This window comes from Zea mays, chromosome 9, assembly GCF_902167145.1.
Source record: "Zea mays cultivar B73 chromosome 9, Zm-B73-REFERENCE-NAM-5.0, whole genome shotgun sequence".
In the NCBI taxonomy this organism is placed as follows: Eukaryota; Viridiplantae; Streptophyta; class Magnoliopsida; order Poales; family Poaceae; genus Zea; species Zea mays.
This window is the reverse complement of record NC_050104.1, coordinates 119,675,446-119,747,534: the sequence shown is the minus strand read 5'-3', so window position 1 is coordinate 119,747,534 and position 72,089 is coordinate 119,675,446. Positions and strand designations below refer to the sequence as shown.

The 72,089-nt window shown below is 47.8% G+C and overlaps 1 protein-coding gene and 1 pseudogene across 1 annotated transcript; both read left to right on the top strand.

Annotated features, from left to right (window-relative positions):
• Positions 1 to 37,924: 37,924 nt before the first annotated feature.
• LOC109943389 (U-box domain-containing protein 75-like) lies at positions 37,925 to 38,772 on the top strand (annotated as a pseudogene).
• Positions 38,773 to 41,661: 2,889 nt separating this feature from the next.
• LOC100276948 (trihelix transcription factor ASIL1) lies at positions 41,662 to 45,977 on the top strand. The gene has a single exon (XM_008661706.2). It carries the CDS (start codon positions 44,569 to 44,571, stop codon positions 45,523 to 45,525), a length of 957 nt encoding a protein of 318 aa, XP_008659928.1. The 5' UTR covers positions 41,662 to 44,568; the 3' UTR covers positions 45,526 to 45,977.
• Positions 45,978 to 72,089: the final 26,112 nt, after the last annotated feature.

Below are 72,089 nucleotides of genomic sequence, written 5' to 3'. Positions count from 1 at the left end.
TGGAAAATCAGTTTACACCGAGGTCCCTGGGTTTAAACTAAATCAACCTTCGCAATTCTACCCTCGCGCTACTATTCCCCTGTGTCTCTGACATTTCACAAAACCCCCTGACCTTCTCTCCCTCTCACCCGCAGTCCTTCCCCTTATGCAAACAGTAACCGCGGGAAAGAAAAGGGTGGCGCGGCTTACCGGCGGCGAGGGAGGTCCGGCGAAGGGTGGGGTTGGCTCGGGGAGACTCTGGCGGTCACGTCGAGGTACGGCTTGACGTCAGGGATGGCCGGAATCGCCCGGTCCACGCGCGCAGGCGGGTGTTCTCGTCGGCGGCGAGTGTACCGGCCAAACCACGGCGAACTGGTTCAATCCAAGGGCACGGTGAGCTTCACGGGGTAACATAGTGACCGTGTGCACAAGGAATCGAAGGATGGTTGAGTGGATTACCTAGTCCACGTACTCCGGCGGGGTTAAGAGCTCCGGCGAGCGTGGACTGGTCTCTCCGGCGAAGCAAACTCCGATTCCTCGCTCAGGGAGCTTCACGGAGGTGTGCACAGTCTTCTCCGAGGGCTAGACGGGGTTGGGAATGGCTCTATTGGCCGGTCTACGGTGGCAGAGGGATTGGGCGGCCGCGGACACGCTGCGCACGGGCAAACGACGGCGAGCTAGACTCCGGCGAGGGTTGAGGGTGCGAGGAAGAGTGCAGTCGAAGCCTGGGAGGGTTTTATAGGCGCGGGCGCGGGCCATGGCGCTGGCTTGGCTCGGGCGCGGCGCTTGGCATGCTGGGGCGCGCGCGAGCGTGCTCTGGCGCGGGCAGGAAGCGTCGAACACGTGGAGGTGTGTTTCTTCCATTGTTCAAACGTCTCCAGAGATCGCAAACGTGCGAATCTTGCCATGAATCCGGCGCAGGCCTCTTCCTGGCACCTAGGGCTATCTCACATGTGTGAGTTCCAATGGAGGATACGCCCTAGATCAGGAGATAGACGGGCGCCAAATCTGGCTTGTCTCACTGCCCACCCCGCGACAAAACTGATGCCAAATCCTATCAAACGTCCAAGTCTCGGTTTCCACTTTTTCCAGGGGGTGCCTTAGGTGGTATACCACATTTTTGGTATAGAACCTAAGTGGTTTTGGCGCCATCTTTAAGGTGAACATGGTTGGTCTTTGGATTAGGGTTAGAATTTGACTTAGAGGGAAATAGAGAGTTCTAGCTCTCTCTCCACTTGGAGATTTGAATTGGGGTTTCTCTAGGGGTCTTTTTGCAATATTTCCCTCCCCTAATTTATGGTTACAAGGTTAGTTAAGGTTTGTGTAAAAATTACTCATGCTTGCACACTTGTTCACTCTCTTTCCCCCCTTACCTAGGGTTTTGGGAGATAGGGTTTAAGAGAGGTCTAGGGTTCTTCTTCCCTCTTATCCAAGGTAGTAAGTGAGCAAGGATTAGAGTAATGCTTCTTAGGTCATTGGCAACTTGATTAGCACATGATCCCCAAAGTTCTTATGTGTTGCCCTAAGCCTCTACCACATATAATTCACAGTCCTTAGTGCCAAGGTGTGCTCTAGCCATGGTAACACCTGGGGTGTTACAATCATCGATATGTTTTCTTGTTCCAGCATGTGGGCAGTGCGGTGATGAAACCATATGTTGGGGCGAAGGCGAAGACGCCACCCTTCGCTCGATGCCTTCGCCGTAATCGTCGGACCAATGGAGACAAGACAACAGGCAGGCTCACCCTTCGTCCCACACGTCATCGGACGAAGACCTGTGACGAGGTCGTCCCATCATTGCGACCTCGTCCAGCATGGAGGCCCACGTGTGATCCGGCCCATTGTAACAGGCCCTGTGTGGCCGCTGCGCGTTACGGGCCTAATTTGTAAAGGCATCCCTATAATTACGGTCTGTAACCCCGCTTTATGAGAATATTCTGGGGATAACCTAGATGTCTGAGGGCACATGTGTCCTTAACACAGGACGCCGGGCACTCAGATACCTATAAATACCCTCGCACAGTGCCCTTGAGAGGCTAGATGAACAGAGCTTTTGCCATCTCGTGCGAGAACCCTGTTTACGTCAACTCTCACCCCCGTTGGATCCCCTTGCACTTGGTAGCAAGTTCCAACATTTGGCGCCCACCGTTCGTGCGACGAAAAAACCACCCGCGATGGCACCCAAGAAAGTTAACTCGAAGGCTGACGAGGCTGCGAAGGCAGCACTGCTGGCCGCAAAAAAGGGCAAAGCCCTCGCCCTCACCCACTCCACTCACCAAGAGGCTACTGAAGACGACGTTCTCTGCACCTGCGAAGACGACGCTCTCCGCACCTGCGGCCCTGAAGGACAATCGCAACCTCCCCCAGGCTTCGCCCCACCGGAGGGCGCGGACCTCACCGAGGACGGTGAAGTCCTCGGCGTCTCAGCGGAAGAACAGCTACAGCTGCGCGCCCTGCGCCTCAAGAACCGCAATCTCCAGAGGCAAAAAGAGATACTGGAGGCCAAGCGCCAGCGCGTGTTCGCACTAGCTAAGGTGCGGCAAATGATACGAGACGAAGACCAGAAGGCCCAGGACCTCGAGCGGGAGATCGCGTTGATGCAGCGCGAAGGCCACCTCGGCCTGCAGCACGGGCCACCCCTGCAACAACGCGCACAACTGGAAGACATACGCGAAGGCCACCTCGGCCTGCAGCACGGGCCACCCCTGCAACAGCGCGCGCAAATGGAAGACCTACACTTCCCCCAGCGCGACCACGCCTTCCCACACGCCGCGCCATTCCAAGGGGTCAACTACCTCGACGAGCGAAGTCCCCTGGCGCCACACCTGCAAGTGACACCCTGGCCTGCCAACTTCCGGGCAGGGACCTATCTCGAGTACAACGGCAGCACGGACCCAGCAAAGTACATCATGAGTTACCAGGTCGCTGTTGCATCTACCGGAGGGGACGACGCCACAATGGCCAAGTCTTTCATCATCGCCCTCGAAGGCCCAGCTCTCACCTGGTTCACCAGGTTGCCCCCGCTGTCCATTGACTCCTGGAGAAGCCTCCGGGACAAATTCCTGCTCAACTTCCAAGGGTACCGCCCAGACACCGACGCCTTGGCCGAACTCTCACTCTGCAAGCAGCTAGAAAAAGAGACTCTGCGGGAGTATTATCGCAAGTTTCTAACACTCAAGTCACAGCTGCCCTCAGTTGATGACCAGATGGCCATCCACTACGCCATCAGTGGCCTTCGCGCCAGCGTCCTTTACAGCCACTGCATCAGGGACCCGCCCAAGAACCTCCAGAAATTATATTAGCTCTTTGAAAAATATGCCAAATCCGAAGAGCTCCACCAGCGCAAGGTTGAGTCTCAGAGGAAACCCAAAGATGCTCCACAGTCCAGCCGCACGTGGACGAGGACTCCGCAGCCAGACTCCGGTCAAGACGGCCGCAATCAGCAGCAAGTGCACAACATCGCCAACCAGCACCCCGCTGCTGACGCCCCTCGCCGCCAGGAGTATCCCACCCAGGGCCACGAAAACAGAACTCGCGGTAGAGGTCAGGGGCGTGCGCAGCCGCCGCGCCGGTTCTACTGTCTGTGTCATGGCGAAGACTGCGCCCACCAAACCAGAGACTGCCCAGAACCGAAGGCCACCAAAGACAGGATGGCACGGGCGCAGCCAGTCGACAACCCCAGAGTTGTCGCGCATACTTATCAGCAACCCCCTCCACCATACATCCACGCCCCCGCCCCGCATCCACCGCACCACGCATACCAACACCACCAGGAAGTACAAATCGTACCTCCCCCACCCCCACCTCCACACCAGCAACATCAGAACATCCCCCACCCCCACGCCCCAAAACAAGAAGACTTCGCCGATCAGCCGTATCGCGGAGTCATTCATATGATCACTGGGGGGGTCCAGCACCGACTTCGACACAAAGCGGCAGAAGCGGGACCACTACCGCAGCATCAACCACGTCACCATCACCAGCCCAGTCGTGCAGACAAAGTGGTCCCACGTACCGCTAACCTTCGACGCACGAGACGTCGACCTGCGCAGCGCCCCCCACATCGACGCCATGGTTATCAACTGCAGCGTGGCAGGCTGGGACCAGCACAAAGTCCTAGTCGACAATGGCAGTCAAGCAGACATCATTTTCCTCCATGCCTTCAACTGCATGGGCATAAGCCACAGCCTGCTCAAGCCTTCGGACAACCCATTGTATGGTTTCGGCGGCAAGGGCACTTTTCCTGTCGGCAAAATAGAACTGCCTCTCTCCTTCGGTGTAGCACCCAATGCCCAAAGTGAGCAAATAACCTTTGATATCGTCGATATGGTGTATCCATACAATGCCATCATGGGTCAAGGCTCTATCAACAAGTTTGAGGCAGCCATCCACGGACTGTACCTGTGCATGAAGATACCAGGTCCGTTAGATGCCATTGCGGTCTACAGCAATCAACAGACTGCGCGCAACATAGAGCGGGACTTCGTCCCCGGACAAAGAAATGTGCACTGCCTCACGGCCCAGCGCGAGGTCCCTGCGTCCGTCAGCCCAGCTGACAAAGAGCACGACAAGGCACAGCTGCAGAGCAACGACGGGACCAAGACTGTCCCCCTCAACCAGGCCACGCCCAAGAAGACAGTCACCATCAGCGAAGACCTCACTTCGCAGGAAGAGGAGAAACTCCTCTGTTGCTTGTCCAAGAACAAAGACGTCTTCGCCTGGTCAGCCCTCGACCTGGTCGGGGTCAGCCAATCCATAATTGAGCACAGCCTGGGAATCGACCCTTCGGTGAGACCGAAAAAACAGCGGCTTCGCAAAATGTCCGACGAGAAGACAGAGGCCGCCAAGGCAGAGGTACACCGCCTCCTGGAAGCCAAATTTATCGAGCCGGTGGCTTACCCCACGTGGCTCTCCAACGTTGTGATGGTGCAGAAAAAGAGCGGCAAGTGGCGAATGTGCATCAACTTCACCAGTCTCAACAAGGCCTGCCCAAAGGACAACTTCCCGTTGCCGCGGATCGACAAAATAGTCGATAGCGCGGCCGGATGCGAAGTCATGTCACTCCTCGACTGCTTCTCCGGTTACCACCAGATATACATGAAGGAGGAAGACAAGGCTAGCACCAGCTTTATAACACCCTTCGGCACATATTGCTTCATCAGAATGCCGGAGGGACTCAAGAACGCCGGGTCCACCTTCTCCCGGCTTACCAAAACAGTGCTCGAAGGGCAAGTTGGCAGAAATATATTCACATATGTGGACGACATCGTCGTCGCCAGCAAGAGCAAGGAGGACCATCTCGCTGACCTCGCCGAGACATTCGCGAACATGCGAGACGCACGACTTCGCCTGAACCCGGAAAAGTGCGTCTTCGGCGTTCGCCAAGGCAAAATATTGGGCTACCTGGTATCACACCGCGGCATCGAGGCCAACCCAACCAAAATTCAGGCCATCATCAACATGACGCCTCCGCAGTCCGCCAGAGACGTCCAGCGCCTGACGGGCAGGTTGGCCGCCCTCAACAGATTCATCTCCAAATCCGCTGAGCGAAGTCTCCCTTTCCTCAAAACTCTCCATGGCACAAAAGACTTCGCTTGGGGACCAGAGTAGGCAGCGTCCTTCGTCTCACTAAAACAGTACCTGTCGGAGTTGGCAGTCCTTACAAGCCCCGACTCTTCGCTACCCCTGTTGCTCTATGTTGCGGCTTCGCCACATGCGGTCAGCGTGGCACTGGTGCAGGAGCAGACAGTTGAGGGCGTGATCAGGCAGTGCCTAGTCTATTACGTCTCCGAAGTGCTAACACCATCCAAATGTAACATGACAGAACTGGAGAAGATTACCTATGCAGTTGTTATGTCTTCGCGCAAATTGCGCCATTATTTTGAAGCATTCAAGGTCCGAGTCACCTCAGACAGGGGACTAGGTGAATTGTTCAGAAACCCGGAGGCATCGGTCAGGATTGCCAAATGGGCGGCCGAACTATCCGGCTACCACATCAACTTCGAGCCCAGGACAGCCATCAAGTCACAAGTCCTCGCAGACTTCGTCGTCGACTGGACTGGGCCAATAACACAGCCGGACCCGTTCGCAGAGAAGGTTTGGACGATTCACTGCGACGCCCATGGTGCCACGCGGGGGCAGGCGCCGCTGCAGTCATCACCTCACCCGCCGGGGTCAAGCACAAATACGCGGCACGCCTCAGCTTCGCTCTGGAATCTGACAGATGCACAAACAACATAGCAGAATACGAAGCAGTCATCCTCGGCCTCCGCAAGCTGCGGGCCCTTGGTGTCACCACCTGCATTATCAGAACAGACTCCAAGGTAGTTGCCGGCCAAGTCGAGAAAGACTATGCAGCAAAAGACCCCGCACTTATGCAATACCTCGCGGCCATCCGAAGTCTCGAGAGACAATTCAAGGGATTCACCTTGCAGCATGTGGACCAGGCCAAGAATGAAAAGGCCGACGCATTGGCCAAGGCTGCCGCCAGAGGCGAGTCCCTGCCCTCTGACGTGTTCTACCATGTCATCGGCACGCCAGCCGTCCGGAGCCCCGAAGGGCTCCAAATAACCAATGACAGCGAGGGCCACCGCATAGTCAACCTTATCATGACCGAAGACTGGCGGGCACCAATAACTCTGTTCCTACAGGGGTACTACCACCCAACCGACATCAACGAGGCCAAGCGCCTCAAACATCGAAGCCGGGACTTCGCACTGATTGAGGGCCAACTCTACAAGAAGGGGGTCAGTCAGCCAATGCTTAAATGCGTCACCGAAACCGAAGGCGTCCAGATCCTGCGCGAAGTCCACAGTGGTACCTGCGGCTCTCACGCAGGGCTAAGGGCCCTAGCCGCAAAGGTGATCCGCCAAGGTTTCTACTGGCCCGCAATGATCCGCGCCGCAAATCGGGTCACAAGGTCCTGCGAAGCCTGCCAGAAATTTTCTCCTCGATCAGGCAGCCCCTCGCAACTTACAAAGCTGATCGCCCACACATGGCCTCTCCAGCGCTGGGGCCTGGACATCGTTGGGCCCCTGCCCACGGCTCAGGGGAACCTCAAGTTCACCTTCGTCGCTGTTGAGTACTTTACCAAATGGATCGAGGCGAGGGCTGTTTCCACAATAACAACAAAGACCGCACAGAAATTCTTTTGGCAAAACATTGTTTGCCGCTTCGGAGTGCCGTCCGAACTAACAGTCGACAACGACAAGCAGTTTGACAGCCAAGACTTCAAGGATTTTTGCTTCTCCATTGGCACCAAGCTTGCCTTCGCCTCAGTATATCACCCGCAGTCCAACGGAGTTGTGGAACGCGCCAATGGAAAAATTTTCACAGCTGTCAAAAAAATGCTCCTCGACGAAAAAAGGGCAAGTGGGCCGATTTGCTACCTGAGGCAGTCTGGGTGCTAAACACGATTGAGTGCAGGGCGACTGGGTTCACCCCTTTCCGCCTTCTATACGGATCGGAGGCCATGACTCCACAAGAAATTAAACATGGGTCCCCGCGAACAGTTTCGTCAGCCGTCCCCGACGTCGACGAACCCACTTCGAAGGATCTCATCGATGGAGACTGGGTCTTCGCTCTACAGGCTCTAAATAAATACCAAGCCCAGACAAAAGCATGGCGCGACCACGCAGTCATCCCGAGGGAATTCAGCGAAGGGGACCTCGTACTTGTCCAAACAGCTCGGACAGAGGCCAGGGGCAAGTTGGAGCCCAAGTGGGAGGGCCCTTTTGTAACACCCTGAATTTGGGGGTATAAAATTTCTTTGCTCATATTCACAAATTCAGGTGTTACTTCCTTTTCTCATCCTTCCTAATTCTTTTCTCTCTCATTTCTATAGGAGCTAAGTGCTTATTTTACTTGTAATTATAGTCTATTATGTTAAACCCTAAGGGAGTATGAATTGTTGCATCATGTTGAACCCTAGATTTCACTTTTGTTGGTGCATAATTCTCAAAAAGTCTAATTTGGATTTGGGGCTCATTTGAATTTGAATCAAATAGGATAAGTAAAAAGAAAAGGGAAAAACAATTCAGAATAAAAGAAAAAGGCAAAGAGGCCCAACCCAGCCGCCCCCTCGGCCTTTCGGCCCAGCCGGCCCATTCCCGCGCGCGCGCCTCCCCCCCTTCTCTCTCTGCGCAGCGGGCCCGGCCTGTCGGCGCGGCCGCCTTCCGCGCACCCGCCTCCCTCTCTCACTGCTCGCCCGGCCCCACCTGTCGGCGCTGCCGCTTCTCTCGCGCCCGCACCCGCTTTCTTCTCTCTCTCTGCGTTGCGGGCCCGGCTTGTCAGCCCCGTCGTCCCCGCGTAACCGCCGCCGAGCTGCTCGCGCCCGCCTTCCCCGCGCCCACGTCGCGCGTGGGACTCGCCCCACCTCGCCCTCGGCCACTTGTGCCCCGAGACCCACTCGCCCTCACCCTCTCCCCCCATTTGCGCCCCAGTAGACCCTCTTTTCCCCTCGCTGCGCGCACGCAGAGCGCCGCCGCCATAACCCCGCCGTCCCGAGCTCGGTTCCTCGTCGCCGTTGGAGCTCCGCCGCGCCCTTAGCCCCGGTGAGCTCCGCCCCGACGTCCGCAACCCGGAACGCGCCCCAATTCCCTCTCCCCCTCCCTATTTCTCTCTGCCCGCGCTCACCCGTCGTCCGCCGTGCAGCCGCCACCGTCGACCCGGGTCCCCGTCGCGTCTCTGTCGCCGCCGAGGAGTCCCCGGAGCCCGCCTTGAGGTAAGGGACCTCTCCCGCCCCTATCGCCCTTTGTTTTACTCTCTGTTGCGTTTGATTGCTCGCCGGAGTAGAGTAACCCCGCCGACGAGCCGCCCCGCCGTGAACCGCCCCCCTCCGGTGCCTCTGCCCCGACCCAGACCCCACCAATGGAGTCCCCGTGCCCTCCCCGACCTCCCCGACCACTCGGATTGCCCCAGAGCCCCGCCAGTCGTCCGTGCCCCTCGTCTCCGGCGAGCCCTCCGCCGCGGGGACGAGCGCCGCCGCCCCAGCTAGCCGTAGGGAAGACCCAGGCCGCCCATCCGATCTCCGCCGTTCAACCCAGATCGGGCGGCCCTGATTCAACTCGCCCGGACCTAATCCTGGCCGTCCGCCAGCGATCCAGCGGCCCAGACCCACTACCCCCTCGCCCCATCTCTCTGCCCGCTAGGCCCCACTTGTCAGTCCGCCCGCGCGCGCTGCCCGCCCGGTCCCGCCTGCCAGTCGCCCGCGCCCGCGCTGTCCGCCCGGCCCCGCCTGTCAGCCCGCCCGCGCCCCGCGCTGCCCGCCTGTCCCCGCCTGTCAGTCGCTCACGCCGCCGCGCGCCCGCGTGCCTGCCGCGGGATCTAATCCTAGCCGTCGATCTGAGATCCAACGGCTGTAGGCGCCCGATACCCCTTCGCCCGCACATTTTCTTAAAGAGCCCCCCTGTTTTCTGGAAATTGCGCCCGCCGTCCCTGGTTTCTCGCAGTTAAGTCCCTGGCCCTTCTATTTAATTCAAAATAAGTCCTTAGGGTATAATTTTAACCCCTAAACTTGTAAAATTCATAACTTTGTCATATGAACTCCAAATTAGGTGCTTCAAATTGCAAAATGTTCATAATATTATTATCTATCTGTTTATGCAATGTTTCCCTGCTGTTTCCATGTGCTAATTAATAGCTAATCACTAGGATAGGATTAAGACCATTGAAACCTTATTTAAGATAATTGGAAATGAGTAGACTTTAATAAAAGTTGGATTACTTAAGTTTATGGACTTAAACACTTAAGTTTAGGAACTTAAACCAGATAATTATTTAATCCCACCATTGACTTAGACCTGATTAGTAGATAGTGAATCACCTTGTGTAGTCCTCTACCCCAGACCTAGGGAACACTAGAGTGCCTATCCCTTTTCTGTTATGAACTTGTGACCCCTCTCTGCTGCATATGTTTGGTATATTGTTTTTGTTTGTTATTTTCCCAAGTGCATAGTGTGAATGATTGCTTTGCGTAGACAACGAGCAGTCTGTGTTTCCCGAGGCAGTTGCAGAGGAAGTCCCTGAGCAGCAGTTTGGTGAAGGCAAGTGTCCTCTGTCCCATTATGTCCTATTCATTTATAACTTACTACCCCGCATTACTTACTTGAAACCTAAGGATTGACTAGCTTTGCACTTTACTTTGTCCTTGATGACCTTATGGGTTATTATGGTTAGCACTTTGCTATTGCTTTAACATAATCAATGAACATGATGTGGCTATTTATGATACTGTTATCATGTTGATGTTGATGATCTTGTGATACTCTAGGGGGCTCAGGCTGTTTCCTGAGTACCTCTCCGTAAGGACTGGTTCGTTGAGAGACCACCCGGGATAACAGTGCAACCATGAGGGTGAAATGGGATGCCCTTAGCTGATTAATTAGATGAACTAGGGGTGTAGCTGCTTAGCCGTCGTGCCGTCAATGGGGTCCAGGCACAGTGCTTGCTCTGCCGAGGCTGAGTGCCGAGGTTCTTTCGTTTTGCTCTTTGTTAGTCACTCTCCTGCGGGGAGGGGTACTGTGTTTATCAAACTGGAGAAACCTAACGGGCAGTTACGATCTCTAGGGAATCTTTGTAAAAGCTACGTAGTGATGCCCTGCCGGACCACCTAGGTAGTGGTCAATGGGGATTAGCTCTCCCCGGGTAGAAAGGGAATCATGACTCATGGGTAAAGTGTGCAACCTCTGCAGAGGGTAGTGAAACTGATATATCAGCCGTGCTCACGGTTAAGAGCAGCCTTGGGATCCTCTTTGATTAGAGATACAGATGGTTCGAGATACAAGGATTATGTTATGGTTTTCGGTTCGACTATGATGATGTTGTTCCTCGATGAGGAAATGGTTTACGGGTTGGTTAATGCTAAAATCTGGCTTCTATTAATGATAAATACTTGACCAACTAAAAGCAACTGCTGGAGCCTAACCCCACATAAAGCTAGTCCACTCCAGCCAAACGGGACATTTGCTGAGTACGTTGATGTGTACTCATCCTTGCTTTACCACAAAACACCAGGTTGTCCGCATTGTAACCACTGCTCAGGAGAAGGCGAAGCCGTGGAAGGAGACTTCCAGGAGTTTCAAGACTACGATGAATTCTAAGTGTGGGTTGGCGGCAACCCCCAGTCAGCTGCCTGTGAAGGCCTTATCTTTACTGCGTTTCGCTAGCACTTTGATTTAACTGTTAAGACAATGACTATGTGGATGTCTATGACTCTATGATGTAATAAGTACTCTTTTATGTTATTACTCGAGCATTGTGTGATGATGTTCATTTATGTAAGCGCTGTGTACGTGAGTTCTGATCCTGGCACGTACATAGTTCGCATTCGGTTTGCCTTCCAAAACCGGGTGTGACACCTTTCATTGTCAGGACGAAGGCTTCCCCCAGCGCTTACAGGCTCGCAACGCCAAACGGCGAAGACCTGGAGCACTCCTGGAACATCGACAATCTCCGCAATTTTTTTGTTTGACTCATCAGGGCCGATTCGCCCTTGTAATTCGCAAAAACAATTTTATTCCGGCCCGCACTCTTTTCCTCCCGGGGGGTGAGGTTTTTAACGAGGCGGAGTCATGTAATATACAAGTGAAAAAATCCCCCGCAAAAATCTACGTCGAAAAAAGACCGCGCCGACGGTCTTCGACATTCGACCAATACAAAAGTCACCGCGAGGCCCAGCGCTAGCTACCCTCGCGTGCGACGACTCCGCGCAAAAGTCGCCTAAGGGTGCAGCCGGACTAGCACAACAAGTGCGGAAAATCGAAGTCTTTCGCGAAGACTATCCGTGCAAAAGTCACCTAAGGGTGCAGCCGGACTAGCACAACAAGTGCGAAAAATCGAAGTCTTTCGCGAAGACTATCCGTGCAAAAGTCGCCTAAAGGTGCAGCCGGACTAGCACAACAAGTGCGAAAAATTGAAGTCTCCCGCGAAGACTATCCGTGCAAAAGTCGCCTAAGGGTGCAGCCAGACTAGCACAACAAGTGCGAAAAATCGAAGTCTTTCGCGAAGACTATCCGTGCAAAAGTCGCCTAAGGGTGCAGCCGGACTAGCACAACAAGTGCGAAAAATTGAAGTCTCCCGCGAAGACTATCCGTGCAGAAGTCGCCTAAGGGTGCAGCCGGACTAGCGCAACAAGTGCGAAAAATCGTAGTCTTCCACGCAGACTATCCGTGCAGAAGTCGCCTAAGGGTGCAGCCGGGCTAGCACAACAAGTGCGAAAAATCGAAGTCTTCCGCGAAGACTATCCGGGCAACAGTTGCCTAAGGGCGCAGCCGGACGAAGCTTAACAAGTGCGAAAACGACTACACCAAACTATCCGCGCAAAGACCGACTACATGCGCACCAGACCAACATAACAAATACACCAGACCAAGTACGTAACGCCTTCGCGAGCATAGCCGAATGTGCGAAGGCACACAACCTCATCATACAAGCCATTACACATGTACAAGCGAGGGCATCACACTCTACATCGGCTCAACCTTCGGAATAATTCCCATCTCCCTATAGTTAGATAACATTATCCTAAGCTCCTCACCCGCAAAAAGACTTCGCAGCTCCCCCTCACCTGCACTCACAGCGGTCGGCAAGGACAACAGTTCCTGCCTGCCAGCTCTACTCACACGAAGCCGACCGTCGTCCGCCCCACTCACTCTGCACTTCGCAACCGCCCTTCGCCGCCTACGCCCAGTACTCGGACCTGGCACAACTTCAGCATCCGCAGCATGCGGTGAAGCCTCCGCCGCTGCCACATCCAAGGTCGCAAAGTAGTCCAAGTCCTCATCCGACGACTCCTCAGTCCACTCAACCGAGCTCCCAGAGTCACCAAAATCAGAAAACTTAGATGCAGACCCATCCGATTTATTACCATCATCCACGGTCGAAGCCGCCAAAAAATTAGTAGTAGCGGTTGCGTGCGCAGGCCCAAAATCTTGAACCTGCGCAGCAACCAAGATTCAGCAACATATCCAAAATTCCCTAACTACCCACACCCACTAAGCCAGCTGCGAAGACCTAGCCGCCACGGGATCCTCCGCTGTCGGCTCCGCCGCCACCTTCACAGGATCCTCAGCCCTCGGCGCGGCAGTTGGCGACGGGCCTCCGCCGGCCGCAGTGGCTGCGGGGGCATCAGGAACGCCTTCGGCGGTTTCCGGGGGCGGCTCCAGGGCGGCCTCGGACACAGCCGCCGCCGGGTTCGGCTCCGGGTCAGGCAGCACGCTATTCAAAGCCCCAAAGTCATCCACCCTCTCGCCACGCGCCGCCTGAGACACAGCACACAGACTCAGCAAACCCACATATAGCCCACATTCAACAAACACCAAACAAAAGCCAAACATTACCTGACCCCTCGCCGTCTCGGCCCGCTCCCTGACCACCTCCCGACCGTGAGGGCCGCACATCCGGTCGTAGAGGGCTCCCGCGGATTCCTTCACCATAGGGTCCTCAACCTTGTAGATATCGCGCTCGAAATCCTCGTCAGCTTGGTCGAAGACCTCATAGTGCCGGCACCCTTCGCGAGAGAGCGCGTTCATCGCCCCCTCGCAGGTGACCAGGGAGGCATAGGACATAAACCCCTCCACGATGGCGGGAAGCGCCAGCAACTCCTCCTGTATCCACTCGAGGCAGCGAAGTCCGGGCTCTCGGTCCGGCACTTCGAAGTCAGCGGTCCGCGCGCCCAGCTCATGGTATGAATCCATAAGCTGATTGTGTGTCCGCTCAGCCTCCGAGCGCGTCGAGGCCTCGGCCCTCTCTACACGGGTCTGCAGAGCGCTGAGCCACTCCTCCAACTGCTCGGCGCGCTGCCTGGCAAGACTGCCCTCCGCCCGCGCCAAATTGGCCTCCGCCTGCGCAGACTGCGCCTTGGCGAGGGCCTCATTAGCCTCCTTCCTTTCCTCCGCCAGTTGGCGCCGGAGGTCAGTCTTCTCACCCTCCAGCGCGGCCACCTTATCCGCCAGCTTGCGGCACTTGCTGTCGGCGGTCGACTTTTCCCGGACGGCGTCGGCATGTTGCGTCCGAAGTCTCTCGACTTCGGCAGACACAACTGCCGTCAGGGCCCCCGACGCCGCGGGGTCTGCGAAGTCAGCCGCCTACAAGACACACATAAGACCACAGCCCCAACGAAGTCGGTAAAAAACCGAAGTCTAGCTCAACGTACCTGACTTAGTGCCTCCTTCATCTCCTTCAGCCGGCGGGACGCAACACCCGCCTCGTCCCTGACGGCAGTGAGCGCCGGTATCTCGCCGCCGGCACTAACAGCACTGCCCTTCGCCCTGGGCACCACGGTAGCCGCCGCGGTCGCCACGGCAGGCGGAACAACAATAAGTTGGCCTTCGTCCGACCCTGGGACGTATCAACAGATTAAAAAAAACTCGAGCCAACGACTTACCAACAAGATAATCTTCCACACTAATGTCGGTGGCGAAGTCGGCGACGCGCTTGCCCGGCGGCGGCAACTCTCGGGCCGCCTTCGCAGCCTCCGGCACCCTGCTGGACACAGGGGCGGCCTTCACAGACTTGGAACCATCGGCGGCAACCGCCTTCGCAGCCTCCGGCGCCCTGCTGGATGCAGGGACGGCCGACTTCGCCGCCAGCGGCGGCTGGCTTCCGCCGGGGGCAGCAGCCTTCACAGCCCCCCGCGGCCTCTTCGGCCTGGCCTCATGAAGCCTAACGACCGCCTGGCGCTTCTGCGAAGCTCCCTGACGATCCTTGTCCATCACTGCCGACACAACAGCAGCAATATTCCGCCCGTAAGGAAACACTTTCCAATCACGAACCATGCGAGATGTAAAAAAGTCTTCGCCGGCCGCGCGGGGGATAGGAACATTCTTAGGCCACCAACCCCCGGTAACCCTCAGCATCCGCGCCGAAGACTCCCGGAGCTCGGGCGAAGACATCCTTCCCCCCGGGGCCACGCATGTCCTCATCAATTCCCTAGCAAAACCATCAGAAACCCCCAGACCTCCCATAGCAATACCTAGTTTCCTCTTCTTAGAGGACGGGGCGGCCGCCGGCGCGGGGTCATCTCCAGTCTCTACCACCGGTTTCTTCCCGCGACGATCCACATCGTCTTGGCCGGGATAACCGCCATACGGCAGACGGTTCAACTCGAAAACCCTGTTCAAGCGGTCATTGGACCCGCGAATATCCCAGCTACGCTGGCCCTCTGTCTTCGGCACGTACCGACCAACGATCCGCACCGCCCCATCCTCCGCCTCACGCACAAAGGCGGCCGGATCGCGGCTATGCAGATCCAGCGCGAAGGCGGGACTTCGCACCAGCTTCCCACCATAGGAAGGCATCTGGCGAGGGCATACTTCGCCCAACGCCCAGCCATGCGCCAAAGGCCATACCCCGTACGCCACAAACTCCTCAACCAAATCGCGCCCGCTGCTCAGGCCGGCGGCGCACCGAAGGGCCCCTTCGTCTGCATCCTCCTCCGCCACTTCAAACGGCGGGTATGCTGAGTAATAATGCGAGCACATCTCGGAAACGGGGAGCCCCGGATGGTCTTCGACTGTGCCCTCCACGACGTAGAACCAAAACTCATGCCAGTTGCCCCACTTGTTGCGGGCGCAAGGAACCAACTCAACTACCTCCATCGAGGTCTTGCCGGTCTTCGGCGTAAATGTACAGGACCCAAACTGGGCAACTTCATTTCCGATCATCCTCTTCTGCCAGTGCAGGCAATAGTACTTCGCGAAGACTTCGACTGATGGCTGTCCGCCGTACGAAGTCGTCGCCCAGACATACTTCGACAGAGCCACCACGACATTCGGAGTCAGCTGATGGATCTGAACGTTAAATCTGCGCAGGACTTCTCCCACAAATCGGTGCGCAGGCAGGCGAAGACCAGCGGCAAAGAACGCCTCGAACACAACCAACTCGCCTTCCGGCTCGGGGACCTCCTCCGTCCCCGGGACACGAGCGACTCTGTCGCCAAAGTAACCAAGCTGCTGCATATCTTGCACGCGGACCGAGGACATCCGCGACACACCGAAATCCACCGTATCGCCGGCACGCAACTCCTCTGCCGCCACAGTACTCAACGTCTCCTCAGACGACGCGTCGGCCGGCGGCGTAGCGGCAGCAGAAGAAGAAGAGGTCGACATCGCTACGTACCGTCGACGGCGGCGGGCGGTCTGCTTCACTCGGGCCAGACCTCCGGCGAACAAGAGCAAGGAGGGCAGACGAGCAGCAAGATGGTGGAAAAGGCGGCTAGGGTTTTCACGGAGCGCGGAAAGATAAAGTTCAAAACGCGCCGCCCCCCGCCCCCTTTTATACACAGGGCGCGGCGCTTCGGGAAACCCGCAGTCCAACAGTACGGTGTCAATCAACGGTCATGTCAAAACCCCCCGCGGAACCACTTCGAGCGAGGGCAGCGTCTCCGCCATCTAGCAACGTCTTCGGCACCAGATGACTTAGTCGACTGGTCCCTCGGAGGGCAAATGTTGGGGCGAAGGCGAAGACGCCACCCTTCGCTCGATGCCTTCGCCGTAATCGTCGGACCAACGGAGACAAGACAACAGGCATGCTCACCCTTCGTCCCACACGTCATCGGACGAAGACCTGTGACGAGGTCATCCCATCATTGCGACCTCGTCCAGCATGGAGGCCCACGTGTGATCCGGCCCATTGTAACAGGCCCTGCGTGGCCGCTGCGCGTTACGGGCCTAATTTGTAAAGGCATCCCTGTAATTACGGTCTGTAACCACGCTTTATGGGAATATTCCGGGGATAACCTAGATGTCTGAGGGCACATGCGTCCTTAACACAGGACGCCGGGCACTCAGATACCTATAAATACCCCCGCACAGTGCCCTTGAGAGGCTAGATGAACAGAGCTTTTGCCATCTCGTGCGAGAACCCTGTTTACGTCAACTCTCACCCCCGTTGGATCCCCTTGCACTTGGTAGCAAGTTCCAACACCATATTATATGTATCATCCCTTTGCTTATTTGGGATGGGGACTGTCACACTGGGTTTTGGAAGGTAAACCAAATGTGAACCATATACGTGCCAGGATCAGAACTCACGTACACAACGATTACATAAATGACTCATCATAGCACAATGCTTCGAATAATAGTAAAGGGTAAGTAATAATACTAAAGACTAGAGTCATTTACATAATATAAATAAAAGTGCACATAATAGAAACGTAGCCAACGTAAACAACCCACCACAGGCAGCTGACTGGGGGAGGTCGCTTGCCTAATCCCCAAACTCATCGACGTTTTGGAACTCCTGGAGATCTGCCTCGATGCCTTCTTCTCCTTTACCTAAGCATAGGTTGCACCAAAGGAAACCTGGTTGTTGGGGGCCTTCCTCTTCCGAAGGTCCTCAAAAACGTGACTGACCATATGTTTTCAGTATGACATGAATTATTACAGGGGGTTTCAGCTTTGGGGTGAAGGTTTTCTCTCATGACAGGGCAAAGGTGTAGCCCGAAGGTGATAAGAATGGACGACAAAGCTATAGCCGAAGAGCTTCGACTTGATGTGATGACGAAGACCAAGTATGATGATGATCGAAAAGGGACAAAGACTACTCAGTCCTTAATGATTCGTGTTATGATTATAGATGAATGTCAGAGGCATGAATGTAATTTCACCCGAGCTGCGTCTCGTGCCTATAAATAGATTAACAGTACCATCGTACTGTTCACGCTGATTTGTGATCACTCTCTCGCGTCTTCACCTTCGAGCAAGTCGAAGGTATCAATGTAATATTAATACTGTTAATATTCATATAAAATTTATGGAATGCAAATATAAATGAATTAATGAGATACTGTTGCTGTCTTTATCCTTTCGCATCCCTATTCACATATTAAATGATGAAAGTATGTCCTTCTTGACCTCTGTCTGATGAGATTTATACCCATGTAGAGATAATGTTTTAGAAGACGAAGGTCCGTAATAATTAACAATTGTGTTGCCTTGTTCTTGACCTACAACATTTGAGAACAAGTGACCAACAATGGTGTTTCGTGAAAGTAAGGGTGAGTACACATCAATGTACTCAGCAAATGTCCCGTTAGGATGAAGTGGACTAGCTTTTTGTGGAGTTAAGCTCAAAGCAGTTGCTTTTAATTGGTCAGGTATTTATTATTAGTGGAAGCCAAGTTTTAGCAATAGCCAACCCGTGAATCCTTCCCTCATCGAGGAACATCATTATAATCATCGAACCAAAACCATTAATAGAACCATTGAATCTCAGATCATTTGTATCTCTAAACAAAGGAGCTCCCAAGGTCGCTCATAACCGTGAGCACGACTGATATATCGGTTTCATTCCTCTATAGAGGTTGCACACTTTACCCACGAGTCGTGATCCCTTTCCAGCCTGGGTTCACAAGACCCGATCTTCACTATCGAGGTGAATGACGAGGAATATACTACGTAGCCTTTATAAAGATTCCCCTGATGTGTAGTCGCCCATTAGGTTTCACTAGTCGTATAAACACAGTACTCATCCTTAAGGTGGGTGACTAACAAAACCAAATCAAAGGAATCTTGGCACCCACCCTTAGCAGAGCAAGCACTATACCCCGGCCCCCATTGACGACCCTACGACGAAGCAAACTACACCCTAAGTTCCTCTAATTAATCAGTTAAGGGCGTCCCATTCCACCCTCATGGTTGTACTATTTTTCCGAGTGGACATCCAGCGAACAGATCCTTACGGAGAGGTACTCAGGAAACAGCTCGAGTCCCCTAAAGTATCACAAGCTCATCATCATAATCAAGATATCATCAATGTATCATAAATATTATCATCATGTTCATTGATTAAAGTAGAGCGCTAGCATAAAGCTAACCAAAATAACCTAAAAGGTAATTAGTGACAAGGTAAATAGAAAGCTAGTTAATCCTTAGGTTTTAATTATGTAATGCGGGAAAATGAATTATCATGTGAGTAGGACATAAGTAGGTTAGAGGACACTTGCCTTCACCAAACAGATGCTCAGGTTCTTCAACCTTGTAGATCTTGAGAAGCTTGATCTCGGAATCACCAAATCTTGATCGTCAATTCCTCGAAGCTCGAAAACGTATTGCAATCTATTCGCGACATGTGACGAATACGAACAGGCACAAGCAAACAAACATATATATGCATAAGAACATTACACCATACAAAGGAAAACATGATAAAAATGTGTAATATAAAATAGGATTCACTTATACGGTCACGCGAGGGAAAGAAACACGATAGTCGGAGCTACGGTATAAAAGTTATCGCGTTTACTCTAAACCAGTATTAACTATAACATTTAATTCGACGTTATCAAATATAAATTATATCTACTATTTAGTTTCGATTAATCTTCTACACTAACTGCTAACAGTTAAATAAGTAATTTCATTAACACGGGAGATTCTAAGCAAGGCGAGTTTACGACGCGCGAAACATCAAGACAACGTGCGAACGACGCGTGGGCACGTGCGACTTAGCGCGCGGACAACGCACGACACGCAGAAATGGCGCGCGCAACACACGCGAATGACACGTGACGATGCACGACACTACGTGAAACAGTACGAGCGACAACACGTGAATCAGCACGTGACCACGTGCGAGACCGCGCGCGGGGTACGTGGGAAAAACTAAATAGACATCGCATTTCAAAGCTCAGCAAGTTATATCCATGTTACATAAAACTCGTGGCGTCTGAATTATTAATTTAGAATAGAAGTGACATGCGATAACAACTAATAATAGATATCACATCTATATTAAATTAGTATTAAGTCCAAGCATTTGAGTTGACGTTAATCACATTAACACATGTTTATAAAGCAAAAATTATAAATTAGTTTTAATTAGAATGCCATTTTTTATAACCGTCGAATGAATAAATAATTATTAACTAACAAAAACATGTGTTTGGATAGAATAACGTTTTTGACATGTGCACGACACTCACGAATGGCGTACGAATCAACGCGACGTCACGAGAATAGCTTGATAGCGCGCAAACGATGCCGCGCGCGAACAACACAGCAACAAGCACAACATTCAAATAATTAAATAAAAGTATTTAAGCTGGTACTAATCAAGTTAATTAACCTTTTATATTTATAAAAGCACGAGTTAAGACTATAGACCCGTTCTAATTAAATTATTATTTTAATAACCCTCGAACAAACCAATAATTAATTAATTAACTAAAACATGTCTTACAACAAATAATATTTTTAATGTGTACATGATCGACCTTATTGATAAGCTAACATAACTAGAACGATACAAAACGAATTTAAAACGCAACATATAACACACATTTGACGCACCACAAAATTAAATAATGTAGCGAGATTTATTCGGGTGGATCGAGGCCACCGAGAGGGCCGTTGATAGTACAGTCGAGATGCGGTGACATCTAGGGGGTAGACAGGAGTAGATAGACGGGCTCTAGGGGTAGACGTCGATGTCTATGGGGGGTAGACGGGTGGGTCGATAGACGTCGTCGGGATTTCGGCGACGTGCTGCGCGACGGCAGCTGTGAGAGCGAGGTGCGGCGACGCGAGTCACGTGCAAGGAATGGTGCAACAGTAGCGAGGGGAGATGAGCAGAGGGCGAGCGCTAGGCAAGCATGCCATGCCGACTGCGGTCAGGGGCTACACGGGTGGGTGGCCGGCTTCGGCCAGGCAGGGGGGCACGCATGCCGCGCACAGGGTAGCGGAACTCGTCGGCGTGCATCTGGCCGCGGAGGCTGGACGAACTGCCACAGATGGGAACCCGGCCGCTCGTGCGCAGGGCTGCCAGGGCACGCCGCGCCAGGGGCTGCGGGGACGAGGGGCTCACGTACAGGGAGAGGTTCATGGTAGGGGGAGAGGAAGAGAGGAGAGGGCTCACTGGAAAAACCTTGCTAGGAGAAACACGCACGACGATGGCAAGGCGGCGAGATGAGCTCAGCTTGAGCGCAACTCCGGGCGAAGGCTCCTGCTCGTCTATTGCTGTGCATGGGGGAAGAGGAGGAGAGGCAGGGTTGTGTTAAGTAACCCTAGTTAGGGTTATGTGGGCAAATACTGACTTTACCCCTGAGGGGTCTCACATCTCTATATAAGGAACCTGTACACCCCTTCATATGATAGAGAAGAGAAAGAGGCAGAGGCTCAACCCTATACCTTGTGTCTTGTGTGTTTCTCTGTTATGTTTATGGGAAGGGAAACGTGTCTTCTACAGCTTCTCGCGCCTAATCTGCTGACGGGAGGGAAGGGAGTAGATCTGGTGATCCGTGGTAACGTAGTTCTCAACACGTTATCAGCACGCTCTACCTCGACGTTGCCGCGAGATCAGATCTGCATCAACTCTACGCGACAGGCTTCGATTTATCCTCTACGCAATCACCCCAGTATGCATTTCTAAGTACAATGGTTCTACTGTTTTGATCCGTTCCTCGAAAAAGAATGAGGAATCAATGGTTGGACCCATATTGCCAATCCCGAACACACTCTGTATCACGCGATGGTGGCTTGCACCATGCCAGCAGGAACACCATGTCGAAAGCCGCACTCACGTCGGCAGCGACACCCGCGCCGTCAGTCGCTCCCTCGTCGAGATGAACCACGTCGTGCCAGAGGTCGTGCTGTGCCGGCAGCCACGCCCGCGCCGGAGCCGCGCCAGAAGCCGCGCCCATGCCGACGTGCCCACGCCACAGCTGCACCTCCCACGCCAAGGTCGCACACCACGCCAGTCGCTGTGCTGCTCTAAGCCCCGTCGCGCACCAGGATGCCCATGCGCCGCGCTAGGAGAAGGGCCGATCCACAGGATCTATTTTGACCACGTCAGAGCAAGCGGCTAGCGCGTGAGAAGCGGTCTTGCACAGTTGCACTCCTGCTCCCGAAACAACCGCGTGATGCAGTGAGGGCCTGTAGCGACCGAGTGAGAGCCCATTTGTGTTTCTTGCGCCAGGAATAAAAAGGAGGGTGCCGAGTCAAAACTCTCAAAGCGGTTGCCTGGTATTGTGGTGACTGAGAAGAAATTATAAAAAAACAAAGCCAAAGTTGCATGCCTGGTATTGCAGTTGATCGACTAGAGGTGCATGCATAGGAAACTTGCGAGTGGTGAAAGAAAAAATATCTCTCCATTATACATGTTTTAGTTTATATACATGCTTCATGCTATTTTTATCCTATTTTTCTAATAAAAATAATAAATAGAATCAAGCATGGTTTGTGTTGCGATTTCTACTTTAATTAATTATTTCTAGTCACAAATAATTAATATAAAAATGTGTGCTTAAATATGAGAACATTTTTACACCAGATGTGTTATGTTTATGGATTAAATCTGATATTATTTTCTGCTTTTATTTCCGTAGTAAATAATTAGCAGAAAGATATGAAGGCTATATTGTGCATTCTTAAATTGCTCTAAATATTTATATTGCTTTGAGCTTTTAAACTCACGATGAGCGATTAAATTGTATAGTGTGTACTCAGACACGCCGATCAGGCCGCGTTATTAATCGGCTGAGTTATAACATTGGCTAAGCATTGGCTGCGCCCTAGCAACATGTCGCACTATTTATGTCGTTCGAACTTGGCTGCATCACGTGATTGCTATGTCACGCTCTCGCTTAATCGGATCGCTCCCGTTGAGTCGGACCGCTATCGCCAAGTCACGCATTTTTCGCAGGCCCTGTAGGCGCTACCCATGTGTCGCAATTATTGAGCCACAATTGCGCCTGTTGCGCATGTTGTGTGGACTTATCGTGTATGCTGACTATCGAGCCACAATTGTGGCTATTGTGCTTGTTACGAAGGCTTGTTGTGTTGTCGTAGCCCTGATGGCCGCACACGCATTGACGTCAGATACGCTAGAGCTTGTACTCGCGTGGATTGTGGTGGGTTATTCGAGCCCCTTAAGTCACATTATTTTGCAACCTTCGTAAACAATTTTGTTTGGCTATATATTTTATTTGATTGTGTTGTGGCATCATAATTATATATATCGCCAAGAGGCCATAACAACTATATCAAGCTCTATAGTGCTTAGAAAATATGGGAAATTAAATTGAAATATAATGAAACACGGATAAGTTAATTCTCTGCTCTCACCTCATGCATAAAGTTTTATATGAAGTAACCTGAAGATATATAATATAATGCATGAAATCCTTTTTGGCATATAAGACATCACAAATTGGGATTCTATTAGTAAGCAAAAAGACCATACCAAATAATTTAAGACCAGAAATCTCAATCATACTGTTGGGGGCCTTCGGCTTCCGAAGGTCCTCAAAAACATGATTTGACAATGTTTTCTAAGCATGCGAGCAGGTATCTTCGGAGTCAGGTTGCGGGTATACAGAAGCATGGTCAAGACGAAGCTTGACTGGGATGGCAATCACGACGAAGGATAAGACGATCACGAAGCCACATGTAGAAGAGCTTCGGCATAACGGCGGAAAAGGGAAACCGACTTAAAGATGAAAAGCCAAATTAGACCTCAAAGAATTACTATAGAGTTATTGATAAATGTAAAGGGCATTAATGTAATTTTGTATGGGCTGCGACCCGTGCCTATAAATAGGTGAACAGTATTCTCGTACTGGGCACGCTGACTTGGCATTCACTTTTGCGTCACGCCTGTATTCTCATTCCTTCAAACAAAAGGTACATTAGTAACTTACTACTGTTTACGCAAGTAATATAAATGGAAATAGATTAATGATAATGTTTATAAAAGTTATGTTACTTTCTATACTTTATATGAATGTTCTCCATCTTTTATCATGATCATGAAGGTATGTCCTTCATGACCTTCGTCCTAGATTCATTATATCCGAAGGGAAATAATGATCCGAAGGATGAAGGGCTTTTATATTTAACATTTTATGTTGCCTTGTTCTTGATTCATAGCATTTGAGAACAAGTCCCCAACATTGGCGCCCACCTCCGGTTAACTCACTTCCATTTCTTGAGCTTTGAATACCTTCGGCAAGCATCACCTTCGTCATGCCACCGAAAAAAGCTTCAGCAACAGGGGCTGCCACTCTGCAGCCGCTGGATCCCAACCAGGACGTCCTTTCCCTTAGGGAGGCCCGAAGCCAGAAGAGGAAGGCCGCTAGTCCAACGCCTCCGGAGGACGACTTGGATCAGGAGATCCAAAACCTGGAGATCCTTCAGCAGCAGGTGCAACGAAAGAAGGAGAAGATGGCTCGTCTAGCTGATCTTCAGAGACAAATAGATGAAGCTTCGGAAGAGGTTCGTCATCTTGTTCAAGATGATCAGAACCGAAGGCCTCCGCGCAGAGAGCTTCATCAAGAAGGCTTTTACAATGAGGACGACTGGTATGAAGATTTCCATCATGGAAATTTTGCTTTCGATGATGCTTCTCCTCTCTCAACAGAATTGTAGGCTACACCATGGCCCCAGTCTTACAAGCCACCCTAGCTCCCCATGTACGACGGTCATACAGACCCGAAGCAATTCTTGATGAGCTATGAAGCAACCATATCTTCGTATGGTGGCAATACTGCAGTCATGGCAAAGTCTTTTGTCATGGCCGTCAAGAGCGTCGCTCAGACCTGGTACTCCTCTCTTCGGCCAGGGACAATTACTTCTTGGCAGAAGTTGAAGGATATGTTGATAACTAGCTTCCAAGGGTTTCAGACGAAGCCAGTTACTGCTCAAGCTCTATTCCAGTGTACCCAGGACCACAAAGAATACCTCCAGGCGTATGTCCGAAGGTTTCTGCGTCTGAGGGCACAAGCGCCAACAGTGCCCAATGAAATTGTCATTGAGGCCATGATTAAGGGACTTCGGCCGGGACCCTCAGCACAATACTTTGCCAGGAAGCCACCACAAACTTTGGAGAAGCTGCTCCAAAAAATGGACGAGTACATCCGAGCCGACAATGACTTCCGCCAGAGAAGGGAGGAAGCATTCAGGTTCTCTGAGATGACCAGGGGCTTCGGAGGAAGATTTCACCCGAGGCACGTTAGGTCAATTCATAACTCTACTCAAAGTGATGATCGAGGGAGCCAGCAGCAAAGGCCACAATACTCTTCACAAGCTTCGGGGCAGCAGCAAAGTTCTTTTCGGCCGTCAGCGCCAAGGGGCAGAGGCGCCAGGGGCTTTGGGGGAAGGTTTGGAGATCAGCCAAGAAAAATTTACTGCCTATTCTGTGGTGAAGACAAGGGCCATACCACCAGGATGTGCCATGTCACCATCCAAAAGCAGAAGGAGATAGCAGAAGCAGCAGCACAACAAAGTCAGCTGAAGCAGGTCATGCATACTGCTTCGTATCATTCGCCTTATATTCCAGAATATGTAGGCAACCACCCTGCAGCTTCTGTTGCTTCGGCAAGCCAACCCCAAGCATCTTGGCAGCAGCCTCCACCGCCACCACCAACACAAAGAGGCCAGCAGCCAGAAGGGAGTCAGCGCATTAACCTTCAGCGGGACTTCAGAGAGGAGTCCGAAGCTCGCACAGTCAATAGCATTGTGCCAGAGTTGAAGCACATTTACTGATGAATATCCTACCTCAACAGCAGTTTTTTCGCATTTTTACATTCAGTATTACTTTTTTGTTAATAAGGAACAATTATGGGAAGTTTAACTGTCTTTTATCGTTTTTTAATTTCTTGTAACACTTTCGTCTTTTACCATAATAAAAATATGTCTTTTCCATAGGCTTGAGTTGCCGAAGCATACGAATTTATGGTGACATGAAGGACCTTTGTATTATCAAAAATTTGTTCTAAGAGGCACACTGCAATTTATTCGAAGCAGCAAAAAGTCGTTCCTAAGGGAGCGCAGTGTAAGTTTTCTAAGCCTACAGCGAAAAGTCAGCGCTGATTCCGCCGAAAGTAAAAGGCGAAGAAGCTCCTAAGGGAGGCTTACAGCGAAAAATAAACGCTGATTCCGCTGAAAGTAAAAGGCGAAGAAGCTCCTAAGGGAGGCTTACAGCAAAAAATAAACGCTGATTCCGCTGAAAGTAAAAGGCGAAGAAGCTCCTAAGGGAGGCTTACAGCGAAAAGTCAGCACTGATATAAAAAGTGTGTGTGCTCTATTACAGGGATATGTATCTGCGGCACAAATATCATTTTGCATAACATAACATCATCACATCATTCTGCATAACATAAGCATCATACAGCATATTGCATGTGGAACAAGAAGGGGATACAGTATTGATCTTCGGAGAACATTTTGGAAAAGGGAAAAGCGTGCTAAGGCACAAGATAAATCGAGATGAAGTGTAGCTTCATTAGAGAGGCAACATAAAACTTTTTTATAACTTCGGAGAATATTTCACGAAGCTTGGATATTCTTCATCAGAGAAGTATGCAAATTCTTGTGATATAGAAAACATTTTCTTCACGAAGCATGAAAAGAAGGGAAGGTGTTTTTTCGCCGAAGGCTCAAAAAATGGTATGTATGCAAAATTTCATGCATCGTAAAGAACTAAATTATAAATAGATTATATATTACATTCAAAGTTACAATGTATTACACATGTTACGTTCCAAATGTTTCTACAATAGCATTTAATCCTCCTTAAGAACTATTTCTGCATCTTCGTTCAGTAGTTGGTCGACAACTTTGTCCATAATGGCTTCGGCCATCTTTCTAATTTCATCGTCCCCCTTCGGGTGGGGGCCCGGAGATGCCTCAGTAGGTTCTGAGGGAAGAGAAGATACGGCTATGTTACTATTACAAACCGCGAACAAAGTCTGGAATCAAAAATTACAACATAATAAAAACCACTAATTAATACCTATTTGCCCTTCGGGCTCTGAACTTTTTTCGGCAGCTTCTGCTACTTTTCTAGCATCGTGGATGCCTTTTTCGCTCTTTTGAATAATTTCTTGTACCATTTCTCGGCCACCGTTGTCCCAGATATCGGTGAAAATTTTTCCGTCGATCATGCTTGCTTCGGCTGAGGGGTCTTTAATGTCTTCGGAGGACAAGGTAGCTTCGGATTGCGCTAGAGATTTTACATGCTCACAACCTTTCTTCTCCAAAACAGTAGCAATTCCTCTAGCACCCGAAAAAGCACATATGTCTCCGCGGCTATTCAGGATTTCTTCGAAGGCCTCAGCTTCGTGACTGATCCATTCCATCGGACCTTCGGGATTGCCTCTTGAGAAATTCTCTTCGCTAGAGAATGCGCCAACGTTGGCGAAGCTGGATTTTATTTTCTTGACACACGCTATGGATTTATCATAGCATCTTCTCTGGGATGCACGAAGCTCTTTAACATTTATTTCTAAATGATCGGCCCATTGATCACTAAGCTCTCATTTTGTCTCTTCAAGTATACGTTCTTCTTTAGCTCTAGCTAGCTGTTTCTGAAGATCTTTAATTTCGCGTTTTTGGGCTTCAGCCTGGGCTTTTGAGGCAGCTTCGTCCTCTTTTATCTTGTCCACTAATGTAAGCAGTATTTTATCCTTTTCCAGAGCTTCGTTTCTCAGCTTAATAACCTCTGATCGTAGGTTGTTGAAAGCAATATCATAGCTTTCGTCTTCGGCATTCTTTTGCGCTCTCAGCGCGTTGCTCAATATTAAACCCTATATATACAAGAATTAGTATAAGAATAAAAGAATGACTCAAAAATTGTAAATTCCTAAATATACAATTCTCGCACCTTCAGGCTATTGTATGCAAGGCTATCCGCAAGATCCTCCTTCGTCATAGCGCATAATCCAGCTTCAAGCTTCGGAAACCCCATGCTTCTAGCCATTTCCCGGCAGACGGATAATTCTTTGTTGTCCGGGAGGCAGTATAGGAAGTCATCTTTGTTTGTCCCATTGAACACTAATGCTCCCTTCGGATATTTTAATTCTCTAGCATAGTGCTTAGCTTCATAAATCTCTTCTTCAGATAGTTCTTTTCCCGAAGCATGTCGTACAATGTAGTCGCTTATGTTGGAAAGTACTTCGGGGGCAGCAGTGTCAATTTTTTCAACCGAAATTGGCTCTAACATTTTTATTTTTTCGGTTTCCAATGCTGCCTTTGTAACCTTTGTTTCTTCGGTTTCCAAAGGTTGTTCCTTGGAGGGCTCTGAAGGCTCAGCTTCACCTTCTAGTTGTTGCTTCGAAGTTTCAGCAACAAAGGCTTCAGTAGACACTTCAGAAGTTCCAATGGTTTTCTTTGGAGTTATGCTCGAAGATTTAATTGTCTCCAAAACATCTAACACGTTAACCATCCTTTTTCTTTTCGGGGTCACTGTTGGACCCTTCTGGCTTTTTCTGACTCAATTTTTGTTGAAGGACTTAAAACTTCTACTGTTTTCACTTCTTCAGTCTTTGCTTTTTCTATCTTTTCTGTTGCTGGCTCTTCGGCCAACTGTTTGATTTCTGGCAGTAGCATTGATTCCTTAGCTTCGGTGGCCGAAGAGGTCTCACCGGCGAACTCGGGCACTGTGGCCAGTTCAATGTAACGTGGCCGTTGTGTGAGAACCTTTACCCTTTTCCTCTTCGGCGCCGGCTCACTAGGAGCGGCTGAAGCAGTTTCTTTCACAGAAGAAGTGTTCTTTCTTTTTTGACCCCGCACTGGATAATGATAGTCGGGGTACACGAACCCAATTGCGTCAAATACTCGGTTCAGTCTCTTCTTTTTTTGGCCTCCGAAGGCTGCTGACAATGCAGTATCTTCGGCCTTTGAATATATTCCAAGCAGTTCATCACTCACAGTTTCAATGCTTTTTAGCCAGTCATCATCTGGCTCAACGAATTTATCTCCGAACTTAAATGTGTACTTCAGCCTGACTAGTCCACCTTCGTCAGCCTCCTTAATGGTCTCCTGCGGCATTTCCCATTTTTCCACAAGCGGCCATACTCTGAAGGCAATGTGTTCTTGGACCAAATCCCTCGTCCCAATAAAAGAGCAAACAACTCCGAAGGCTCTCTGGCATTCTTCGGCTGCTTCATTCATTTCAACCTTCGGCCTCCGCAGGCCGAAGCGTTGCCAGATGGGACACATAATGATCTTCTTTATATCTTCTCGTGATTTCAAGTCATTCTTCACGTAAAACCATTCCGTCATCCAGTCGCCAGGCCACCTCTTTCGAAAGGTCGGCACTGGACAGCTTGACCCAGACCGGGAGCCGAAGCTGTAGCAGCCAAAATTGTTGTGATACTGTTCCTTACCCCAGGGTTTTGTCTTGTATAGCAATTCGTGTATGTTGCAAAAACTTTTCGCATCAGGTTCCAAGCCTTGGCTTCTCACGGCCCACATGAAGATATTCATCCTTATGATTGCTTCAGGGGTAAGTTGGTGAAGGTAGATTTCAAATATCTTCAGCACCTCTACAACAAAGCTGCTTAGGGGAAATCGTAGTCCAGCTTTCAAGAAGCTTCGGAATACCACGACTTCATTTTCCTCAGGAGTTGGACAAGTCTTCTCTCCTTCGTCGGCTCTCACAACGGACAAGTCCCGGAAATATCTTCCCCTCATGTTGACAAGATGATTTTCTTTAATACTTGATTTGCCAAAAACCGCATGGCTTGGTCGCCAAGGTCGATCTTCGGAGTCTTCACCACCACTATCCACATCATAGCTGTCGCTGTCACCAGTATCTTCAGACAAACCTTCCAAGGTTTCCCTAGTGATCTTCTCCGTATTGGTCTTTGCTATTGACTGAAGAAAGCCGAGATGCATCTCTTCAGAAAGGCTCAGCTTCGTTTCAGCAACAACTTTCTTATCTTCAAACATCTTCGCAAGCACTGAGAAAGTACTCCCGAAACCGAAGCTTAAAAATTTTAAAAACCAAGCAAGTGTTGTCGCGCGCAGGCTAAAAGATGGTTGAGCAAGAGCAGTTGGCAAGAGAGCGTGCCAAATAAACTCGGGATGAGTTCTTATTTATACACCCAGTATGTCGAAAACTGGAGGGTCCCGCTTGTCAATGACTGTTGCTATTCTAGCAAAAGGAAGGTGTTTTTTCGGACCTTCGGCCCATAGCCTTCGTCCATATCGCAATATAAACTTATCTTTACAAGCAAATTAATATTGCGAGGGGCTACTATTGGGGGCCTTTGGCTTCCGAAGGTCCTCAAAAACATGATTTGACAATGTTTTCTAAGCATGCGAGCAGGTATCTTCGGAGTCAGGTTGCGGGTATACAGAAGCATGGTCAAGACGAAGCTTGACTGGGATGGCAATCACGACGAAGGATAAGACGATCACGAAGCCACGTGTAGAAGAGCTTCGGCATAACGGCGGAAAAGGGAAACCGACTTAAAGATGAAAAGCCAAATTAGACCTCGAAGAATTACTAAAGAGTTATTGATAAATGTAAAGGGCATTAATGTAATTTTGTATGGGCTGCGACCCGTGCCTATAAATAGGTAAACAGTATTCTCGTACTGGGCACGCTGACTTGGCATTCACTTTTGCGTCACGCCTGTATTCTCATTCCTTCAAACAAAAGGTACATTTGTAACTTACTACTGTTTACGCAAGTAATATAAATGGAAATAGATTAATGATAATGTTTACAAAAGTTATGTTACTTTCTATACTTTATATGAATGTTCTCCATCTTTTTTCATGATCATGAAGGTATGTCCTTCATGACCTTCGTCCTAGATTCATTATATCCGAAGGGAAATAATGATCCGAAGGACGAAGGGCTTTTATATTTAACATTTTATGTTGCCTTGTTCTTGATTCATAGCATTTGAGAACAAGTCCCCAACACATACATTGCTCAACCAGATGTTAGCACATTGCTCTCTTTGTCGCTGAATGACATGAAGCAAACTATGAGATAAAAGGACATGTAATGCCAGCAACACGAAGTTGCGAGTATGCCGAGAGGTTGTTCAGAGAAAATTTTCACTATGTTGGTGTGAAAACCATAGTGTGTTCCCGTCGAACCACTTTACTCATTCTATTTACGACCTCTATGCTTGTGTCGCATACATCTCTCAGAATTGTAAATACTTATAGTCACTGAATTGACTCGGGATAGTCCTTTGACAAGTTTGGTATACACTGTAAGCTAAATGGTAAAGGTCGGTTCTGATTGGACACATACCTGGGGTTTATGTAGTCGAACTACACTGAATTCCACCCTTCGGCATGCTTACCATTATCTACCTCCGATCTACCAAAAGTGAGAAGAGTAGACAAATAACTATGAAATCTCACATCACCATAGAGCTTGGAGCTAAATTAGACATTAACATGTCCTTGGTCCTCGGAGCCAGAAGAGCCATATGTCTTGACCACTAGACTACTAGTGATGATAATTTGTGATAGAAATATGAAGATCTTGTAGAGACTTGTTGTATCCTCTCTACTCCTGATGATTTCTTCGTATGAGAGCAGTATTATCTGTTGTTGAAGACTAGTCTCACACGGATATTGGTATTTCTTTCGCTCTTGCCAAGCAGTTAGCACCATTTGCTTAGTCTTAGCAATCAGATGGTTTTTCCCAGATAGTATAGGAATTCTTGGCTTTGTCTGTTCTATTCCAAAGTTTCTCTTTTTGCTGAACAATGAAGAGATCGACATAATGCTATATAGAACAATTTGGTATATAATATGAGGAGAAATGTTTGCCCTGCTGGCAACACCACAAATTATTAACTATTGTTATAGGTTCTCTTTCAAAATTATAATACCTAAAAATGTTGCATAAATAGATACCCAATTTAAGAATGGTATGAATAATTGGGTAAACCATGGGACATGGTAAAACGAGTTGGACTATACATCTCTGCATACAAAATTTTTTTTGCTTAGCAGCATTGGACTGATGCCGTGCACTTCACTACCATTATCTACGCACACATTTTCCTATGTGCTTAAAAGTACAATGCAACCAGTGAATGTCCTTATGAGCGCTAGACTCTGATGGTCATTTTACTTGTTGATCTGAAGTCAACTACTAGCTCCAAACGACGAATGGTATGCATGAGCCCCTGAAGGACCCTTATGGATAAAATAGTGTTGTGCATATCAGTCTAAATCTTAATGATTGATTGCGCATTTGATAATAATAACAATAAGTTTGCAGAATTGTAACCACGAAGCAACTTGTTGCTGCGTGTCTCGCTGGATGTTGAGACTAACCATTCATGTTGAAGGACAAATATGTAGTATTCATGCCACTACATTAATCTAAGTCCAAAGCTCACTGCATAAAACCCCTATCTGTAATGTGCGTTACATTTCCCAAATAAATCACCACAATAGCATACATTGGCCACAACTGGATGATTGTGGTTGGGGATTTTATCTGTATGCTCTTAGAACATCTCGGCATTATGGGGAGGAATGCCCATATAGTATAATGCCTCAATATTCTATTAAATGCACAAAAGCCAAACTGAACCTATCATTCAGTGTGTACTCGTGTGTATATGAAGTTTGCCAGAAATCGTTGAGGAGTAACCATATTGGTCTGAATGCTTCTACCTGATGTATATGTGGATATACCCGAGATTAATATAATATTCACATTTGACTTATTAGCATTTGATCTATTCTCGGGGACGCCTGTGAATATGATCCATTGGTCTTAGTCAAAGCATATGTTCTGATTGCAGATTCACGTGGTCTGTAATAACTCTCCTCCGATGAACTCGCTCTGCTGGTGATTTGCCTCGCGAAGAGGTTCATCTTGATGATGAAATTCCTAGCAATGTGTGCAATATCATTGTGCAGGAATACGGAACAATGAATTTTTCCTTTTTGAGAAATGACAAAAATCATTATTAAATCTGGGAGACAAATATGTCGACATCTATCTTGCCTCTCTAGATTGCAAACGGATCCAAAACAAAGTCCTAGGCATGAGTGCTTTAAGCTCTCTTATCGGGTCATTGATAAATGCAATCGAGGCTGAACCAATAAACGCAAAATGAAAGTCGCGAGCTTTAAGTTTGGACATTTATGGGCACTATTGAAATAATGTGTGGTGAATGCGATGGTTCAAGTGGTCTTGTGAGAGACCCACCCCGCATATGTGTTGAATAAACACTGTTCCGCTATGTAATATATCTAGCAAATGACATGAATTAAAATATACAGTTAATAGGATTCTGAAGATCCCTATGAGGATTCATATTGTTGATTTATAAATATGCAACATATAAATCTCATACCGGATAATACATTCCTGATGAATGACCACTCTCTAGTGTAGAGAGAATATCTCATAGTTGAGATTATAATTCCCAACTGGAACCTTCCAAGAGGAAACAAAATTTGTGTTCAACACCAAAGTTTGATAACCCCAATAAAGGGATAAAGACCCATACAGACCCGAAAAGGAATAAGATGAGGTACCAAAGGACTTGAAGTTCACCGAATAAGCACATGTGCATTCCATGATCTTTACTCATGGTATTTTTCACTAGATGTGGAATTACGGTATCCTCTAAAGCCTCGACGGCAGAAACCTATAAGGTTTAGGTGTTACTGGCAAAATATCCCCATTGTGCCAGAATGACAACTATAACGATATATCTGATCGATAAAAAATCTCTGATGGATTACGATCTTTGATGGACTTTTGTTACACCATCATAGATGTTGCAATGGATGAATGCATGTAGAGATGTGTCATATTTAGAATATGTACTATTGCAACTATATTATCCCCTAAAGTCCTATAGAAGGACATGTTACTTGCTTTGCACAACTATGTATAAATTGTGGTGTAAGATAGAAAATTATAGCACCCCAACCTCATCCATTCTCGTTATTCCAGATGAACAACGAGACATATATCTTGAAGAATATGCTTTAGTTATGAGGGATAACGACTTTGACATATGTCATCGCCATGGGGAGCGAATGCTTATATTGATCACAATCGTGAGACAATAAATGTCATATTCTATGCCCTGAAGGCATCACCTTGATGATCAATATGTGAACCTTTATGGAAGTTTCTATCAAATATAAAGATCCAGTCGATCGAACACCATTAGTCAAAGTGACTTGTTTATGTTGATACGTGCACTTACCTCGAATGTCGTAGAAGTGAGTTGAGGTGAAGTTCCTGATATAATCCTTGCAACAGTATGCAATCTGTTTGCTAAATCTCTATGTGCGTATACTTCCAGAAGAAGATGTTGTGCCATATTGATACAATTTTGCAAGGATCAGGGGGAGCACATTTCTAAATTTAGCCATTGTAGAAGATTCGATGGAATCTTGATCTAGAAGATCGAAATTTGTCCTAATGACATTTCCTGTACTCTTTTCCTTGGTGAGTTTTTTCTGAAGTTTCTCACATAAGGTTTTTAAAGAGGCAACAAAGTGCAAATGCAATTTGCGTCACCATGTACTCTTTCTCCATATTTTTCCTACTGGGTTTTTGGGAGTTTTAAAGAGGCATGTGTTGGTCGCAGTATTCTCCCAAGGGGGAGTGTTAAGTAACCCTAGTTAGGGTTATATGGGCAAATACCGACTTTGCCCCTGAGGGGTCTCACATCTCTATATACGGAACATGTACATCCTTTCATATGATAGAGAAGAGAAAGAGGCCAGAGGCCCAACCCTATACCATGTGTCTCGTGTGTTTCTCTGTTATGCTTATGGGAAGGGAGACGGGTCTTCTACAACTTCTCACACCTAATCTGCTGACAGGAGGGAAGGGAGCGGATCTGGTGATCCGTGGTAACGTAGTTCTCAACAGATTGAACTGCGTAGAGGAGTGGGGACGTGGAGCCAAGCGGTTCTGACTCTAGGGGAAGATGAATAGGCGATTGGCGGCTCACGGGACGTGCGCGCGCGGATGGGGGCAGCGCTGCTAGGCCGTGCAAGCGCGCGCGGGCGCTAGGCTGCTGCGGCGGGGCCTGGCTAAGCCAGGGGCACGCGCTAAGCTACGCGTCATGCTCAGGACAGAGGTTGGGGCGGGCTGGGGGCGCGCTGGGCTACGCGGGCGCGCCGGTGCGGGGGCGCGCGCTGCTGGGCCACGACAGGGCGAGCGGGGTGGGCCACGGGCGAGAGGGGAGGAGGGCGAGGGGGTGCCGTGAGCTGGGCCACAGGGTGAGGGGGTGCGACGCTAGGCCAGGGGCACGAGTGGGCCGGAGAGCGCGAACGCGGAGCTGGGCCTTGGCTGCGAAGCTGGGCCGCGCGCGGGGTTGGGGAGCACAAGGTAGGCCGCGGGGAGGGGCGCTGGGCTGGATGGCCTGGTGGGGCCGCGCGAATGTGGGCCTAGGGGAAAAGTGGGGTTGGGCCAGCTGGGGCTTCCTTTTCTCTTCTCTCTTTTTTTCTATATTCTACTCATCAAATTTATATACAATAATGAACCACATATTAAATGGATACACACCAAAGCAAAACATCAGACCAAAACAAATATATTCCAATATGATGCACCAATCATTGTTTCCCTTAGGGTTTTATTAACAACTATATTTTGAAGTAAAATTCTCTATTGCTTGGAAGGAAATGAATAAATAAGCGAAAACAAAGAGGAACAAGAAGGTAACACCTACATTTGATGGATATTAGAAAAGAAATTTTATACCCCCAAATCCATGGTGTTACAGGAGCACTCTAATTTTATACTTATTGATCTATTAATCAAGTAGTCATGGCCAAGAAAGATGCAATCCTAAACGACATTTATGCATTGGAACTCTATTACCCTGTTAGACTGAAAAGCATGTGACTTGCATCAGGTTTAATTCTTACTTCGGGAACAAAATGATTCGTGAGATCTATTATTTCTCGAAGGGTGCTGTTAGCGCAAATGCTTTTTGGTTTGACAAGTTCCACCAAAAGGTATAGGGCATAAGTTGAGCACTGTTTTGACCATCAGACGGGTCGGTCCTCAGGCCAGACGGTCCACGGTCCGGACGGTCCGCGGTGGTGACGTGGATGGTCCGCGCATGAGCAGAATTAGTTAGGGTTCCTATTTTTTGCGAGATTTGTTAGTAAAATCTGTGGGTTTTGTGTGGGAGCCGACTTGTAACGGGTCCAGATCTTCCCCACAATCGATCCAATTAAATCTATTTATCATATTTACCTTATTTACATTATTCTTTCCATTCCTTGGGAGTAGGAGTAATCTAGCCTTAGTTTAGCCATATGTTAGCATTCGTCTACCTCAAATCTTCACATCTCTTCGAGACGTCATCAGTGACCCGCCGCCCCCAAGGCAACCTTAGGATCTCTCCTCCCGACAGTGTTCCTCCCGGGAGGCGAGATTCAAGTTCTTCGAAGAAGACTATCTACAGACACGCGGACCGTCCGACGACCAGCAAGCGCATAGGGAGAGGCCACCCCTGCAGCAAGATCACAGACTGTCCGGTCTAGAGCCGCATAGCGTCCGTGCTTATGCAAAAGTACTGTCAAGTGGTTCACTCTAGCATTTGATACATATATAAGCATCAACACATCTATATGGATTTCAGGAATCGTTTAGGCCATGATCACGATTTTGGAAGGGAAATTAATATGGGCTTCTCTTGTCAGATAACTGTCATACAGAATATGCAAATGTCCAACAGTGCCAACAAATCCTTTACGTTTGTTACAACAATCCACACCAATCACTTTTATACTTTCTTTCTCTTAAATGATAAAAAACTAAAACTATACATAAATGATAATTTGGACCATGATTGTGGCTCCAAAACCTACATTTATATCTACTTAGTTAACATAACATGTATATTTTTATACGTATTTTATATTCTATAATAGAGTATAAATAAAAATGGTAACAACTGTATGTACAACTAGGTGTGTGCTCGTGCCTTGCTATGAGAGTTAAAAATTAGTATAAAACATAGATACATAACAACAATCATCAGTATGATATGCAAAATCTATGTAGCAAAATATATGTTTATGTTTTGTTAAGTGAGAAATTGGGGAACAGATGGACGGCCAACAAAACTGGTCTTTTAAAGGAGTAGGGAAATGGAGCTGCAAACCTACGGCGGCATATCAAAGTCCAAATAGACCAATACAACTTTGTTCTGCTTTATATTGGTGTCATAACAACTTAACAAGTATGACATATGCACACGGCAGGTGAGGAGTCAAGTAGCACCGAAGATGCTGGGAGGCTATAAGCAAATCTCGATAACTTCTCACCCATAGGTCTCATCTTCGCATGTCTTGAGAGCAGGCATCACTTCATATTCATACATCCAGTTAAATGGGATTACAAGCTAGAGGTTTGGAGATCCAGGGCATGTAGGCTCCCTCATGGCACAAGTTCTGCTGAACAAAATGAGAATAAAATTTAACTTTAGTCGAAAGGCATGGAGAATATCACATTTTCCAGTGAAATGGAATTTTTGTATAAGAGAAAAAAAAATATATAAAGGAAAAGCAATGAAAAGCCAATGGGGGTGACAGAGGGTGTGCAGGGAGGCCCATCCACACGCGAAGTGTCAGTGAGTGTGCAAAGCAAGGGGCCGGTCCCCATATATCCGTCCAATTCTCTCACTCACTTCCTCTGCCCTTGAACACACAATAGAAAAGAAAATGGCGACTCAAAATACTCCCATCTAGATATTCTCGCTCTCTCGTCTTCTCTCCAGACCACCCACTATAGCTTTGGACTTGGATCTCAAATTCTCTCAGTTTCCCACTCACCCTGGATCTTCCCCATTCCCCCTCCACTCCCCCTGGGTCTTCCCCTTCCTTTACCCCCCATCAGATCTTCCCCATATCTCTATTCTGCATCACTCACCACCATCCACTCCCGATCCAAACCCGAAAGCTCTCAACTCTGCCGCCCTATTTGCTCGTCCGCCTTTTAACTACCCATAGCTAGTTGTTGTCGCGGAGCAACCCCGCGATTCCAAGAAAAGCAACTTGGTCAAGAAAGAGTGGAAGAAAGGAGGACGGTGCTGATGATGATGGCGCTAAGTCACTCCATGATTCGCCCCATCATTCCGTCGCCTTCGGGGCCTGCGGCTAGCTGCTCAAAGGGCCTCGTCGTCCGTCGTGGTGGTGGTGGTGGTGTGCATGGGGCGGGAGGGGAGGAGAGTCGTCACTGTGCTGCCACAATGCCACAGTACCAGGACCTGCCCTGCGGTGGGTAGGAGCTCGATATCGACACCACACTCAAGGATGGCATCCTCGGGGGCGCGCTGGAGCCTGTGGGTGCGACGGCGGGGAACGATGGCAAGCAGTCCATGGAGCTATGCAGGATGATGGACGAGCTGGACGCGGCGGCTGGGGACGACGGCGGCGGGGACGAGGCGGTGCCGGTGGTCTTCATCTGCCCGATCTCGCTCGAGCCCATGGTGGATCCGGTGACGCTCTGCATGGGGCAGATGTACGAGCGGGCCAACATCTCGCGGTGGCTAGCCCTGGGCCACCGGACCTGCCCGACCACGATGCAGGAGCTCTGGGACGATGCGCTCACCACCCAACGCCACCCTCCGGCAGCTCATCGCCGCTTGGTTCTCCCGCCGGTACACGAGGTTTAAGAAGCGCTCCACCGACTTCCACAGTCGCGCCGCTGACCTCGTTGATAGCCTCCGCGGCACGACAATGCCCAAAAGGCAGCCCTGAAGGGCCAGGCCCGTGTCGCGGCGCTACGGGAGCTGCGCACCCTCGCCGCCTCCCACCAGTCCGTCATCAAGGCCATCGCTAAGGCCGGTTGCGTGGCCCTGCTAATGTCGCTACTCGGACCCTTCACGTCCCTCGCCGTGGGGACCGAGGTTGTCGCGATATCGTCAGCGGGGTGCTGCTTGACACTGACACAAAGGCCACGCTCCATGCAGCCGTGGTGGCAGCGAGATTAGTGGGGGAGGAGGGCGGAGGCGTGGTGAAGGTAGTGGACACCCTCCTTACCTTCTTAGGGCGCGTTCGTTTTGGCCGGTTTGGCTCTTTCCGGGCCTGGTTCTAGGGGAAAGTAATGGTCTGGTTTCGAATTGGGTTGTCCATCCAAAAGGTGTTCGTTTAGGTCTGGGACGAAATAGACTGGCTTCGAATTGGCCCGGTTTGGACTTTTTTTCTTTCACCACTGTCCGGCATTAATCCTGGTCTAGTGCCCTTCGGATCCAATCCGTAACGCTGGCGGAGGAGGAGGAGGAGGCGAAGAGACGACAGCGCCAGGTGACAGCGTGGCGGCGCGAAGCAGCGACGACGACCACCCTCCCCGCTGCCTTCTCACCAATAAGTGGCGCGAAGTGACGGCGCGGGTGCAGAAGCCGTCGTTGAGGCAGCTCCCGCCGCTCCGTGACCTAGCAATTCCGCTGCATTCTTTGCTAGCCTTCGGTCATCCATGTATAGGCCACCACATCCCCGTACAACGGAGGCTAGGGATATTGGGTCATTGACCGGATCTGCAGAGAGGCTTCTTCCTTTCCCTAAACTATTAATTTATTTTATCCTTGTTGTTTATTTTTGCACGAAAAGAGGAATCGTTTATGGATTGGATGAGGTTGAGATCCCTAAACGGCTGAGATGCCTGTTGTATTGCATTGTTAATAAAGATACTCTTGAATTAGAAAATCACATCTTCATTTTCATGCCAACATCAAAACGAAGACAATAATGGAGGAGTATCCCTGATGAATAATGTGGACAAGCCATATTCTGATCAAATTAAGTAAACTATTACTAGCAGTCTTCAGTAAACACTACTGATTCCAGCTTCTATTTGGAAAATGGCAGCAGCGAGCTTTTCAGATGCAGGGAACGATAGACAGAAGATTGGTACTGTTGTTTCTAAAATACTCTCTATTGAAATAGAACATATGTATAGTAGACTAGTAGTTCCAATTTATTTACAAACATAGCGTTGCGACAAATACTGTTACGATAAATATAGAGAGTCTGTTGGTAACGTAGCCTTTTATTTAGCTGTCTATTGCTAAGTATCTTTTGCAAAACTCTATAAATAGCTATAGTTATATATAAGCTGTTGGAGATGCTCTTATGTGCTCTATGTTTTAAACTACACTCTAGAAATAATATATATTGCAAAACAGTACTTTTTACGGCCATTTATATGGCAAGTCTATATTCTTTAGCTTCTAACGAGGATAAAGTTATAGAAGATGCTTAACACGCCAAGGTTCTGGATGAATATTGTTTTAGTAGCAGTGCTTATTTGTTTGTGCTTGTGCACAACCTTAACTAGTATATTATTCAACAGAATCCAATTTTTGAGCTAAATATGAACCTCACAGAGCTCCATTTGTTGCATCCATAATCATTCGCTTTTTGTATAAACATTTTTTCATTTGTCCTAATTCATTTGTGTGCCTATATTCATGTGTTTGAGTCCCTCGAAGAATTATTACTTCGAGAATTAATTGTACACTTTAGGATCATGTATGTTAGCTCCTTATTTCAGTTTTGTTACATGTAGATCCCTACAACACCGATTAGAGTTGGGGAAGGCGAACCTCCTCCTTCTTGGGATCCGGTACCAACTCCAAAAGGTGCTGAATTCTGTCTACGTATACATAGTTTGCTTTAGTCCTTATTACTTGTACTTTTCAATCGATACATGGTTTGCTTTAATTCTATTTTTATATTCAGCTTATATCTGACGACAAGTTTATATTATTTAGTTCTACAATGAGTATCTCATTGCGGAATCGTATTAGAAAGAGAAGGGAAGAAGATGATGATGACATGATGATATTTATTTTCCCTGCCTTATATCTGATGGGTTCTACTAGAGGTGGGGGACAAAAGAAGAAACGCCATATATCAAATGAGACAGACGAGGTTAAAGTTCGTCGACTCCTCGAGGGACATGTCAAGAACTATCAAGTTACATTTCGGATGGAACCACACATCTTCAGAGAGCTGGCAACTTATCTTAGAAGGAGAAAGATCGTTGTTGATACAAGGATCACGGTCGAGGAGACGTTGGCGTTCTTCTTATACATGCTAAGTCGCAACGCCTCATATCAGGATCTCCAAGTGTACTTTGGTCATAGTAATGACACCTTCCATCATCACATCAACCACTTCTTTAAGAAGGTCATTCCTGTTCTCTCTCATCGTTTCATTCAGCCTCCTGGTCCTAATCAAGTGCATCAAAAAATACAAGATAATCCTAGATTCTATCCATTCTTTAAGAATTGTCTCGGTGCCATTGATGGAACTCATATTCCTATTTCTATATCTCCTGATAAACATTCTCCTTTTTGAAATCGGAAGGGAACACTTAGCATAAATGTGATGGTGGCATGTGATTTGAATCTCAGCGTCACTTTTGTTTCTAGTGGATGGGAGGGATCGGCTACAGATTCTAGAGTGCTAAGATTAGCTATGAGCAAGGGTTTTCAAGTACCTCCAGGAAAATTCTATCTAGTTGATGGTGGGTATGCAAATACTCCATCTTTTCTTGCTCCATAATGAGGAGTTCGGTACCCCTTGAAGGAATTTGGGGCTGGACATCGAAGACCACAGAACCCGAAGGAGCTCTTCAACCATCGCCACACACTTATGAGGAACCATGTGGAAAGGGCTTTGGGGGTGCTTAAAAAGTGCTTCCCCATTCTCAAAGTTGCCACGTTCCACACGCTGGAAAACCAAGTAAAGATACCTATAGCTGCTGCCATCTTCCACAATCTAATTCGATCACTTCATGGTGATGAGGAATGGTTAGATCATCAGCCAGATAATATTGATCCATCAAACTTTGTTGCTCTACCAAGTGGTGATCAAATGACTGACCCAAGCACTACACAAGGCAATGCTTTAAGAGATACCATCGCCCAAGAAATGTGGGCTCAGTACCAACAACATCTAAATTAGTATTTTCGTGGTTGAATAAGATGTAATAATTAGTAGTATTGTAACATATAAATCAACACTTTAAGTTAGTAGTATTGTAACATGTAATAAGTTTTTTCTTTGAAAAGCTATGGTTGGAAAAGGCTCCCCAAGGTTCAACATGAGAAGTTCCCCAAAGTTGCGTAGGTATATTCCTACAACATGTGCTACTAAAAATGAGCCTTCTCCTAAATGCAGTGGGGCAAAAAGAGTGGAGGTTCTCCAAGAGGTATTGTGTTCAATGTTTCTTCATGCTTTCTTGTAAGTTTTGTATTACTAATGCGTGACCATTCTTTATGTAGTAGTGAAACAAAGAGCAGATTGGAATCCATGACTTGAGAGATCTCTTGTTGATATTCTCCATGAATTTAAAGATAGTGGGTATAGAGGTGACAATGGTTGGAACTCTGAAGGGTGGAATAGGATGGTTAAGGAGTTTCATGTGAGGAACAAGTATGTCTCCTTTACAAAGGCTCAGATTCAGGTTAAAGAAGGTCAGTTGAAGAGAGACTACAAGATGCTCAAAGCAGCAAAGCAACAGAGCGGGTCAACCTGGAATGAAAAAAGGAATATGGTTGAAGGACCACCAACTTTGTGGGAGAATCTCATGGTGGTAAGTTGATTTCTTGAAATTCAGTTATCAAATTAGTTATGTGGGAGAATCTCATATTTGATTAACGTTTTCTTTAATTATGCAAACATTTCCTAAAATCAAGAAGTTGAACAACAACAAGGCAACCTTCCTGCTCTTTGATGCTTTGGGAGAGCTTTATGATGGTAAGTTTCCAAACATGCATGATTCTAGTAGCTTTATGTTGGTGCTATAGCTGTAGCTTTGTTTAGTAGGTGTTGTTGATGGATTTCCTTATATTAGTTAACTATCAGTCAGTTCATATTTCCTTGTTATTGTGTAGGACACTTGGCTGAAGGGACTTGGAGTTGCACTTCTCTCGAGGCACTGCAAGAGGAAGAACCGAATGAGCAACTCCAGGATGCAGAAAATGGGCCACAAGGCTTTGATCTGAATGTTGTTCATGATGTAGATGATGAAGTTGATGATGCACTCACTAAAAGGAATGAAGATGTGCTTCAAGGAAGGGCTAATATTTTGTCACGAGATGAAGAAAGTGGACAACGAAGACCTGTTGCATCAAGAAACAAACAAGAAAAGGAACCAAAGAAGCCTAGACAGAGTGACAACATAGAAAATATGATGAACAAATACCTAGAAATGAGGAGCAAGCAAGTAGAAGATGAAGCTGCAAGAGAAAAGGAAACAAGAGAAAAGGAGGCAAGAGAAAAGGAGACAGCTCAAAGTGATGATTTCTCCATCAAAAGGTGCATATCAGTTCTGAACACAATAGAAGAAGTGACCAAACTGGAGAAGGCAAAAGCATATTCAGTCTTCACCAAGGGCAAAGAGAACATAGAGACTTTCATATGTGCGTATGAAGCAGATCAAGAATCAGCTTTGATTTGGCTAAGAAATGAGATAGCTTAGTGGGTATAATATTTTGGTCTCCTATACAGTTGTTGTCCTATGCTGGTGTTGTCCTATACAGTTGCTATGCTGTCCTATGCTGTGAAGTCCTATGCAGTCCTATACAGTTGCTGTCCTATGCGCTCTATATTAGTTAAAACATATATCAGTTGTTGTCCTATGCAATTGAACTGAAGATTTGAACTGAACATGGTTTGAACTGGACATGGTCAAAATCCACCATTTGATCCTTTTATTATGCTGTGAAGTGATTTTATTATGGTCAAAATGTGTACCATTTGATCCTTTTTAAAATTAGTTTGTTACACTGCCATGCTTTTGCATTCTTTGAAATTCTAACTAATTCTCTTTCACTTCAACTACTATGTTAGAATTCTAACTTGAACCAGTGGCTCTTTATGAACTTAATGTCTGAATTATTGTTCTTGTGTATAGTATATGAATATGTGATAGCGTACTACAATGTCTTAGCTTTCTTCCATCAAGTAAACAAATATATAAGATATTCCTCCAAACAGTGAGTTCATTTGTTTTGATGTGTCGAGGAGTCTCTCATTTGACCTAAATGGTTTCACTTGATGTAGATATACCTCTTGATAAAGAGGCCTTGGACTGGAACACCAGGATGAAAATTGCAGCAGGTGCTGCCAAAGGACTGGATTACCTACACGACAAAGCTAATTCACCAGTTATTTATAGGGATTTCAAGTCGTCGAACATTCTGTTGGATGGAAGTTTCTCAGGCTGCCGAACCGAGAGAGAAACTGGACAGGTTTCAGCTGAAATAATTCTCTGATAGAAACTGGACTGATCAAGTGAAAGACCTGGATCAACTAAAACCTGGCTGTTACTGTTCCTGGCCTGGAACTGAAACCGGGCTGCCGAAAATAGTAGAGATTTCCTAGTTTTGACAAATTTCTCGCTTTTGGAAAGGAAAAAATCAAGACGAGGCCGCACGGAGCCCACGGAAAAAGGCAAGGCGACCGCCACTCGCCATCGTCAGTTCGTCACCCACCCACTCACCCATCCCGATCCAACACGGCCACGCCGCGCGGCTGCGGAGCAGCGGAGACGGGCGCCCGCACCAACCACGGCACGGGCTCCGCAACGATGCGGCGCCGTACTCCCGTTGGCTCGTGCCGTTTCATCGCGCTACCTTCCTTCCTTCACGGAGCGACTGCGACCAATCCCGCAAAACCACCCACGCGGCCGCCGCGGTGGGCGATGCCCTCCGCAGCCGGTCATTTCACCGCGGAGGCGCGGCCCACGCCCGCGGCCCACCACCGCACCGCCTCCTCCTTTTATGACCGGTTCCCCACCTCCGCCTCCGTTCCGCATCTCCACCACCATCACCAAACCCTAATCGCCTCCCTTCGCCACCGCCGCCGCCGCAGCTGACCGGCCATGTCTTCCTCGTGTTCCGACGCGTCCAGGGACGATGCCGTCTCATCTCCCGACCTCCCCCCTCTGGCTGCACCCGTCGCCGCGGCGGCTGCTGCGGCCGCGGCAGCGGCCTCCTCGGGGGGCGGCATAGGACTCGGGGGCGTGGGCTCCGGCCGGAGGCTGCCGCCGCCGTGCTGGACACACGAGGAGACTCTCGCGCTCATCGAGGCGTACCGCGACAGGTGGGAGGCGCTGCAGAAGGGCAACCTGAGGGCCGCGGACTGGGACGACGTGGCCAACGCCGTCACCGCGCGCTGCGGGCGGTTCCCCACCGCCACGCCCAAGTCCGGCGTGCAGTGCCGCCACAAGGTCGAGAAGCTTCGGAAGCGATACCGCGCTGAGCGGTCACGCTCTGCGGGGCGGTCTAAGGGGCCCAAATGGCCGTTCTTCCCGCTGCTCCACGACCTCGCTGGTGGCGGCGTGCCGGACCCGAGTCCGAACGCCATCGTCAAGATCAAGACCAAGGGCCCCGCCCCGCCGGCGTCCTCGCCTTCCCCGGTGTCCTCGCCTTCCTCCGAGGTGGAGGCTGTGCGGAGCAGGAGCCTGCACGGGCTCATCTCCAACGGCGGTGCCGGGAGCGGGCTGCGCTTCACCATCCCCAAGGCCTCGCGCACGAAGCCCGTCGCGGCGGCAGCTGTGAAGTCAGAGAGGAGCGGCAGCGAGGACGACGCCGAGTCAGAGGCAATGGCGGAGGTGGCTGCCGCACTCCGGGCTGTCGGGGAGGGGTTCCTGCGTATGGAGGAGCGCAGGCTGGAGCTATCGCTGCAGATGGAGAAGGAACGTATGGAATCGGAGATGAAACGCACCCAGACGATGCTGGACGCCCAGCAGCTCTTCCTCGAGGCCTTCCTCGGTAAGCAACTGCAGCACAAGAAGGCCCATGTCTCCCCTTCCTCTGCCGCAATGGAAGAGGACTGATCGATCGATGTATCCCGGCTGCTCTCTGTCAAACTTGTGTTCATATGCTTGCTTGATCTTTGTTAACTGTTGTTCATGCTGGTAGTTGTGGACTTCGATGCTAGTAGAATTAATCTTATTGTGTATGGATGGTGAATTTAACCGAACAAAGGGGTTTGGGGGCAAAGGATGTTGCTGTAGGGATATAGATAAGGTTGGAAGGATGATGTTTGAAGTAGAAATTAGGAAGTCTCGGTTGTAATTAGTGAACTACATGTGTTTGGTTTCGAGGAGGAGAGCAGGAGTTTCTGGCAGCTGTGGCGTGAGGGATGTGCCGGAATTTGGTTGGTGGGTTTTTTAAAGTTTAAACTGGTGGATTATATAGTGGTATAGATGAACTTGTGATGGTGACCTGCTGCTGTTATGTTGAAACACTGCAACTTGTTCCAATGGCATATCCTCGTTGCCAATTTTGTTGTTGAGTTTGCTTGCTTGATTCTTGTGTTGTTATGACCGTCCACTAACACGCTGCATTCGAGATATTCGGTGAGCAAGCATGGGCAAGTTGATGCATCTCTGTTTCACTGTGGTTCACCCTATTTTGTGAGTAAACTACCAGACAAGACTACATGATGCAGTCAGTCAAGAATGTCCTCTAGTCCTACGATCCTAGGCCAATCTTGGGCCTGTTTGGTTCAGCTTTTTTCTGACCAGCTTTTCGAGAATCTAGCTGTGGGGAGAATCTGGCTGTGTAGAGAATCTGGGTATCATTAGGATTACGTGCAGAGGAAGATAAAGTTGTCCATAGGGCTCAGGATCTATAAAGTGACGGATTACTACTATTGCGACGACTCAACTGATTATATGTTTATGTTGATTTTGAATGGTTTTTATCTAAATGAATTTTATAGAAGCTAGCTGAAAAGCTGAGTGTTTGGCAGTCCACAGTAGCTTTTGGTGGCCAGAAGCTGTGAAAAGCCGAAACAAACAGGGCCTTAATAGGGTTTTATGAGAATTTTACGAGCGTGAATTTTATGAAACAATAAACTGATATGACACTATACTAATGAAGAGATGATAATTTTTTTTGGATATGATACTATATTGATGAAAAGAGATGATAAAAGTTCTAGGGTGTTTATTTCCAAAATATGGGTGAGATCAAAACTAGGACATGAAATTCTTGGTGAAACTGATTGGAAAAACTGTATACTACCTTTAGGGATGGTAACAGTCGTATTTTACCCGCGTACCTACGGGTAAAAACTCTGCAAAGTGTGGGTTTGAGTGTGAGTTTGTACCTGTGGGTATAGGTGCAGGTTTGATTCTCAACCCGATAGATTTTTTCTCGTATGTATGAAAATATTATACTCGTGCCCGCAAACCCGCGTCATCACCATGAATATATATGTGTGTGTTATATGTAGATTTATATGCACGCGCAATTATGTGCCCGTGGGTCGCGGGTATGAGTAGCATATTATATCCATCGTAATGGGTATATGCGCATGTTTAATATTAAACCCACGAATGCGGGTTTGAAAATCCTCTACATGTGGGTTTCAAACCTGTTGCCATCCTGTAGACGCCTTTTCGGAGCGCCAAACACTCAACAAGAACCGTGACAGTGCTCTCTGGTCAGGCGCGGACGGTCCGCGGCCTGGGGCCGGACGGTCCGTGACCTGGCGCAGGGGCTGAGTCCTCTGCCTGACGGCCGGACGGTCCGCGCCCTGGGGCCAGACGGTCCGCGCGTACGCAGAGGCGGCGGAAGTCGTCGGCGGCGGCCTGGATCTCGCTCCCGGGAGGGACCCCGTCGGGGAGGAGAGATCCTAGGTGATGTCTAGGCTCGGCAGGCCGACCTAGACTCTTCTAATCGGCGTAGAGTCGAAGAGAAGCGAGAAATTGGAGATCGAGAGACTAAACCTAAACTAGACTAGAACTACTCATAGGATAAAATGCGAAATAGAAGTGTTTGATTCGATTGATGATGATTACAAATCGGCCGTAGACCTCTCTTTTTATAGAGGAGAAGGGCTGGACCCTTTACACGACTGGATTCCGAGCTAATTCCGCGAATCTAGCTAACAAACATAGCACAAAACTCGGAACCCTAATCTACTCTGCGTATGCGCGGACCGTCCGGCCCACAAGCGCGGACTGTCCGGCCTCAGGGCCGGACCGTCCGCGTGCTCATTTTGGTCCCAAACATATGCCCCCCTGCCTTTTGGTGGAGCTAGGCAAACCAAAAGCACCTTAATCCGATGTGATCACATCGGTTTTCTTAAGCATCTTGCCACATACTACGATGATACTGCTTGAGGAAACGCCCATTCAAAGCTTTGGGTAAATCCTTGTCTTGCAATGTTTGTAGTAAATAGGCGTTACCAGATATTACCTGTTTTACTTTATAAGGACCTTCCCAGCTTGACGACCATTTTCCAAACTTCCGGTCTTTATTCCTTAGAGGCAGGATGGTCTTCCACACCAGGTCCCCTACTTGAAATGACTTTGCTTTGACCTTCTTGTTGTAGGCCCTGGCTACCATGATTTTGTCCTTTTCTATTGCTCCCAAAGCTATCACCCTCTTGTCGGTCACCTCATCAATATTATCCATCATTGAATTATAATAATCAGTGATGGTCAGATCATTTTGTCTGGCGAACCTGACAGCATTCAAACTTATTTCCACAGGCAACACTGCTTCCTGCCCATAGACAAGCTCAAAAGGAGACACTTTAGTAGCACTATGTTTAGATATCCTGTGAGCCCATAAAGCTTCGGACAAAATCTTATGCCAATGCTTAGGATTATCCAATATCTTCTTTTTTATTAAGTTAATCAATGTCCTATTACTAGACTCGGCCTGTCCATTGGCCTGAGCATAATATGGAGATGAATTAAGCAATTTAATTCTATATAATTCAGCAAACTCACGTACCTCCTTTGACATGAAAGAAGTCCCTTGATCTGTAGTCAAGGTCTGGGGAATGCCGAATCTATGAATAATATGTTCAGTTATGAACTCAATTACCTCCTTGTGCGTCATGTTCTTCAAAGCAACGAATTCAGTCCATTTGGTGAAATAATCAGTGGCAACTAACACGAATCGATGCCCCTTTGATGATGAAGGATGAATTTCCCAAATAAAGTCTAATCCCCATCCTCTGAAAGGCCAAGGCTTGATGATAGGATGTAATTCGGCTGCAAGGACCAACTGCAGGTCGCCGAATTTTTGACACACTTGGCAACCCTTGTAGTACTTGAAACAATCAGCTATCATATTAGGCCAATAAAAACCAGACCTTCGCAACAGCCACTTCATCTTTGGAGCCGATTGATGGGTACCACAAATTCCTTCATGTACTTCGGCCATAGCTAATATAGCATCATCTGGGCCCAAGCACTTAAGCAGGACGTCGTTGACTGTTCGGCGGTAGAGTTCATCACTCATCAAAACATACTTGAAAGCTGTACGCCGAATGTTCTTATCTGTCCTAACGTTGGGATTTCGTAAATAATTAGTTATGGGTGTCATCCAATCTCCTGCATCAGCTTCATTATCAGCCGAATCGATTAGGAGAACTTCCTTGGTAACCCCGGACGGTCCGGCGTCATCACGCGGACGGTCCGCGACCTGGGGATTTGGCTCTGCACTGGTTATCATATTTTCAGTATCGTGAAATTTCCCTCTCTTTATCCGATAACCTGATGCATCTTGTGTCAAATCGTTAGCTCTATGATTCTCAACTCTAGAGATATGCCGAATACTGAATTCGTCAAAAGAATGGATTATGCTCCAACATTTTTCAAGGTAACTATTTAGAGTACCATCAAAACATTGATATTCTTCCAACACTTGTTGGATAACCAGCTGAGAATCACCAAATACCTTCACATGTTTTACTCCCATACCATTTAGAAGTTCCAAGCTGAATAGGAGGGCCTCATATTCGGCTTGATTATTAGTGCAACAAGTTTTCAATCGGCTAGAGAAGTCGAAGGAGACATTACTTGGTGAAACAAGTACGATGCCAATTCCTTGCCCTTCATTGCAAACCGATCCATCAAAATATAAAGTTCAAGGAGTAATAGTGAGGTATGACATGTCTAGTTTATGAGTATCATTAATCTGATGTTCTACAATGAAATCCGCTACGACTTGGCCTTTCATAGATTTCAATGGTTCATAGGCCAAGTCATATTCTATGAGTGCATAAGCCCACTTACCAATTCTACCACTCATAATTGGGTTATGCAACATGTATTTGATCACATCGGCTTGACCAGAAACAGTGCAATGACTAGACAGTAAATAACATCTACATTTGGTGCATGCATAAAACAAGCATAATCATAACTTCTCAATAAAAGTGTACCTTGTTTCAGCATCCACCAACCTTCGGCTTAGATATGTCACCACATGCTCCTTCCCCTCCGTTTCTTGTGTCAAAACAACCCCAATGACCTTATCTTCAGCTGCAATGTATAATCGGAATGGTACTCCTGCTCGTGGTGCTTTTAATACGAGAGCCGAAGATAAGTATTTTTTGATGAGATCAAATGCTTCTTGCTGTTCTGCCCCCCAGGAGAATTCGGCAACATTCTTAAGCCGAAGAATAGGGGTGAACGCATCAATCTTCCCGACTAGGTTAGAAATAAACCTTCGTAAATAATTCACCTTGCCGAGAAACTTCTGTACCTCGACCTTACAGGTCAGAGGTCCCACATTCCGAATAGACTTGATTCGGTCAGGGTCTATCTCTATACCATGTTCATGGATGACAAATCCTAAAAACTTACCAGCCGACACTCCAAAAGCACATTTACGTGGGTTCATTTTCAAACCATACCGACGCATTTTATCATAGGCTTTGCGCAAATCAGCTATATGAGAACTAAACTCAACCGATTTGACTACAATATCATCAATGTAAACTTCCACAGTGTTTCCTAACAATTCATGGAAGATCAAATTCATAGCCCTCTGATAAGTAGCACCAGCATTTTTCGGACCAAATGTCATGACAACCCACTCAAATAAACCAATGAAGCCTGGACATATAAAGGCCATTTTAGACGCATCTTCTTCGGCCATGAAAATCTGATTATATCCGGCATTACCATCAAGGAAGCTAATAATTCTCTTTCCTGATGCATTATTGATTAATGTGTCGGCTATGGGCATGGGATGTTCGTCTTTAGGAGTTGCTCTATTTAAATTGCGAAAATCAATGCATACTCTAAGCTTACCTGACTTCTTCTCCACCGGCACAATATTGGAGACCCACTCTGCGTATCTGCAAGGTCTGATAAAATCAGCTTCTAGCAGCCGGTGGATTTCGTCCTTGATGCGTGGGAGAAGATTTGGACGAAATGTTCTAGCTCTCTGCTTGAAAGGTCTGAAACCAGATTTAATAGGTAGCCGATGCTCTACGATCTCTCGGCTTAATCCAGGCATCTCAGTGTAATTCCAAGCAAAGCAATCTGAATATTCCTTCAATAGACCGATCATCTCATCTCTAGGATCGGTCTCCAGGGTCTTGTTTACAAAAGTCGGCCTTGGAATTTTACCATCTCCTATGTCAATCTCTTCCAAAGGATCGGCCGATGTAAACTCCTGTCCTAGTTTATCAAGATCTCTGAATTCCTCTATCATGTTCCCCACAGAGGAATTAGATGATCTTTTTGTGACGGCGGACTTTCCGGTCTCAGGGACCGGATCATCCGTAATACTGTCTTTTTGCTGTGATAGATGTTCGGTCTTAAAGTCCGAACCCTTTTGTGAAAGACCAGACCATCCGGCCTTGGAAGCCGAACTGTCCGTGATCAAAGACTCATGAACTTTGTGTGTATTCATCATTTAAACTTTATTTAGGATTTAGCCGATTCTCCATCGGCTCTAGCATTACAGGAATGAAACCTTTCTTATCAATACTTATGAATTGATAATCAGAAAAATCTACTCCTGCGAGACATGTAGCAGTCTCATAAGTCCAGAGTACAGGGGCATCGGCCACAGCGATGCAGGCCGATACATCAACATGTACTTGTTCTATGTCATCGCCTACCCATTGTATTAACATTTGATGTAATGTAGAAGGTATGCATTGATTGGCGTGAATCCAATCTCTGCCTAGGATTAAACTGTAGTTTCCTTCTACATCAGCGACGAAGAATGCAGCAGCAAGGGTCTTAGTCCCGATGGTTAATTCAACGGACGTGACTCCCCTGGCTTTGATCGAACTATCAGTTCCAACACCGCTGAGGGTCATGTTGGTCTTGACCAGTTCGTCATCTTGTTTACCTAATTTTCTGTACAATGAATAAGGCATTAGATTTACAGCCGCCCCTCCATCTACCAACATCTTAGCAATCGGTATCCCATCAATGTGACCGCACACGAAGAGCGGCTTTAAATGATTTACCGATTCCTTTGGTTTAGTGAAGGCGGCTTCTTTAGGACCAAAATCAAACTGGGCAACAACAGGTTCATCGTCGCTGATAATAGAACAATCGACGGAAAATGTAATAACATTTACATCCATACCTGGGCGTTCTGGAGAAGCCTCGTAGTCGACCAGGTCTTCTCCCAGCAGGTCGTCCTCTTCCATTGATGTCGGCGTGTCGTCGGAGGCTTCCTGGTGAACGGCGGATGGTCCGCTCACAAGGGCTGGACGGTCCGCGCCTGGTGCAGGTTGTCCAGAGGCTTCCTGGTGAAGGACGGACGGTCCGCGCGTAGGGGCCGGACGGTCCGTGTCTGGTGCAGATTGTCTAGCCTTGCTGGCCGAGCTATCTGCCATACCTGCAGGGTGCTGCACAAGTGTGGCCGTTTGTTTTTCCTCAACGGCCTTTGGTCTCCATTTCTTTTGTGGTGGCGGGTACTATGGATGTGTATCATTGAATATCTTTTCCGCCTCCTTCTCCTGGCTCTCCTTTGCTCTTAGGCGCTGTAATTTCTGCTTTTGGGATTGTGTCAATCCCGCTGGGCACCATCGAGGCATGGAGTATTTTGGATCGACTGTTTTGATGGTAGCCGTATCCTTTTTGGTTGTGTTGGCCGATTCGCCAAAAATCATTGGCCCTTTATTATCTTCCTGTATGACAACATCTGCAGTACCTATTTTGATGATGTCCTTTTTTGTTGTTCTTTGAGTTGCTGCAGGCATATGCCCCCCTGCCGGATTGGTAGGCCTTGGAGGCCGAGTAGTCCGACAATCTTGTTGGGCCTGTGCCTGGTGACCGGATTCAGCATCGCTCAATCGGTCTTGTACTGGCGGCGCCAACCTGTCAAAAACAGATGTTTGGGGTGCCCCCCAGGCGGGGTATTGTGGCATCCCAAATGGATATGATGGCATGCCCCACATTTGATTTGGGACATATGGTGGAGGTAAGTATGTGTATGGATATGGCATAGACGGATAAGGGGGTGGAGGTGTCCATGTCGGTATGTTAGGTCTCAATTGTACAATATGACCTTTCATTTCTTTCGATTGGTGGGGTGATCCAATCGGCCTGACCTGACGTTGCTCATGAATGGGTGAGCGGGGTCGCTTTGCTGGCCGGTCACTGGGGCCGGCCTTCTTTTTCACGTATTTAGACAACAATTGATCGAAAGTCAGGCTAGGCTTGACCAGCCGACCAGCTGCTTTGAATGTATTTGTTTTCCACGTACCTATCTCTGGTCGTCGTGGTTTGAAGGTATGTGGCCTCTGCGAGTCCTGAGCATGGCCGGACCGTCCGCTGGAGTTCTCCGGACCGTCCGGAGAAGCGTCGGACCGTCCGCGTCTGGATGGCGGACTGTCCGCGATGCGCAGCACGGTTTCCGCAACTGTCTCCCTGTCTACGCTTGCCCCCCAGTGCTAGAGGCTGTGATGGTCACCTTCAGAGTATCCCCTCCATCGGGAGTCTTCTCGGCCACCACTTTCCTGCAAGAAATTTTACAATCCCCATCGGCCTTTTTAGCATCACCGATGATTGTTTCTTTGCCTTTGCCTTTATCGGTTGTGTTTGGCCGAACCAGGACTTTCTTGCCCTCGAAGTCGATCATGTTCATCGGAAAGGGCTCTGTATCCACCTGCATTTCCTGAAATTTCAATTGTCCTTCGTTAATGGCCGATTGAATCTGTCGCCGAAACACATTACAATCATTAGTGGCATGAGAAAATGAGTTATGCCACTTGCAGTACGCACGACGTTTTAGCTCGTCGGCGGATGGAACAGTGTGATTTATTTTAATGTTGCCATTTTTGAGTAATTCGTCAAATATTTTATCACACTTACCAACATTAAATGTAAACTTAACCTCATCTTGTCGTTTCTTTTGAATCGGCTGTAAGGAGGAACAAGCCGAAGATTTGGCCTGCTTTGGCCAAACCATTTCAGCAGCATACACTTCTGCTGATTCGTCATCTGAGCTACTTTGGTCGCATTCTACTATATGCACGTTGTGACGAATTGTTTTAGCAGTTTCTTTGCTCTGGCTTTCACAAGGCAAAGCTCTCTGGTGTAACTGTGCTAGTGTAAAAAATTGGATGCCTTCTAATCTTTATTTTAAATAATATCGTAGACCATTAAAGGCTAATCCTGCTAGCTGTTTTTCTGCTAAATGAATTTGGAAGCATCGGTTTCTTGTATCTCGGAATCTCCGGATGTAATCATTAACCGATTCATCTTTTGCCTGTCGCAATGACACCAAATCTACCAAATCCAACTCGTAGTCACCGGAGAAAAAATAATCATGAAATTTTTGTTCTAGATCCCTCCATGATGAAATGGAATTAGGAGGTAAAGTGGCATACCATGCAAACGCGGTTCATGTTAGGGATAACGAAAATAAACGTACGTGAAATGCCTCCGTGTCGGCCAATTCTCCTAATTGTGCTAAAAACTGGCCTATGTGTTCGCGCGTGTTCTTTCCTTGATCACCCGAAAATTTTGCGAATTCGGGTATCCTGGTTCCCTGTGGGTATGAGTGGTGATCAAATCGGATGTCATAAGGTCTCCGATATGATTGCCCCCCAGGGACCATGCTTACTCCGAGCTTATCTCGGAACGCCCCGGCTATTTCTTTCCTTACTATATCAATGGCAGCCGGTGCAAGACCACCGGCTCTCTGGTCAAACATAGGTGGGGTTGGTTGGATGTTATTATGTTATCTTTCCCCCCCATTGGTTTGAGCTACGTGGTGCATTTCCGTTTGCCCTATATGGTTCATAGGTTTGATCATTTCTTTCCGGCCTTCTAGGTGGGGCCGGAAAGCTTTCCTGGGCTCTGGATCTTGAATTAATGGGCTGATGCATTGTATAGTGTGATGGGAAGTGTTGCTGGGACGGGTGAGGATTCAGGTAATAATCTTCCTCAAAAGACTCATGCGCGGACTGTCCGGATATGTATCCGGACCGTCCGTGGTTATATGCGGACCGTCCGTTGTTGTATGCGGACCGTCCGACTGGGTAGTTTGGGTTCTGTGACGTATGTGGTGGCTCGGGTGCATGTCTAGGTACTAGGGCTGGGCATTCGTTTTTTTAAATTTCGGTTCGATTTTTCGGTTTAAAAAACTTCGGTTTTCTAGACATTAGAAACCAATCGGTTTTCTAGAAAATGAAATCCGAGAACTTCGGTTTCGGTTTTTTACTTTGGTTTTTCGGTAAAAACCGAATACCAAACTTATACTCAAAACAACACATACAACAAGTTTATATGATAGATTACACATAATTTTAAAAAGTAAAAATTATATAGGTACCAATATTTAGAGATACATCATACATCACATATAAATAAGTGAATAACAATTTAATTTCTTCACACATTTAGTTCACATAATCGAAAAGTCAAATTTTAGAATTGATAAAGTTTGGTATTCGGTTTTTTTATATTTCGGTTCAGTATACGGTGAAAACCGATTACGATACCGAAAACCGAACTTCTGAGATACAAAAACCGAAACCGAACCGAACTACCGAAAAAACCGAAATTTCGGTTCAGTTCGGTACGGTTTGGTTCGGTTTTCGGTTTATGGTAAAAAGTGCCCACCCCTACTAGGTACTTCATTAAAAATGGGCCCGGCCGTGGCTGGCCCGGACGGTCCGCGCTCACGTGCGGACGGTCCGGACATGTGCATATCGGCTGTTTTGCTACCGATTTGCGGTTGCTCAGGGTATGTGTCCATTGGCATACCATAAAGGGGTTGTGACTGGTCGTGACAACCTCTAGCCGATGTATTACGTGCGTTATCCCCTAATTCAACCTCATGTGAAGGAAAATTTGTTGTACTAGATTTATCAAATGCACGTACTAGTCTCCTATAATCGTTTTGCATATCCCCTATGATATTTTGCATTTGTTCACGCTGTTCATCTACATAATTCTTAAGAGATTGCAGCTCGTTTGTATTACTTACATTGGGGATATCTGGCGTGGGTCGCAGTGAAGCCGGATCCGTCGCCCGATGTCGGACGACCTTGTTGTTCCTGTCCACTTTGAAGTTGGACAAGAACTTTGTTTTTGCCTCCTGGATCATCAGCTCCTTGTGCTCCTTGAACTGGAGCTGCTCGTCAGCCGGCAATGTGTCCCAAGTCGGCTCTATGATGTTACTGGGGGAGACTTCAGAGCTATCTCTTGAACCGGCCATTGAGGGCCGATTTGATAGGTCTAGATGTGTTGTCCCCAGCGGAGTCGCCAAAAGTATGTTGACGCCTTTTCGGAGCGCCAAACACTCAACAAGCCGTGGCGGTGCTCTCTGATCAGGCGCGGACGGGCCGCGGCCTGGGGCCGGACGGTCCGCGACCTGGCGCAGGGGCTGAGTCCTCTGCCTGACGGCCGGACGGTCCGCGCCCTGGGGGCCGGACGGTCCGCGCGTACGTAGAGGCGGCGGAAGTCGCCGGCGGCGGCCTGGATCTCGCTCCCGGGAGGGACCCCGTTGGGGAGGAGAGATCCTAGGTGATGTCTAGGCTCGGCAGGCCGACCTAGACTATTTTAATCGGCGTAGAGTCGAAGAGAAGCGAGAAATTGGAGATCGAGAGGCTAAACCTAAACTAGACTAGAACTACTCCTAGGATAAAATGCGAAATAGAAATGTTTGATTCGATTGATGATGATTACAAATCGGCCGTAGACCTCTCTTTTTATAGAGGAGGGGGGCTGGACCCTTTACACGACTGGATTCCGAGCTAATTCCGCGAATCTAGCTAACAAACATAGCACAAAACTCGGAACCCTAATCTACTCTGCGCATGCGCGGACCGTCCGGCCCACAAGCGCGGACTGTCCGGACCGCGGACTGTCCGGCCTCAGGGCCGTACCGTCCGCGTGCTCATTTTGGTGCCAAACACATCCCTAACTACCTTTGTCTACTCCTCAAAAAGTATAGTTGAGATATATTGAGAAAAAAGGTGTATAGAGAGAATAGAAGTGTATTAGAAAGTGAGATTGACAATTATTTTGGAACAAAATTTGAATCCTAAACAATCTTCAAAATCACCAACTAAGGTCATCTTTAGTAGTCACAATGTTGCATTGTAGATTGTACTGTTTGCAGAGTGGATTTTGAAATATGGTTGAGATAGAGTCTGATGGAGATATCCTAAGTACCTTAGAGATTGGGTTCTACTACAGGTAAGTCTTATAGAGATCTTACAAAATTGACATACATATTTAGAATACACAGTACATATCATAATTTATACTAGCCAGGTGCCCGTGCTTTAATACGGTTTTCATATATCACTAGGTGCGTGCCCGTGTGCTGCCACGGAAGTTCATAGAGGACTAATATGTAACAGTAAAAATAGGCTTATGTACAAAACGATGATCCCAATATGTTTTAATTAGCAAATTCATAGAGGACTTTCATTCTGCTTATCTAACCTTTCGAAGCAGTGAAACCCCATCTCCAATGGTATGTTGGAGGTGACAGCAATTAAAGCATATTATTACACATTCAAAATATATCAAACTGATGCTAAACTGTAAAAGTTGGAGTGAAGAAGAGATGAGAGACCTGAAATCTGTAGATGAAGCTTTCCCTTGCCATCTCATCTACTTCCAGTGGTCTGATACTAATCCTAGAAGTTCAGTTCTAGGAAAAGAAGCACGCCAAAGGGCTTCCAGTGCTTTCTAATGGATATATATGTCAGTAAATAACCCAACATAGATAGAACTTAAGAAAGGGAGATGGAAACACATGCTCTAGATTCCCATATAAAGCTTAAATTATTCACATATTTTTAGTGTTTAGCGCCCAGCAGCACCAGACCATATTACTACTTTTTAAAAAATAGATCTCCGGATTTACCCACAATGTGGCATCAGATACACAATTAAAATCATCGTAAGAACTTTACGGAATACAAAAATATTCGATAAAATGTTAGTGCACAACGATTAAAAAACAAACACCACCTATATTATCAACTTTAATATCTCACAAATAATGGTCTCACTGATTGAGAAGCAAACTCAGGCATTGTTTGGACGACCATACATCAAAGTATTGGACGATGGTTCAATCAACGCAAAGGATGATAGAATTGTAAAAATCACATTTGCGGAGATGAATCACATCTGGTCTTGGAGGCATTTTCTTTTGGTTCCTTACCAAACTTCATCACATGACAAAGAAAATACATCAATCAAAATTTTAATTCTCTAACGGTGTCTTTGGAAAACAAATGAACTATGCTGGCTTTAGCATGAAGATGAACAAGTCTTCCTGAGAAAAGCCCCTTTCAATCTTCCACTTTGCATTCATATAGACATTCCCAGTTTTCATATTCTCAGCATGAAGCCCAAGGAAGCGAATTAGTAAGAAAACACTTTAGCAGTTCATATCTGATATGAGTATGCACAATCTGGACACAGTAAGCACAAGAATCATTAGTGTACTTCGTAGACACACATTTGAGATGATTCCCTGTTTAGCACTTCATTATTTCTTTGACATGGATAACACGAACACGATATAGGCTTCATCTCAATGAAAATGCTCATTTCATCTCCGCATAATACAAACATTGATATGCCAAAAGAAACCCTTCACCATACCATGATTCTGCTATCTCAATGAAAATGCTCATGTGTGTCCAACGATCATCTAAGGAAGGTATGGAGGTCAGATACCCAATCAATTTGAAAATATACAAGGTGCAAATGAAACAAAAAGTAAATGACAATGACAATGGACCAATATATATTGTTTGCATAATTGCAGGAGCAAATCATCAATCTTGCAAATGAAAAAAATATGAAACAAGAGATCCAACACGAGTAGCAGACATACACAAGCAGTAGACAGACAAACACACCATTATTAACATTTAGGTCTTCAAACAAGAGCTGCAACATGATTATAATGTCCCAGAGAAAGTTACGGCTTATTACATTCAACAATCAACGAGGTCAGTTACCTGAGCGACTGAGCCTGAGGCCTTGGTGGCCAATCTCCAAGCACAAATCCTACAAAGCTCATGACAATAACAAAGTAAGAACATGCTGCTAGTTGAAAACAAACTATGACGTACGACACACTCTGCATAATCAAAAGTGACATGCACAAGAAATAGGATCGTATCTCGCACAACAGGCTTGAAACAATTTTGGGACAATCAACGACGGCTCAGATCTCTCATCGGTCAACCGCTTCCTCGAACGATAGCGCTACAGATGACCCCCACGGTCCCCAACCCCAGCCCTCACCGACGCAACACTGTAACAGGCGCAAGTGTACTAGCTCCAATGCGGTGGGGCGACGAGGGTTAGGGTGGCACCATCGAGGTGCGGATCCGAGAATGGCCACCGCTCGGGAGGCGGCCCGACGTGAACCATAGTGGTGTTCCTCATTGCCGTTGTTTCTCGAAGGCCGTGGATTCAAGTGGGGTCGAGAGGGGTGGGGAGGAGCCCTGCAGCCACACGCGAGGTGAGGATGATCCCGGCGGCGGTGCCACTGGCTCTCTAGCGACCGGAGCGCGGTGGCGTTCCCACTGGCTGTGTATTGACCAGAGGGGTGAGTCACTTGACCAAGCTCGGCAAGGCAGTAGAGCATTGTTTGGCGAAATGTTGAAGAACTTTTTAGTAATATATCAAACTACGTACATACACTACTCTAGATTCACACTAATTTCCAAACCAGAGAATCTAAGTTCATGAATGTATTTAAATGTATTTCTAGTCTTGAGCACTTGCCTGCCTCCGTGACAATGATCTGGCATGATACTACTAATCAAACAAGTGAACAAATAGTCTACACACAGTAATTCCGTAAATCCTACTACCTATGAAATCCACTACAATTCGTTGATATTTTCATCAAGTAGTTGAGATTACTATATTTCTTCTACTATACAATATGCGAAAGTGGTTGTACCATCTCTAATTCCTGCAAGTTGCAGTACAATTTTCAGAACAAAATAACTCACCACGCATAGCGCTCTTATGACATTGTCATTGTACGCCTCAGGGTCAGATGCCTGCATCTCAAGCAAATCGTTGCCATCGTCTTCCCCGGCTCCCTCCTAGATAATCGTCGCAGCCGCCCGGTGCTCATAACATCTGGAGAAAAAATACATGTCAGTTTATTAGAAAGCACCTCTCCAAACGGCTGGTTCGCACCGGTAGAAATTTTAGAAGGAAAAACAACGAGGAGCAGACGGAGAGCAAGAGCGCTCTGCCCACCTGTGCCAGCCCAAAGAAACCAACAAAATCAGCAGGTCTTTGTGAGTTCCATGGGTAATGAGAAGTGGTAAGCACGAGGTAGTGGTCGGTTGCTCTCACCCAAGTTGATGCTTCTGTTGATTGCGCCTAAGAACTTGGAGCCACCGAGAGAGAACATGTTGGACTTCAAAAGCGGCTCGTCGGCACTAGACGAGTACATGATTCCAGCTCTGAAGTGAGGGCTCTGCAACGGCGTCAGTTAGCCTCGCTCCCGAAAGAAGATCCGACAGCACTTGTTTAAGTGGCTTAACATTTAAGGGGAGGCATGTACTTGCGTGCTCCGGCAGAGCTAGACGACAACGTTGTTGTGTTGGACGGTGTGGAGGACGCGCTTGACGTTGGCGACGGAGTCCTCGGAACCGGCGGCCACCATGTCGAGACCGGGCCAAACCGCCGCCGCGAGATGCGTACAAGCGCACCGAACTCGACCAGCCCCGCCAGCGAGGGGTTCCATGCGGCGGCAGCGGCACCCCCAACCAACTTGTAGATTCTAATCGTCTACAACAATCAAACGCAAAAAACGTATAGAACCATAGAAAATAAGCCACTCCAAGCTTGAGCTAATACCTCTAGAGAAAGCCCTCTGGGCGGAGAAGGACTTAATCTCGATGACGTCATAATCAGCCCCTTCTGTGAGCTCCAAATCCAAATTGCCGGAGTCGGATTTGAAGTCCTCATCGTCTTACGCACGAACGAGCGTCTAGCGCTGCTGAAAGGGAATTAGGCTTACACCTAGTACCTAATTAATTTTGGTGGTTGAATGACCCAACACAAACATTTGGACTAACTAGTTTGCCCAAGTGTATAGAATATACAGGTGTAAAAGGTTCACACTCAGCCAATAAAAAGACCAAGTTTTGGATTCAACAAAGGAGCATAGGGGCAACCGAAGGCACCCCTGGTCTGGCGCACCGGACTGTCCGGTGTGCCACCGGACAGTGAACAGCACCTGTCCGGTGCACCAGGGGACTCAAACTCAAACTCGCCACCTTCGGGAATTTCCAGAGGCGACCCAGCTATAATTCACCGGACTGTCCGGTGTGCACCGGACAGTGTCCGGTGCGCCAAGGGAGGTCGGCCTCAGGAACTCGCCAGCTTCGGGAAACTCCAACGGCTAGTCCACTATAATTCACCGGACTGTCCGGTGTACACCGGACTGTCCGGTGCGACTCCGAAGCAACGGTCGTTCTCCGCGCCAACGGCTCTCTGCCGCGCATTTAATGCGCGCTCTGCGCGCGCAGAAGTCAGAATCGCCCATGCTGGCACACCGGACATCAAACAGTACCTGTCCGGTGTGCACCGGACATCCAGGCGGGCCCACAAGTCAGAGCTCCAACGGTCAGAATCCAACGGCAGTGATGACGTGGCCGGGGGCACCGGACTGTCCGGTGTGCACCGGACTGTCCGGTGCGCCATCGAACAGACAGCCTTCCAACGGCCACTTTTGTTGGTTGGGGCTATAAATACCCCAACCACCCCACCATTCATTGCATCCAAGTTTTCCACTTCCCAACTACTACAAGAGCTCTAGCATTCAATTCTAGACACACCAAAGAGATCAAATCCTCTCCAAACTCCACGCAACGCCATAGTGATTAGAGAGAGTGATTTGCTTGTGTTCTTTCGAGCTCTTGCGCTTGGATTGCTTTCTTCTTTCTTGATCCCTTCCTTGCAATCAAACTCACTTGTAATTGAGGCAAGAGACACCAATCTTGTGGTGGTCCTTGTGGGAACTTTGTGTTCCAAGTGATTGAGAAGAGAAAGCTCACTCGATCCGTGGATCGTTTGAGAGAGGGAAGGGTTGAAAGAGACCCGGCCTTTGTGGCCTCCTCAACGGGGAGTAGGTTTGCAAGAACCGAACCTCGGTAAAACAAATCTCCGTGTCTCACTTGCTTATTTGCTTGGGATTTGTTTTGCGCCCTCTCTTGCGGACTCGTTTCTTATTACTAACGCTAACCCCGGCTTGTAGTTGTGTTTATATTTGTAAATTTCAGTTTCGCCCTATTCACCCCCCCCTCTAGGCGACTATCAATTGGTATCAAAGCCCGGTGCTTCATTAGAGCCTAACCGCTCGAAGTGATGTCGGGAGATCACGCCAAGAAGGAGATGGAGACCGGCGAAAAGCCCACTACAAGCCACGGGAGCACTTCATCGGAAGAGTCCCGCACCAAAAGGAGGGAGAAGAAGAAGAGCTCCTCCAACAAAGGGAAGGAGAAGAAATCTTCTTCTCACCACAAAGAGAAGAAGGAAAAATCTTCTTCCCACAAGCCGCATCGGAAAGGCGACAAGCACAAGAGGATGAGGAAGGTGGTCTACTACGAGACCGACACTTCATCAACATCGACCTCCGACTCCGATGCGCCCTCCGTCACTTCTAAGCGCCAAGAGCGCAAGAAGTATAGTAAGATCCCCCTACGCTACCCTCGCATTTCCAAACATACACCTTTACTTTCCGTCCCATTAGGCAAACCACCAACTTTTGATGGTGAAGATTACGCTAGGTGGAGCGATTTAATGCGATTTCATCTAATCTCGCTCCACAAAAGCATATGGGATGTTGTTGAGTTTGGTGCGCAGGTACCATCCGTAGGGGATGAGAACTATGATGAGGATGAGGTGGCCCAAATCGAGCACTTCAACTCTCAAGCAACAACAATACTCCTAGCATCCTTGAGTAGAGAGGAGTATAACAAAGTTCAAGGGTTGAAGAACGCAAAGGAGATTTGGGATTTACTCAAGACCGCGCATGAAGGTGATGAGCTCACCAAGATCACCAAGCGGGAAACGATTGAGGGGGAGCTCGGTCGGTTCCGGCTTCGCAAAGGGGAGGAGCCACAACACATGTACAATCGGCTCAAGACCTTGGTGAACCAAGCGCGCAACCTCGGGAGCGTAAAGTGGGATGACCACGAGGTGGTTAAGGTTATTCTAAGATCACTTATTTTCCTTAACCCTACTCAAGTTCAATTAATTCGTGGTAATCCTAGATATACTAAAATGACCCCCGAGGAAGTTATCGGGAATTTTGTAAGTTTTGAGTGCATGATCGAAGGCTCAAGGAAGATCAACGAGCTTGATGATGCCACCACATCCGAAGCTCAACCCGTTGCATTCAAGGCAACGGAGGAGAAGAAGGAGGAGTCTACACCAAGTCGACAACCCATAGACGCCTCCAAGCTCGACAATGAGGAAATGGTGCTCATCATCAAGAGCTTCCGCCAAATCCTCAAGCAAAGGAGGGGAAAGGATTACAAGTCCCGCTCCAAGAAGGTTTGCTACAAGTGTGGTAAGCCCGGTCATTTTATTGCTAAATGTCCTATATCTAGTGACAGTGACCGAGGCGACGACAAGAAGGGGAGAAGAAAGGAGAAGAAGAGGTACTACAAGAAGAAGGGCGGCGATGCCCATGTTTGTCGCGAGTGGGACTCCGACGAAAGCTCAAGCGACTCCTCCGACGACGAGGACGCCGCCAACATCGCCGTCACCAAGGGACTCCTCTTCCCCAACGTCGGCCACAAGTGCCTCATGGCAAAGGACGGCAAACGGAAGAAGGTTAAATCCAACTCCTCCACTAAATATGAATCTTCTAGTGACGATAATGCTAGTGATGAGGAAGATAATTTGCGTTCCCTTTTTGCCAACCTTAACATAGCTCAAAAGGAAAAATTAAATGAATTGGTTAGTGCTATTCATGAAAAGGATGACCTTTTGGATTCCCAAGAGGATTGTCTAATTAAAGAAAACAAAAAACATGTTAAGGTTAAAAAGGCTTATGCTCTAGAAGTAGAAAAATGTGAAAAATTATCTAGTGAGCTAAGCACTTGCCGTGAGATGATTGACAACCTTAGGAATGAAAATGCTATTTTAAATGCTAAGGTTGATTCTCATGTTTGTAATGTTTCAATTCACAATCCTAGAGATAATAATGATTTGCTTGCTAGGATTGAAGAATTAAACATTTCTCTTGCTAGTCTTAGAATAGAAAATGAGAATTTAATTGCTAAGGCTAAAGAACTAGATGTTTGCAATACTACCATTTCCAATCTTAGAGATAAAAATGATATTCTTCATGCTAAGATTGTTGAACTTAATTCTTGCAAACCATCTACATCTATTGTTGAGCATGTATCTATTTGTACTAGATGTAGAAATGTTGATATTGATGCTATTCATGATCATATGGCTTTAATTAAACAACAAAATGATCATATAGCAAAACTAGATGCTAAAATTGCCGAGCACAACTTAGAAAATGAGAAATTTAAATTTGCTCGTAGCATGCTTTATAATGGGAGACGCCCTGGCATCAAGGATGGCATTGGCTTCCAAAGGGGAGACAATGTCAAACTTAATGCCCCTCCAAAGAACTTATCTAACTTTGTTAAGGGCAAGGCTCCCATGCCTCAGGATAACGAGGGTTACATTTTATACCCTGCCGGTTATCCCGAGGACAAAGTTAGGAAAGTTCATTCTAGGAAGTTTCACTCTGGTTCTAACCATGCTTTTATGTATAAGAGTGAGACATCTAGTTCTAGGCAACCAACCCGTGCCAAGTTGCCCAAGAAGAAAATTCCTAATGCATCAAATGATCATGCCATTTCTTTTAAAACTTTTGATGCTTCTTATGTGCTTACTAACAAATCCGGCAAGGTCGTTGCCAAGTTTGTTGGGGGCAAACACAAGGGCTCCAAGACTTGTGTTTGGGTACCCAAAGTTCTTGTTTCTAATGCCAAAGGACCCAAAACAGTTTGGGTACCTAAAGTCAAGAACTAAATTTGTTTTGTAGGTTTATGCATCCGGGGGCTCAAGTTGGATACTCGACAGCGGGTGCACAAACCACATGACCGGGGAGAAAAGGATGTTCTCCTCATATGAGAAAAACCAAGATCCCCAACGAACTATCACATTCGGGGATGGAAATCAAGGTTTGGTCAAAGGACTTGGTAAAATTGCTATATCTCCTGACCATTCTATTTCCAATGTTTTTCTTGTTGATTCCTTAGACTACAACTTGCTTTCTGTTTCCCAATTATGTCAAATGGGCTACAACTGTCTTTTTACTGATATAGGTGTCACTGTCTTTAGAAGAAGTGATGATTCAATAGCATTTAAGGGTGTGTTAGAGGGTCAGCTATACTTAGTAGATTTTGATAGAGCTGAACTCGACACATGCTTAATCACTAAGACTAACATGGGTTGGCTTTGGCACCGCCGACTAGCCCATGTTGGGATGAAGAATCTTCACAAGCTTCTAAAGGGAGAACACATTTTAGGATTAACAAATGTTCATTTTGAGAAAGACAGGGTTTGTAGCGCATGCCAGGCGGGAAAGCAAGTTGGAGTGCATCATCCACACAAGAACATCATGACGACCGACAGGCCGCTTGAGCTACTCCACATGGATCTATTCGGCCCGATTGCTTACATAAGCATCGGCGGGAGTAAGTATTGTCTTGTAATTGTGGATGATTATTCTCGCTTCACTTGGGTATTCTTTTTACAGGAAAAATCTCAAACCCAAGAGACCTTAAAGGGATTCTTGAGACGGGCTCAAAATGAGTTCGGCTTAAGGATCAAGAAAATAAGAAGCGACAACGGGACGGAGTTCAAGAACTCACAAATTGAAGGCTTCCTTGAGGAGGAGGGCATCAAGCATGAGTTCTCCTCTCCCTACACGCCACAACAAAATGGTGTAGTGGAGAGAAAGAATCGAACTCTATTGGACATGGCAAGAACCATGCTTGATGAGTACAAGACACCGGACCGGTTTTGGGCCGAAGCGGTCAACACCGCCTGCTACGCCATCAATCGGTTATATCTTCACCGAATCCTCAAGAAGACATCATATGAACTACTAACCGGTAAAAAGCCCAACATTTCATACTTTAGAGTTTTTGGTAGCAAATGCTTTATTCTTGTTAAAAGAGGTAGAAAATCTAAATTTGCTCCTAAAACTGTAGAAGGCTTTTTACTTGGTTATGACTCAAACACAAGGGCATATAGGGTCTTTAACAAGTCCACTGGACTAGTTGAAGTCTCATGTGACGTTGTGTTTGATGAAACTAACGGCTCTCAAGTAGAGCAAGTTGATCTTGATGAGATAGGTAATGAAGAGGCTCCATGCATAGCGCTAAGGAACATGTCCATTGGGGACGTGTGTCCTAAGGAATCCGAAGAGCCTTCAAGAGCACAAGATCAACCATCCTCCACCACGCAAGCATCTCCACCAACTCAAAATGATGATGAGGCTCAAGTTGATGAAGGACAAAATCAAGAAGATAAGCCACCTCAAGATGATGGCAATGATCAAGGGGGAGATGCAAATGATCAAGAAAAGGAGGATGAGGAAGAACCAAGGCCGCCACATCCAAGAGTCCATCAAGCAATCCAACGAGATCACCCCGTCGACACCATCCTCGGCGATATTCATAAGGGGGTAACTACTAGATCTCGGGTTGCACATTTTTGTGAACATTACTCTTTTGTTTCCTCTATTGAGCCACACAGGGTAGAGGAAGCACTCCAAGATTCGGATTGGGTGGTGGCGATGCAAGAGGAGCTCAACAACTTCACTAGAAATGAGGTATGTCATTTAGTTCCACGTCCTAATCAAAATGTTGTAGGAACCAAATGGGTCTTCCGCAACAAGCAAGATGAGCATGGTGTGGTGACAAGGAACAAAGCTCGACTTGTGGCCAAGGGATACTCCCAAGTCGAAGGTTTGGATTTCGGTGAAACCTATGCACCCGTAGCTAGGCTTGAGTCAATTCGCATATTATTGGCCTATGCTACTTACCATGGCTTTAAGCTTTATCAAATGGACGTGAAAAGTGCCTTCCTCAATGGACCAATCAAAGAAGAGGTCTATGTTGAGCAACCTCCCGGCTTTGAAGACAGTGAGTATCCTAACCATGTCTATAAGCTCTCTAAGGCGCTTTATGGGCTTAAGCAAGCCCCAAGAGCATGGTATGAATGCCTTAGAGATTTCCTTATTGCTAATGGCTTCAAAGTCGGTAAAGCCGATCCTACACTCTTTACTAAAACTCTTGAAAATGACTTGTTTGTATGCCAAATTTATGTTGATGATATTATATTTGGGTCTACTAACGAGTCTACTTGTGAAGAGTTTAGTAGGATTATGACACAGAAATTCGAGATGTCTATGATGGGGGAGTTGAAGTATTTCTTAGGATTCCAAGTAAAGCAACTCCAAGAGGGCACCTTCATTAGCCAAACGAAGTATACACAAGACATTCTCAACAAGTTTGGGATGAAGGATGCCAAGCCCATCAAGACACCCATGGGAACTAATGGGCATCTCGACCTCGACACGGGAGGTAAGTCCGTGGATCAAAAGGTATACCGGTCGATGATAGGTTCTTTACTCTATTTGTGTGCATCTCGACCGGATATTATGCTTTCCGTATGCATGTGTGCAAGATTCCAAGCCGACCCTAAGGAAGCTCACCTTACGGCCGTAAAACGAATCTTGAGATATTTGGCTTATACTCCTAAGTTTGGGCTTTGGTATCCTAAGGGATCCACATTTGATTTGATTGGTTACTCGGATGCCGATTGGGCGGGGTGCAAAATCAATAGGAAGAGCACATCGGGGACTTGCCAGTTCTTGGGAAGATCCTTGGTGTCTTGGGCTTCAAAGAAGCAAAATTCGGTCGCTCTTTCCACCGCCGAAGCCGAGTACATTGCCGCAGGCCATTGTTGCGCGCAATTGCTTTGGATGAGGCAAACCCTGCGGGACTACGGTTACAAATTAACCAAAGTTCCTTTACTATGTGATAATGAGAGTGCAATCAAAATGGCCGACAACCCCGTCGAGCATAGCCGCACTAAGCACATAGCCATTCGGTATCATTTTCTTAGGGATCACCAACAAAAGGGAGATATCGAGATTTCTTACATTAACACTAAAGATCAATTAGCCGATATCTTTACCAAGCCTCTTGATGAACAATCTTTTACCAGACTTAGGCATGAGCTCAATATTCTTGATTCTAGAAATTTCTTTTGCTAGCTTGCACACATAGCTCATTTGAATACCTTTGATCATATCTCTTTTATATGCTATGACTAATGTGTTTTCAAGTCTATTTCAAACCAAGTCACAGGTATATTGAAAGGGAATTGGAGTCTTCGGCGAAAACAAAGGCTTCCACTCCGTAACTCATACTTCGCCATCACTCCAAGCAACTCTCTATTCTTTGGGGGAGAAATGAGCATCAAAGAAAAGAACTTCGTCTTTGGTATAATCTTAACTCATTTACTTATGACCAAAGGAGAAGATAGCACTTAGTGGGCTCTAATGATTCCGTTTTTGGCGATTCATGCCAAAGGGGGAGAAAATAAGCCCAAAGCAAAAGGACCGCACCACCACCTATTTCAAAAAACTTCGTATCAATTGGTATATTGTTGAATATTTTCAATTGGTGTCCTATTGTGTTCAAAAAGGGGAGAAAATAGTATTTCAAAAATATATCAAAACCCTCTTGAACGCTAAGAGGAGGATCTCATTTAGGGGGAGTTTTGTTTAGTCAAAAGAGAAGCATTTGAAACAGGGGAAGAAAATTTCAAATCTTGAATATGCTTTGCAAAATCTTATTCATTTACCTTTGACTATTTGCAAAAGAACTTTGAAAAGAATTTACAAAAGAGTTTTGCAAAAACAAAACATGTGGTGCAAGCGTGGTCCAAAATGCTAAATAAGAAAGAAACATTCCATGCATATCTTGTAAGTAGTTATATTGGCTCAATTCCAAGCAACCTTTACACTCATATTATGCAAACTAGTTCAATTATGCACTTCTATATTTGCTTTGGTTTGTGTTGGCATCAATCACCAAAAAGGGGGAGATTGAAAGGGAATTAGGCTTACACCTAGTCCCTAATTAATTTTGGTGGTTGAATGACCCAACACAAACATTTGGACTAACTAGTTTGCCCAAGTGTATAGAATATACAGGTGTAAAAGGTTCACACTCAGCCAATAAAAAGACCAAGTTTTGGATTCAACAAAGGAGCATAGGGGCAACCGAAGGCACCCCTGGTCTGGCGCACCGGACTGTCCGGTGTGCCACCGGACAGTGAACAGCACCTGTCCGGTGCACCAGGGGACTCAAACTCAAACTCGCCACCTTCGGGAATTTCCAGAGGCGACCCAGCTATAATTCACCGGACTGTCCGGTGTGCACCGGACAGTGTCCGGTGCGCCAAGGGAGGTCGGCCTCAGGAACTCGCCAGCTTCGGGAAACTCCAACGGCTAGTCCACTATAATTCACCGGACTGTCCGGTGTACATCGGACTGTCCGGTGCGACTCCGAAGCAACGGTCGTTCTCCGCGCCAACGGCTCTCTGCCGCGCATTTAATGCGCGCTCTGCGCGCGCAGAAGTCAGAATCGCCCATGCTGGCACACCGGACATCAAACAGTACCTGTCCGGTGTGCACCGGACATCCAGGCGGGCCCACAAGTCAGAGCTCCAACGGTCAGAATCCAACGGCAGTGATGACGTGGCCGGGGGCACCGGACTGTCCGGTGTGCACCGGACTGTCCGGTGCGCCATCGAACAGACAGCCTTCCAACGGCCACTTTTGTTGGTTGGGGCTATAAATACCCCAACCACCCCACCATTCATTGCATCCAAGTTTTCCACTTCCCAACTACTACAAGAGCTCTAGCATTCAATTCTAGACACACCAAAGAGATCAAATCCTCTCCAAACTCCACGCAACGCCATAGTGATTAGAGAGAGTGATTTGCTTGTGTTCTTTCGAGCTCTTGCGCTTGGATTGCTTTCTTCTTTCTTGATCCCTTCCTTGCAATCAAACTCACTTGTAATTGAGGCAAGAGACACCAATCTTGTGGTGGTCCTTGTGGGAACTTTGTGTTCCAAGTGATTGAGAAGAGAAAGCTCACTCGATCCGTGGATCGTTTGAGAGAGGGAAGGGTTGAAAGAGACCCGGCCTTTGTGGCCTCCTCAACGGGGAGTAGGTTTGCAAGAACCGAACCTCGGTAAAACAAATCTCCGTGTCTCACTTGCTTATTTGCTTGGGATTTGTTTTGCGCCCTCTCTTGCGGACTCGTTTCTTATTACTAACGCTAACCCCGGCTTGTAGTTGTGTTTATATTTGTAAATTTCAGTTTCGCCCTATTCACCCCCCCTCTAGGCGACTATCAGCTGCCGCCCCTCTTGAACTTCTTCTTTGGCTGCCAGATGTCCCGCTCCATGAGCCGGCAGGTGCCGGCTCATGATGGTCGGCAAGGCTCACGTCGCCGCACAGCACGGAGCGGGGTTGCGGGGGTGGGGACTCCATGGAGCGTCCACACGATGTAGATCGGTCTTCCAGGGAGATATTGGGAGTGGTAGATCGGGGGGAGGGGAGTAAATCGTGCATACGTACAGAGACTCCATGGAAGGCGTCCACGCGATGCAGAGATTGGGAGCAGCAGATCCGGCGTTGGTCGTGGATCTCTCCCTTCCATCGATTTTGCTGGTGGTCTTGATGGGGGCACGGCGCGGGAATGGAGAGATCCGCGTGCGTGACACGGCGAGGGAAGGGAGAGATCCTGTTGGGCGTGGGGCGGAGCAAGGGCGCTATCGCTTGCCTGATTAGGCGTGGCCGAGATCCCCGCCCGGTGTGATCCGCGAGATCCCCGCCCTGCGGGATCTGTGGCCGCCCGCTGGGCATGGGGGCGGAGCATAGGCACGATCGTCGAGCATGGGGGCGAGATCCACGTTTGGCCTGCTAGTCATGGGGGTGGAGCATGAGTTGCTAACGCGGGCGGACCTGCTGGTCGTGGGGGCGAAGCACGGGTTGCTGATGCGGGCGGATGGGGCCGCCATCAGCGGCCGCAGTGGTGTAGCACGGGTGTGCCGGCATGAATGGGGGCTCTATCGTGGATGAGGGTTGGGGTGTGCACGGTTTATGATGGGCTGGGGTGCGTGTGGTTTCTGGGAGACTCGGGCTCGACGGTAGTGGGCTCAGCGTCGCGGGGGCAGCTCGTATGGGGGCTGGGGCGCAACGATGCCGGCGAGAATGGCAGTGGGGTGGCGGACGCGGACGCGGACGGGTCGCGGGGGACGGGGGAGTCGCGGACGGAGGTGGAGGCGTGGTGAAGCCGTGGTGGACGGTCTCGTTGCGTCCTTATAGAGTAGTAGTAGATATAAATAGTTATTGAGATATTTATTTAAATATAATTATTATTTATTTCTAAACACTAAGATACGTGTGGTCTAGTGGTTAGCCCCAAATTTCTAGAGCAGAGGGCGTGAGTTTGAGTGCTCGCTCTGCACTATTTTTTAGTATAACTATTGTTCATTTCTAAACATTAAGGTATGTCAGAGCGTTGTGCGGGCGCTGGACCCACAGGGCACGACACCCGAGGCGGGGCACGTGGGGCGGGCTCAGAGTGTCGACGTGGAGGGTGAAGCCGTGGTAGCACCAGGAGATGCCCACATTAGGTTCTTAATATACTAGTATAGATATAGATAAGACCAAATAGAGCTACATGACCACAAATCAATAACTCAGCGGGGCCATGAGTTCATTAAGGGCTAGTTTGACAACTTCATTTTTTTTAAGGAAAAATAAACTAGCCCTAAAGGATAAAAACTTAAGAATCCTCAGGAGAAACATCTCTTTCGTCGATTGAGAAATTACTGTCTCACCCTATCATCGATCAGATCAGTTGTCATCGTTAGCTCGTCGTTGCCTACTGCATCTTGGAAGAGAGCCGAAGAGAATTGAGGACCAGTGTGAAAACCCTCACCTCCACTACCGTCGTTGTGACGCTGGTCAAGGCAGCAGCTATTGCTGCCATCGCTTCGGGGAGATGAATGAGGAGCACTGACAGATGGGGAGA

What these genes read in the sequence shown, in the direction of transcription:
- LOC100276948 (XM_008661706.2), top strand. Translation starts at nt 44,569, where the DNA reads ATGTCTTCCTCGTGTTCCGACGCGTCCAGGGACGATGCCGTCTCATCT.